Below are 72,089 nucleotides of genomic sequence, written 5' to 3'. Positions count from 1 at the left end.
AGGACGTCCAGGGGACGTTCAGTGTTCATTGGGTGAAGATCGAACCCAACACTTTCAGCATGCGAGGCGGATGCTCAAATCACTAAGCCACCGCTGCGGTAGCCGTAGATGTATACGAATCGAAGGTATCGTACTAAGCGATATAAAATAATAATGGCGCATCACTGATTAAACATTTTCCTCGTCTCCTAAAGAGGGGATACTTGTGTGTCCCATGCATGTTAATCTACACTTAATCAGTAATCTTGCTACGACGAAACAGCGCTGACCGACGGGACGGAAGTAGAGAGACACATGCGCATGAGTCTGCCTGCGCATGAATGTCTGCGCATGAGTCTCTCCGCGCATGAGTCTCTCCGCGCATGAGTCTCTCCGCGCATGAGTCTCTCCGCGCATGAGTCTCTCCGCGCATGAGTCTGCCTCTTCTTCCGTCCCGTTCGTCAGCGCTGTTTCGTCGTACTATTTAACATGAACCAACCAGCCCGACTCAGCCCTCTCCTTCAATCTTGGAACGTACAGTCGTGATGCATGCCAGCACGAATTATTGTGAGCCACAAAGGGTAGTACGTATACATTGGTTTGCGTTGCTTTTAACTTCATCTACGTATTACCTCTGTCGACATGAATGAACGACGCGGAGACCGTGTCCAGCAAGCATCCAAACTTATCAGGGGAAAATGTTAAAAACAAAATACAACGCACGAAAAGGGAGATGACCGTACTTGACTGCGCACCACTATTTCAAAGTTCTTGTAACATTGGGAGATCAATAACAGTCCACTGCAGCGAAACAAACAACAAAAGGGGAACACGATGCGCCCTGTATTTCGTACGTCCCTTACACTCGTGCACGTTAAGAAGTTCAGTTGAAAGACATGCCGGCATTTCAACCTTCCAGCGTTGTCACATTTGCCGCACTAAACATATTCTTTATCCAACTAGAAAGAAAAAAAAACGTCTCATTGCCACGAGAAAAAAAAGTTGCTGTAACATTACCACTTATCAGTAGAAAATTTGAGCGGACACTGGACGTGGTTCGTTCCTTCTCTGCCAGAAAAAAAAAATTCCCTGTCGGCATACAACGTGTTTCACCTAGAATTTACAGTTCTTAAAATTAGGTTTTTTCATTTAGAAGAACGCTTTTTTTTTCGACATAGCAATGTCAGCTGTGTAGTACATCAGCATTCAGCTAACACGTGCTAACTGTCAGGCTGTTTAACTACTACTGAATAGTTATTCGTAACTATTACCGTTTGGCTCCTTAATTATTGAGAGGCGAGTAGCCCACCGCAAAATATTACTCCTATTCGTTCTTAGAATTTCGAAAACGTCGTTAGCCTCGGCGCTGTGGCCCAACAAATTTTGGAAATTTTGCTGGGATAGCTGGGCTCCAGTAGAGTTGCTTTCGCAACAAAATGGACCACCAAGTGCAACCACACACGTCAAATTACAGCGTGGATATGCGAGGAGTTTAGCCGAGGGAAGATTTTTACAAGGGGCAATTAGGGACGCAAAATTCACGCCAATTAAAGATATGGCCGCCGGGTGTGCGTTCTTTGAAGCAGCCATACTCACCTTTCGAGATGAGCTCCCATCTGGAATTGAGAAGCCCGTGCCACCAGACTGGAGTTGCGTCGCGTCGTGTCCCGGACGGCGTACGCGTTTGGGTCCGAGTAATTGAGAAACTTCACGCTGACCAGGGCGTAGTTGCTGGCAATGCCTGTGGACAAGTGCTTCGTGAAGAGGTCCGACATCCGCTCTTCAACAATCACACCGAGCCTCCTGATGCTATCACTGCATCTGATAACATCGGCCAGATATTCGATGTCTTTCGCCTCCACGATATGCGAGTTTATGCGCAGCTTTGAGATGCTCTGGTTTCTTGAGAGCGACTCGATGGTGGCTTTCCAGCGTACGTTTTTGTAGTCCGCAGGCTTAACGGTTGCAGTCACAAAAAGACGCAGCGTCTTAAGCGTGGTTGTTGCTCCGATTAAGCTGGCGATGGGAGACAACGGATCCCTCTCAGTCGGATGTAGGGAGATGCTCAGGGTTAATGACGTCACGTGACTTACAGCAGAGACCTCGGCTGTAAGTTTCTTAAGTTGTGGGGCACTGTCTCCACAATCAGCCTGGATGTCGACGAAGCTCTTGCAATGAATGAGGCTGAAGTTGTTACCGTAGAGGGAAAGATCGAATGCAGGAGTGAAGGTAACTCTCCCTTCTGCTCCACTTTGACAGATTGCCACGCAGAATTCGTTCAAGTCCCTCACCGACATATCGACCCAAGCTATGCTGATCCTTTTGAGGTTCTGCTTCGTCGATAACAATTCGAAGAACTGCAGCCACTGCGGTAGCCTCCAGATCTGAAACGGCACCGTCATTTCTTCGATAGTGTCATTTCTTGTCAGGCTGGGGAGCCAGCTATCACAATGACCACCCCCTTCGATGACGCACTTGTAAGCAGGATGAATGTAGAAGCTGCGAAGCACGGTGTTATTTGCGAGCAAACTGGCGATGAGGTCGAGCGCCTCATTATCGAAGAAAACTCCGTCCAGTTTCAGTTTGAGGATGCTTTCGTTACCGCATAGCGCCCGTAACACCGCCTTGCCGCAGGAGCAACGAAAGTCGCAATCACCGTCGAGGCTCAGAGTCGTCAAGGAGCCGCTAGTCTTGAGGTACTCTGAAAATGCCTCAAAGTCTTCGGAAGGCGTCTCCAGAAACGTGTAGTTTAGTGTAAGCTCTCTCAAAGAGGCATACCCAGTAATCGCAGTCAGGAGGTCCGTTGGGTCCATGTCGTAATTCCAGAGTCCGGGAATATGCAACGACTCCAACGTATTCGTTTTCTCCAGAGTTGACTCCAGAGCTTTCAGATGTGCCCTGCGGAACTCTGCATCGGTTGTGTATTGAAAGTGCGTCAAATTCTTCAACGACGAGATCACCGGGAAAAAAGGCTCGAATGCATCGCGGTTGTGCGTGAAATCCACAAGGGTGACACTACGGATATGCTCGTTGTCGCGGAGGGCGTCGCAGAGGAGTGCGTCGTACACCCCGAGTCTGCCAATGACGACGTCAACCGCTGTCAGGCAGTGATGTTTCTTGATAAGGAAGTAAAGGAGCGTGGCCACTCTCAGCAACTTTTCAAGATCGTAAACTGTGGCGCACGGATCTATGCTCGCTAACATTAATTCGGGACGTGTTCGTGGTCGTTCGCGGAGTTCATAGAGGCCCTGGAGTAGTGCTTGGTTCCACGCAGACAGGTGATGAATGATCTGGCAAGCTCGGTATTTGGTGCCGGTGCAGGGTAGTGTGCAGTCAACCACTCCACCTGTGAAGGGAGCCATGAAGCCGCCAGCGCATGCCAAACAAATTCGGCATGCATGCAGTGTAGCCGTTGGGTTGGAAGACAGCGGGTCCTGACTTGGGTTTCTCTTGCTAGTAATCTGACCTGCGATAAGTAAGCGTTCGTCATGGCGTAGCGAAACAGCAGCTCAAGTGTTTTCAAGTCATGCCGTGGATGCAGGTGGAATGTTTCTCAAAAAACACACGTTTCATTTGGAACATGTTTGAATACTTCCACACCAGATTGTTCACTAATGACGGTGTGTGTTCGAATGACCTGCAGTCCAAAAAAAAAGAGGAATCACATATGCGCTTCGCTACTGTTGCTCGTGTAGATCTCCGCCATGTTAGATAACGACTTCACACAGATGCGTTGTCAAGTATCAAGTGAACATGGGTGAACTCTTTGTGCTTAGGTCATATGTTGCATCAGCGATACTTCTCTCACCTTGTCCAGAAGCATAGAAGGGTTTTTTTCGCGTTTTGGTCTGATCATTGAACACGGCGCGGCTTCTCATGTTGGTGTCCCTTAAACAAATTTTTGTAGACTGTCTATAGACTTCTGTCTATAAAGTCTTGAGAACAGTCTATAGGCAATGCTATAGACAATCTGTAGATTTATGGCCATACACTCTAATAGATTGCTGTCTATAGACTATGAATAGACAAAAAATATCTGCATGAAGGCAATAGAGTCTATAAGAAGTCTATAGACTGTCTACAGACCATTTCCATAAAGGGTAACTATGGATCGCACGCCCTTTAGCACGCGTGCAATGCACGTTCACCATGCTATGCACGTTCACCATGCTATGCACGTTCACCATGCTATGCACGTTCACCATGCTATGCACCATCATCCTCGGCTCGAATTAAGCCAAGTGAGAGTACCGTTCCTACGGACTTCCCAGAACCCCAGGTGGTTGAAATTTACGGAACCCTTCACTACGGCGTCCCTCATAGCCTGAGTTGCTTCGGGACGTTAAACCCTAATAAACCAGAATACGATGCCCATCTTCGCGATGAGTTTCATACCGTTCATTTCCGAGACTGCTTCAAGATACCTTCCACGGTTTGGCGCCGCTGAAACCCAATGCAGAATAAGAAAAGACGTTGCGACAAGCGAGCCACCGGTAGCAAGGAGAAAGGGTGGCCCGACGCGCTTCTGTCGCGCAAGCAAATATTCAACGGGACTTCCAGGCATTCATATTACCGTAGCACGGGGATGCAGACAACAGCCGATCACTAGCGCGCATTGTATCACTCTGCTTTGCATATTCCTCGTCGGCCACGCTTGAATGTGCCCACAAGTTCACATACTGCCCACTTGTCGCAAAAAGCGCTGTCTGTTTTCTTAATGAGCGATTCGCCATCGTGGAATGGTGAGAAGAACCAAAAGCACTGGTCGACGCCAGCCTAAAGATTTCCTGGCATTTCTATCACCGCGTACATCTGCGCATTTCAACATCAATAAAACGCTACCTCACGAGTGACTTGACAGGAAGTTAAACGAGTGCAGGAGAAAAAAATGGCCTTCAAACGACACCTATCGTGACCCCAACCTCTGATCAACCCCCCCCCCTCGCCCCCAAATCCAAAGAAATAAAAGTGGAAACGGCCCAGCTAGCCTCGCCCTCAATGTATCACGATTTTCTCGTGCCTCGCCGTCTATCACCTGTGGCAATCTTCCTTTCGTTTGCACTGTACTATCGCGCTCATTAGGCAGTTTTAGCTGAGCGTTTTTGCGTCCAGCGGAGAGGAGCAGGCGAGCGTAGATGCCACTGCGCATGCGCACGTCGCTGGGCCGCTCAGCGTTTTTTCGGAGCGAAGCTTACGCCCGCTGGGAAGCCCCTCTCCAGCGGAGCGATAGGCAGCCCGCGAGAGTGCGGGCGTGTATGGGTATTCAAGATGGCAGCCTCTTTTGTACATATAAAACGCAACATTTACCCAATAAATAACTAAATATACAGAATCTACCTTTACTAAATAGTTTCAGCGTATTATTAGCTGGCTTAATTGACATTATTTTCACTGTAACTCGATTTTTGACCTATAGGTGGAGCAGCCGAGCAATTCGACTCTACCCCGCTCGAGAAGACGGGCGATCCGCACGGCTAAAACACTTTTCTCGCGCACGTCTCCGCTGCCGTATCCGCTCGCCTGTTCCGGCCCGCTGGCCGTAAAAATGCTCAGCTAAAGCTGCCTATTATGACTTGCAGCGCACGAGCGTGTGGCCGCAGCGCTTTCCGGACGCACGGTGGTGCCAACACGCGGCATGGCTGAAAACAAAGTAGAAAGGATTCTGCTGTTCCACCAGTCAGCCGCATCCCCCGCGTCATCTGTCCTCCACAATGTGAGATCAGTTGCGACATGCGCCTTGCGTTGGCGATGCGATAACGCTATGCTCCTTTCAAGGCTAGACGACAGAGGGGAAAAGGTTCACTGTGGCAACAGCAAAACCCTTTCCCTTCTATTTGCAACAGCACCGCTTGCTGGCCCCACCATGCTTCCGGTAAGCGCTCCGGCCACGCTTCCCGGCGTTGCAAGTCATATTGAGCGCGATATACATGTAAAGTATTACAAAAGGAAAACAGCGAGTCCGTAGCGATCCTGTCCTAAAGCGCGCCTCCGGCTCCTGTAAGTATTGAATGCACGCCCTGCCCAGCTTGCGGCGGGGCGTGCTGCAATTTCAAAAGCGGAAAGCTCATCCAAGTACCATTTTTGCAAGCATAGCAGCCAACTGGTTTTCTAAAGCAAGTGGTACGGAAGCACGACATGGCAGCCTCCAATGTTTAAAAAAGCCAAAAGACTGATCGGCCCTCACATACACAGGCTCCCGTGTTCCCTTTAACAGTGCTGCTAGCTGTGCACATAAACAAGGCTCCTCGTGATTTGCAACGCAAAATGGCGCACGTAGTTTAGAAGACAAGGAAATGTTAAGCGGTGTTCGTTACGACATCAAGGAGCCACCGGAACCAAGGAGCATATGGAATGTCTTTTTGTAGTTATTTAACAATGGGACATAATAAAAGCAGAAGAAAAACAACCTCATCCCACCGGTGGGATCCGAACTCACGACCTCCGAATTTCGCGTCCTGCGCTCTTCCAACTGTGCGCATAGTTTAAGAAAGGCATAACACACAACCATCACTTAAAAGTAGCCGAAGGAACGACGGCAACAGAGGACAGCCAGCACGGAAACACAGGGGACCAGAGACGTTAGGAACTCCTTGTGCTGAGCTGCCAACCCTGCTTCGAGGCCGCACCTTGGCGTTGCTCTGTTGTTAATCATGAAAGTTTGCGTGCGCGCTGTATGTAGTGCAGAGGTGAGCAAGCTTGCCTAGAGTACTTGAGCGTTGTGCTGCGGAGCAAATAAATGCGCAACTTCTTTGCTAGGGGCAATCCGCTTATCCCTGCAGGGTCGGCATTTCTATTCGGCTGCGCTCGAGCGCTGGTATCATCACTGACTATCAGCACCTGCACTAACATTTCGGCTAATTTCCTGCTCGAAGCACCATCCGAGCGCTCCAGACAACTGTGCTCACCTGCGGACAAGACCCGAAAATTGAGCGCAGAGGGCAGTTAAGATGACGCGCAGAACGCATTCGAAAAGCGTAGTGACTAGGGGAGCCTACAAACTGCTGCGGAAAGACCGAAGAAATAAGGTGCGGGGTGCGCGGCATACTGCACGCACCGAGGAACAGCCAGAGGCCGAACAGGTTGCTGAGTTTTCAAGGCGAACCGAACAAACGAAGGAAAACAGGTACAGTCTGAACAAGAAGCACGCGAGGTCTATGGCAAACGTGTGAGTTCAGCCGCTGCTCAGCCGCTGAACAGCGCTCAAGCGTATGTCTCGTTCCCTTTGTTCCTCGTCAGCACGTACCAACCAGCCCACATCAGCCCTTTTCTGGAGTACACGACGGGCCACGCAGTCTGAAGAAGACCGGCAGATGACACTCAACACGAGAAGCGCTGGTTCAAACACGGTCTATGAACCGGGTGACCCTTTGCCTCAAAGCAATGGCAGCTGGCAGTTTTTAGCCATACCTAGAGCGACTAGTGCGGCAGCCATTAACATCTTTTTACTATTTCCTTGTAAGGGCGTAACACTTGTGCGGCTTGTGAAGTAACGCAACAGGGCCCGCACATTCATAACCCCCTAATTAAGGCTCTAGCGGACACCGCGCAAAAGTAGTCTCGTAAAGCATGTACTCACGGCAGAAGGAACTGTACGAGGCCTCCAACTAGCTTCCTGCTAAACGGGTTCTCGAATAAAGGTGAAGGGTTCTCGAATTCGTCGTGTCCGTCCTCACAGCCTTCTTCGGTGCTATGCCACGTGTCGTGAAAAAAACTGGTATCGCTTTTTTTTGTTTTTAATTCTGGCGAAAGTTTTCTGAGTTCGGCCCTGCAGAACTGCTGCTGGTGTAATCGCCCCGTGCTGACACATGCTAGAAAAGGAGGAAAGGTGAAAAAGAAAACAACGATAAGGTAGCTTTGTCTCTTTACTACTTCTCGCTGTGCCATTTCATTTACATAGAACGACCCATATGCGATGAATATCGGCACGATGGTTGACCGCACCGAAATGCACGTGCCAGTCGCCGATGTCATGGCGGTCAAGAACCACCGCATAGTATCACCGCGCCACATAGTACCGTTACGTCGCGCCACCAATAGATTTCGCTCTGCAGAATGGTCACACAGGAATGACTACCGTTGAGTGTAATCCAGGCGTTGCTATAGATGAGATGCAGAACATACGCGCAGATTAGTTATGCAGTAGAGACTTCCTGTAGAGATTACAAAAGATGTACAGGATACCTGTGCATGTTCCTTTAAAACTATTATTTCTTTGTTCACAGACAGCATACTCCCGCCTAAAGGGCTCGCCATGAAACCATTATGGTCAAACCCTGCAGTTCATCATGACAGTTCACTCTATCAAGGCTAGTCATGAGTTGTGAGAGACGTTAAACGTAAAAAGATTTCCATTGCAAGCACACCCACGACACCAACAACGCGTTTTCATAAATGCTTCCCCATAGGTCCTCTCATTATCAAATCGATAGTAACATGATCTTCGTTTACTTTTACCAACAAAAACCGACAGAAAGATCTCGACGCATTCTTATTATCGTCTGCGCTGCCTCGTAAAGCCGTCGAATGCGCGTTCGATGCCAGGATCGTTTCGGCCACATCCCCAGCCAACAAGTCTCAAACTGCGTACTTTTCACGTGCTTCAAGGCGAAGTAAGGGAACGGGATCACTACCTGTAAGCATGGACGAGACGCGTGAGCAGCGGAATCACAATGAGTTTTCAAGGCGCTTAAACTCTCTGAGACGAGTGCAGTGCGAGCCTACGTTAAATGACGACAATAGGTACAAGCTAAGCGGGCGGGAAGAGAAGATCCTCGACTGTGTATGCGTCGAAGACTGCGTGGTGGCACTGGTAACGGTTCAACTGCAGCGTCAGCTCTTCCTCACAGTCATCAATGCAGCAACATCGCAGCGTGCTGTCATCCTCGGCGAAAGTATATTCGAGGACGAAGATTTTGTCACCTCCCTCGATGCTTTGCTACCAGTCAATGTTCACGTCTTGCACTCCACGTCGTGCTCCGTAGAGAGCTTAGACGGCGTGTACCTAATGAAACCTGACCTCTTCGCAACTTACCTGGATGAGGGAATCCCGTGGACGAGCGACATTCCCCTCGTAATTCTCCGGGACTTCTATCACTATCTGGACCCGAGTCATCCATATCGCAAGATCATTGCCTCGTTTCAAGAGAGTCGGCAGCGAAAAGCGTCCTCTACAACAAGGCTTCTAGCGATAGTGGAGAACCTGGACGTCAGCGGCATCGACGCTCTTGAATCGGAACTCAAAAGCCTGCGGACGCCGCTGAACCTCGTTTGCTGCCTCGGGACGTCTGCGAGGCCTTACGCAAAGGATGTCGCCATCGAAGTCCGCCTCGTTCGTCTGCGTCACTCCTCTCTGGACGCAGGCAAGTTTCCCTGGCTCGACCAGAGCAAAATCGAGGCAGTCAATTCAACGTTACGAGAGTGTGGCATGGTGGCCGCGCGCCGCCAAGCCACGGATATAGTCGCAGGCAAGCCGCCGGAAGAACTTCGAGATTTCTTATCGCAATGCAAGAGGCTGCTCGTTGAGGCCAAGGCTAAGGCTGTCCTAGAATGTGTGCAAGGCCGGTCGGTTGCCTTAGTGTCGACAATAGCTTTCCAGCGCGCCCTGAAGGACGAGATCCGCGCTCAGCAGTCTGTGGCGCTCATTGCCGATCCCAGAAACGCTGCTATCGACTCGCCTGCCGTCCTTGTGGCCACCATGGCGGACGTTCCTATTCTGGTGTTGTACTACTGGGACGCAGTGCTGCTTTGTGACATGCCTGCAGGCGTTGATTGCGATGAACTGTTCAGGAAAGCCCATCGCAAGATTGCCGTTGCTACCGAACCCGAATGGTTCGATTGGAAGGAAGCTCTAAAGCTTTACGATGACCTAGAGGAAGTCCTCCAGCGTGTGAACGGCTGAAATCCCGATATTCTGTATGACCCTTTTCTTTTTCTCGATGTGTGACTATTCGGTTGTTTTGCTTGGCCTAGTATCCAACTCCTTGACGGGCATAAGCCGCCGCAGCGTGGTGGCATTTGTGACATGCGAAGGTTGGAGATAAGATTTAGGTAGAAACCCGTTCGCTATTTCTTGACACTGTGAAGAAAATACTGGTATCAATGACGCTCCGTCTGATATATGCGTAATTCTCGAGGCTCACCCTTGGACGCCTACCTGCAAGTTTCTTGAGACCTCCGCTCGTTCGAGACATGCACGCTAACGTTCTGGACGGCGTGGCCTGGGCATATCAGCAGTTTCTATAGTTACACTAAGCGAACATCGGCCTTCCCTTGCACCGTTCTCTGCGTGGTTAATTCCGACCCTGTGTTCCAATGAAACGCTCAGCCGACATAAGCGTGCACTGTTGCACTAAACACGTTGCCTAGCTGAGAGGAGCCGGTGGTTTAGTCAACTATGATTATTATGCAATGTATTTTGCACCAAAAAGGATATTGTTACATTCGCAAGCCCTGTACTTGGCATCTTTTCTGGAAGCGAGTGGTTACTCAATCACACATCTCCAACGTAACCCACGCCAACTGGGATGCCGCCCTGACCAGCTGGGACCCGAAGGAATAGCTTTGTATGATCCAAAGGGCGAAAGAAATCGGGGAATCCAACTGTGATTTTTACTGATGGAAGTGACCAGACTTAGTGCCAATAAAGTTTTTAATCATCATCATTACTCGACACTACCGTCACAGCTGGTGCGCTTGAATGTCCTAAGATTAAGCCCATGGACCGCAGGGCGCTTTAGATGTAATCGTTTCGTCGCTGGTAAATAAGCGAATGTGGTTTGTTTGTTTATTTATTTATTTATTTATTACATACTACCAGTCCTTTCCAGGACTAAGGTAGGAGTGGAAACATTACATTGTATACTGACAGAAATACTAAGACAACTGATACAAACAAACAAACCCGTAACAAAATATGCTTACTAAGTGCTGCACAAATGGTCATAAAGCAGAGACGAAAAGGCGACGCCGCCTTTTAGTGCTACTCGCTTCAATACGATGCATGGCTAGTGATAGCAAACCGTGCAATTCGTGTAGCTGGCTTCGAAAATGCGCGCTAACGGTCAATATACTATGCATCCGCACTTTGAGCGAGACGTCACATATTGCGGGGAAGTAAATCGAGGGTGCCGGGAGTGGAACTAATATTTGCTGTCGACATTCAAGGCTAACCACTATCAACGAACTGCTACAGTTACAAGGCGATGGCTGCCAAAAGACATGCGTGACAGCGAACACGTACTGGAATTAATTCGGTGTTTCTCTCGTGGCCATATTTCGTGGACGATCGGCCATCAAGTGTCGTTGCAGTTTTCAGTGCCTCGTCTTATAGCTGTGAACCCCTGGCCTGGCACATCAATAGCTCACCTGCAGTACCAAGGTGGCCATTTCATTGATCATATTTGTGCCTAAAAACTGGTGTCGTAAGCCGTTTGGCCCGCGACAAACATGCGACCACATTCTGGACGATCAAAGGCGCTCGTTCGGCTGATAACATTCTTTGCCTTGGCGCTTTCAACGGTGCTGCCATCGACACGGTGAACTTCAACGCAGGTTGCATAGAGCATTAATTTTCATGGGACCCAGCATCAATCTTTTCAAAAACGGCAAATATTTGGTTGCTTTGGCTCTCGTACTCCGATGCCAATGGTATTCGGGGGCACCTAATTAAAAAAAATTGGTACAGACACTTACGACTTACGTGTGGGACTGCGAAAGCTTGTCATGGACGCAAGACGTATAAGTTTTGTTGCGGTTTGCGAAATCAGTTTACCTCCGGCGATCAATCAATCTTTTTTTTTTTTGAACTATGACACCACCCACACACAAACGCACGTAAGCACCATACAACGTGAAATCGTATGACACCGCCTGGAAAGCTGCACGACAAACAGTTGTGTCACAGTTTTGTTACGACATGACATGAATGTCACGACATGAATGGCTCCAAGTGGAGTTCGGCCAGTGGCGAGTATCATGTATAAGATTGTCCGACGTGGCGATGCTCGGCTTGCTGTGTGCGTAATACGACCGCTTGATGACGTCACCCTTGTTTTGCTTGCCATCACAGAGATTTTCTGTACCATCCGCCAGTATGGACACACACACACCGCCGGCTTTTGTCGCATTGGGACTAGTAATGCTTTCGCATTAGTCCGCATCTTGCGCGTTACCAGAGGCGCCGCCTAACTTTTGTCGCCAGTGGACATTCACAATTACACAGGGAAAATGGTGGCGCTGGCATTGCTATTCGCACATTAGCTTATTGATGGGCTTATTGGCGCCGAGAGTAAGCGGAGCCACTTGATCCGTGCTATCGGTAAAACGCAAATGTAGCCTTGAATCGCTATCTCAAGTATCGACAGGATGTTGGGAGCTGTCAGCATTTTTGTAGCGCGAGCTACATTACCCGCAGTCTCGCTGTTTCGCTGTGGGCCTTCGGCGCCACTTGTGCGCATGCGCGAGGAGCCGAGTGACGTCACAGCCGCGCAGCCGGTGCGACACGAGCTTCCGGCCGAGAGGAGCCACCGAGTGACGTCACAGCTGCCGGCTCCGCGCGCCGACGCCAATCGCCTCCGACCGAGAGAGAGACTGCGCATGCGCGACACGCAGCTGGCATGCTGTGCACTACAGCGCATTCGCGGCAAGGGGAGGAGGAGGGTCGCGGTGTATAACTGATGGTGATGCGGCAGTGGAAAAAACACTGTAATGGCGGCCAAGGAGAGCGAGGCCGACGCAGTGCGGGCCAGGGATATGCCGTACCTCTCGCTATGTATATCCGAGCATAGCTGAGCTAAGCCACTGCGAATTTTTGTCCATCCGGCTGACAACGCGGTGCGTGTTCGTAAAATGGCGGATGCGATGCAGCACTCTGTGAGGTCATTTTCGTGCATGGGGTTGATCCTAATCAGCGTTCCTTTACTACAATGTGGCCTAAAGTACAAAGGGCGTTATTCTCTGAGATATACAAATACGCACGAAGCAGGAAAGCGCGCAGCTGGCATTCCCAGTTATGTTTACAGACAAAGGCGCCGTAACTCTCGCTCCTCGGTGGACAACTCAATCGCACCATGGGAGAAGGAATGAAAAAAAGAGTAGCACTCAAAAAAAGAGTGCACTCATATCGCATGGCAAACGGGCGTATTTTGCACTGCGCCGCTACCGAAACGTGTTCGCATGGGCCGGGATAAATTTTCGTGCATGCATGCTCAGTATCCGAGCGCCATACCTGAATCCTAACATTTCTATCCCTTCTGTATTTTCTCAGTAAGGCTGTCACGCAGAGCGCATAGTACAGGATGCTATGAGAGCTGCGTTGTAAGATCGTTAAAGTGTATAGTTGGGTTACTTCCTAAATTCATGATCACTAGCGCAATGAGTTTAAAAGCTGCATTGTTGAAGCGTCCCGTGGACTTACCAGCCAAGTTCTCTGCTGCCTCTGTCTGCTCGAAGCTGGACGTGCGCAGAACCACGTGCTACAAGAGACATGCAAATGCTGCCAAGGCCTCCATTATGCGAGGCCAAGATACAGGTAACGCCAGTATGAAAGGGATCATGGGAGCTCGTGGCCTCCGCACTTCGCGTAATGGTGCCGCTGAGATCCGGCGAAAATCGGCGGCATAGGCGCATGCGCACGAGACAAGGGCGGCTGTTCTTACCGCGCACGCGCACGGCCTCGCTCTTGCACTCCGGCTGTCGGCAGCAGCGCTTCGCGAAGCGCGGAGGCAACGCGCTCGCGTGTTCCCTTTCATATTGCCGCTACCTGTACGTCCCAACTGATTTTCTAGGCGGCGGGCGAGCCTTAATCGCGACGAGCGCAGTGCCACAGGACTGCTCCGCACTGCTTCCTCGGCCTTTCTTGCGCATGAGCAACGTTGACCCCTTTATTCTTGCAAGTGCGGTAGGCACTATATCATCAGGCGTTCCAGGCTTCGTGAAAAAATAGTGCTATGAAGGATAAATTGAAAATCGAAATTGAGAATTATTATTGAGAAAGGAAATGGCACAGTATCTGCCTCACATCTCGGTGGACACCTGAAACGGGCCGTAAGGGAAGAGGTAAAGGAGAGAGTGAAAGAAGAAAGGAAGAAAGCGGTGCCATAGTAGAGGGCTCTGGAATAATTTCGGCCACGTCTTTGGTGCACTGAAGTCGCACAGCACACGGGCGCCTTTTGTGCTTCGCCTCCTTCGAAACACGGTCGCCGCGGCCTGTTTCGAACCCGGGTTCTCCGGCTCAGCAGCCGAGCGCTCTAACCACTGAGCCACCGCCCTCGGATACACTTTTTTCAATGCCAAGACTCATAAGCACGCACATTAGTCACACCGCCTCGTGCTAACTGTGCCGTTCAGTGTTCCGGCCTGAATGGCCTTCTGCCGCGGGGTATCCCATCGTGGAGGGACGCAATGCATGAAAATGACCGTGCTCCTCACAACCTGTCAACACCGGTCGCGTCCATTACAGAGCTAAAAATAGTACTCAGTGATTTCCCCACCGCAGCACAGCTAATTGGCCCAGTATTGGAAATGTACTGGCGAAGGCCAGTCCTAGAAAGAACCAGAGTAAAACCATCCATTTGCAATATTGGGCAGATTATCTGAGCTGCTTGTGACCGAACGGACGGCCGCGAATACCGCCGTGGGACCTTTTCCATCAGACGCGTCGTGCCATGCCCCACTGTCGACGCTACGAAGGAGGCGGTTTGATGGGAGATGAGGTGCTAAACGTCCGCGCTCCGAATCAAATCGAGATGCATGCAGTAGCAGCGCACCTGGAGAAACTCCAGAGAACGCGAAGTAATGGCGAACCGTCGACGCTGAGGGCAGAACATACTCAGAGAGCCGGGGATCGCCCGGACACATGTGTCGTCATCTGGATTCCAGCAAATGCGCTATCCACTGATCATGCTTTGCAGTTCATCTCCTGAGTGACTTAGCAAGGCAATGTCACCAGCGAATCGTAGATTACTAAGGTATTCTCCATTACCTCTTATCCGAAAATGTTACAATATTCCACAGTTGGCTCACAAAAGAAAGTGATGTCCAAGTAAGCTGGAGTTGCTTCTGCTTTTTCGCCCTTCAGCAGAGCCAAAGAACAGGGTGTTCATAGCGATGTGGTTTTGAAGAATGCTGTACGTAATGGAATCAGGACCAGCATGCATATCCCAACCAGGTCAGGTAATTGACCCAATATTGGAAACAGATGGTTTTACATTGAATCTTTGCAGGACCAGCCTTTACCAATACGTTTACAATATTGGGCTGATTACCTGTGCTGCGACAAGATGGTGGTGAATTTTTAATTTCCCGAATTCTTCAAGAAAATTCGATACCATTTCGAAGCTGGCTCACCGCTAGATATCAGAAATTGACCCAACACAGTAAATTTAGGAGAATTAATAGAGAATACGGTGGATTAAGGGTGGATTAGTAAATATTAGTGGTTGGAATAATGTATAAGAGTGGGTCGGATTGTTAATGTCCCGTGCGACAATGCAAAGAAAGGTACTCCACACAGCATGCAGTCCCCGGATTAAATAATAATAATAAAAATTGATAAAATCAAAGGCAAAGCATAGTCATGGTCAGCGTAACAGTCTAAAAAATACGCAGAAGACAAATTAAAGAAAAGAGAGAAATCAGCGTTAATAATTAGGAATTGTGCTACTTATGAGGTGGCCCATTTGAAGGAGATGGTAGTGTGGTGTGACACAATGATTAGAACATTTGAAGGAGAAGAGCAGAAGCAGCATGGTCTCGGAGAAGGTAGGGGTGAACAGATGGTGTGATGTCCGAGGAGCAAAGAGATCTTAAGGGAGAAACTAAAGAAGCAGCAACGGAACAATCCCGGAAGTAGTGACGGAGGTCTTCACATAACATCCCGGAAGAGCAAGTTGAAGACGGAGACGGGCCGACTTTTTGAAAACAGAACGGCAATCTACCATGCCCAGCAACTAAAGTAATAAGAGGATTCCTGGGTAGACGAATAGGGGGAATATTAATTGTATCAGCGATCCAATTGAATAATTCAGTGCCCCTATTGTTCTCGCGCCAAAAATGCTCAATAAAAGACGTGAAGAACGATGTAAATGGTAACGAACTTAACAACGTGAAAGGGTAGAAATATATAAAGTGTCATACTGCCCGGCACTACCTGCAGCTTGGTCAGCTAACTCATGACCGAAAATTCCGGAATGACCCCGGATACGAAATGAAAGAAATGGGGCGAGAGGAGACAGACGATAGAGATCTTTCTTAATGGCAATAATAGTCGGATTGTAAGAAGTAACTGAAGACAGGGCAGAAAGCAGAGATAGAGAATCAGTGTAAAAATGAACAGGCGTAGACGAAGGGTTACGAATAGCATAAGGAACAGCAGAATGGAAGGCTGCAAGCTCAGCTGCATGGGCGCTAGAGGGTGCTTTCAAAGACAGGCGATGAACGTATACAATATTTTGTGTTGAGCTAAGAACAACAAAACCAGCACCAGCTGAGCGAGGAGTGAAAAACCCATCAGTGTAAATATGTAGGGCACGTTGACAAGAAAAGAATGCGGCTTCCTGAGAACTAAGTTGAACAAAAGAAAATTTGAATTTCATTGAGGGATGGTCGGACCAGGGATTAAATGAAGGTTGAACTTGAGAAAGGTCATAAAAGGCATGTCCATTTCTACGGATTGCCGTAGCTTGAAAAGCATAAACTGTGCGCCTAACTGGTCTAGATAAATAAGCAAAGGAAGAGCGTTTGCATGAACATGAAGAGCATCGGTTCGCCTAGTATTATAGGCACCTGTAAGAGCCAGAAGGGGGATTCGTTGAAGCGATAAAACACGATCTCTTAGTCGGGAAAGGGGCCAATGAAACCACCAAGCTGGGGCGGCATAGATAATTGTAGGAAGAATAATCTGATGATAAATATGGTGCATAGGAGGAGGAGAAACACGAAAATGGAAATGGGACCAATTAAGGAGCTTCGTGGCACATTCAAGAATTTTTGTTTGCAAATGGTTAACATGGGGTATAATGCTTAAATGAGAATCAAAGACAACACGTGATAATTTAATACTTTTTTAATTTAATTTAATAATTTATTAATAATAATTTAATACAAATTTGCCCATTTTGCCCTCTGCTTTCCAAGCTCCCACTCCATTGGTTTCGCAGCTTAAAGCGGGACTAAGGTGTCCACTCCTCGTTAAAACGGACAACGGCGATGACGACGCCGCGAAACGGTGAAACCGGCGCCAAAGAGCTGCTCTCTAAAAATTCTGCAAACAGTTTGCCATGGCTTAGCGCGGAATTTCGTGCAAAATAGTGCTCGAGCTGAATTGAATTATAATTGGTTTTTTGAGGAAAGTAAATGGCAGTATCAGTCTCACATATATCGGTGGACACCTGAACCGCGCCGCGGTGGGAGAGCAAGAAGAAAGAGAGAAAGATGTGCCGTGGTGGAGGTCACCTCACCTCAAAGCATTAGTACAAAGGAAGAGTGGGAGGCTCTGTGTACAGCTGCAACCTGCAAGATTGATGCCAGCTGAATCGTCAGGCCCGGGCGGCAGCGACGGCCGCAGGGGTTCTGAACTAAGAACTCCAACCACCTCTCAAGGCCATTGAACCTCTATTACTGCGCATAATAAACGTTCTACAACTACTACTACTACTTCAGAATAATTTTGACCACCTGTGGATCTTTAACGTGCGCTGACATCGCACAGCACACGGGAACTTTTTGCGTTCCGCTTCCATCGAAACGCCGCTGCCGCAGTCGGGTTCGAACTCGGGCTCGGTAGACGAGCGCCTTAACCATTGAACCACCGCGGTCAGTACGCTCGAGCTCCCTATTGTTCACGCCGTTCAGCACGACGAAGTTCGTTAGAAGGCGTGTACGATGGGGGGCTAGTTGGTAATCCATGAACTAAGAACGAAAACCACGCAAAGGACGATACACAGGGAAGAAGTAGACAGGACGAGGAAGACCGCGCTCGTCCTTTCTACTTCTTCCCTGTGTATCGTCCTTTGCGTGGTTTTCGTTCTTAGTTCGTTAGAAGGCCCCGCCTCCCACTCCGTACTTACGACAGCGTCCTGTGTATCGAGCGCCACCAGGATGGAGACGTCTGATCAGGTGGGCGGAGCCACGAATAATGACGACATACGCAAGGTTGTGCAGAAAACTCCTTCAAAACGAATAAATCATTCTTCCTTCCCCCCCCCCCCCCCACCCGCTGTTTGCTAGATACCCGGCGGACCATAGGCCCATCTGGTCTCCAATCTTGGGGAGATTCTGCAGGGTTGTATCGATCTTGCGGTTGCGGTGAATACAGAGTCCCAACACTCTTACCTCATCGTGTTCAGGGATAGGGCCGCTAGCAAGGGAGGCACTGCGGGTTGGGCCAAAGGTGCACGAATTCTTATTTAGTCTCGGAGCATTCCAGGCCACAGCGGCGAGCGTATACGTCCACGATAGTCGCCGCTTGTTGCAGGTTGGCCTCGATCTGTCCCAAAAACCCATGTGTTGCCCAGAGCGTGATGTCTTCGGCATACAGGGCATGCCTGATGCCTGGTACATCATTAAGCAGTGCGGGGAGCTGAGCCAAGGCGAAATTAAAGAAGAGGAGAGAGAGGACTGCTCCCTGTGGAGTTCCTCTGGTACCTATAGGGTACGGGCCATGCTCCTGGTCTTGAGTGCGTATATAGGTTTGCCGATAAGTGAAAAATTGTCCGATCTACCTAAACATCTTGTGGCCACAGTTCATCTGTGACTAATACGGCGCTTTATCTCCACTTGCAGAAATGTGACGAGAACGCCCTAGAGGTGATCCGTCGCAAAATCGCGAGTGCGCCTCGACCTCCCCATCACGACGTGCAATCAACGGCTCATCGATGACCAACCGCTCGTCGTGCTGTAGTTATTCAATACCAGTTAATTCGAAGATCTGGGGTGCTATGCGGGAATCCCCAATCCCAGTTTTGCTACAAATGAATGAAGTAAAACGATGATGATACTTGACTTATAAAGCGTTGCTACGCTAGGCGCACTTACACAATCGATACCTGCGGTTGAACAAATCCTCAGCCGGCAAAAGCCTCCTAAACCGCCTGCACATTGCCTACATAGAGCATGCAGTGGAAAGCACCACGGTTCCAGACGACTGGCGCCACGCGGTGCAGGTCCAGCCCCTGCCACAGAACATAACAAAGGAGACTCACAATGGCCGACGAACCGCGCGCGTCACGGCCCTTAACGACCTCTATGGCTCTCGCTAAGGAGTCTTCTACACGGATGCTGCTGGCCCAAACCACGAGGGATGGTATACGGCCGCAGTAATCCATCAAAATACGTACGTTCAGGGACTAACTTTCCGTGCCCCCACGTGGAAGGGGTCGCCATAGCACTCGCCGCTGCAGAAATAGACTCCCGGGTAATCATTCCCTACTCCCGGGAAGCGTGTCGAAAGCCACAACAAGGAGGCATATCTCATCGCGCCACCAAAATTTGACATAGATGCGGTACTGGGATACCCCGAACACACGTGTCGTCATCTGGACCCCAGCACATGCTGGACCAGAGGGAAACGACGTTGCAGACGTCTCAGCCTGCGCACTCAACCGCCGGCCATCGCCTCGACGCTCAACGCCTAAGGTATCAGAACCTAATCCGGCTATCACCTACAAACAAATTATTCACTTTTATCAAACACCGCATACCCGCTTTCATCCCCCTTCGACAGGGCTAACCAAAAGCCAGGAGCATTGGCTCCTTCGCTTGTATACCATCACAGTACTGTGCCCGGCAGTGCTGCAACATTTTAATCCGGCTTTTAACGGAAGTGCCCGCATTGTGGAAGCGCGTTCTCGGATGTGTACCACATGGTGTGGGCATGCCCTTCTAACCCTAGTTACCCCCTATCCCCTCACCAACCCGAGAGAGCTGGGAGGCTGCCCTGCTCGGCTGCTTTACGTTAGAGAGCCAAAGAGCCCTCGTCGCTAGGGCTCGAGCTGCCGCGGAAACCACAGGAATCCCGGATTAGGGGCCTCTCCTAGAATTTGCAAGGGGCTGGCTTTTAAGGCCAGTCTCCACTCTCTCATGTAAATAGCCTAAATAAATGTTTTCCATCACCACCACCACCACCCTAGTCGTCCCTTCGTATCAATAGGTCCCTAATTTTCCCGTCCTTAAAAACCCAATTCCTCAATAAACGACCGAGAGCCTCCCTTTTTTAAACAAACAGCTTATTCATTCATTCCTAGAACTGCACGCCTGTTCGGAATCGGACTGGTCGGTCCTCGTCGTTTTCGGCACGAACGCCTGCCCGGATGCCTATCTCTCGGCGCTTCCTTATAACCAATCATCAGCCGTGTTTGAACCGGCGCCCTCCAGCTCGGCAGCCTTGGCCTGAAGCAGTGCCTAGAGTAAACGAGCATTGTTTGCTGTCCTGCAAAAAGAATGGCCCCCGAGTAATATAACCGGCGATCTATTTCACTGAAAATTCTTTGAAGATATGCTGTAATAGCCACAGAGCGTCACCTTCAACGTGGTGTATCTGGCCACGTAAGTGTGAAGCCCATTTGCAGTTGTTATTTGCGTAGTAACCTAATGTGGATTATATACGCCTTTGATCCAGTATGATTATTTTGTGAACAAAATCAAACACGATGCATGATGTTGGACGAATTAGGAGGCCTGTGAATGGTTGCCTGTGTGTGCTTTATTCACGACAGACTTTTCTTCAAGGAATATTTTTATCTGTACCTCGCATCCTGGAAAGGGAAATAGCGCCTGAGGTGGCGACAGCTTGAATAGGGGACACCCTGTGCGACATGAGATACCCGCGTATTACCTTAAATAACTGTAATGTGCAACACACACCCTGGTTCAACAGCTTAGTGATTTCCGTTCTCCTCTGAAGTTGAACATAAATTTGCACTGAGGTGATTAAGCGTTCACGATGCGTTTTAGTCGCCCGTTTCAAGCCACATCTTCTTGCTTACGGAGGTGTTGTAAACTAAACAATAACATTGAAGGACGATTAAGCTTCGCCTTTAGGAGGTGGTGGTGGTGGTGAAAACTTTTAATTACTGAAATAGAGTTTGGGAGCCACAGAGTGGCCCTGGAACGCGACAGCGTGTTGCAGCGCTACTAGGGAGTCCACGGAACGTCATCGCCTGTTACGGCGCGAGGCCTTGCCCGTTGGAAACACCTCTGAACGCAACGCATTTTTGAGGAAAGCAAATAGCACAGTGTCTCACATCTCGGTGGACACCCGAACTGCACAATAAGGGAAGGGAGGAAGGTGTTAGTGAAAGAAGAGAGAGAGAGAGAGAGATAGAGATAAAAACTTTATTTAAAGAGGAATTCGGGGCACGACCCAGGGTCCCCGCACGACCCCACTGCGCTCAAGTGTTTATGTTCCTAAGGTCCACAACACTGGCAGCCCGGCCGTTGGCGATGGTCTGCACGAAGAGAGGTGCCATAATGAAGATGACGATGAAAACGTTTATTAAAGCCTTAGTTGAAGGGAAGGCTGATCGGGTCCCTAGTCCGGGACGCCGTTGGTGAAAGCCGCTGCCCGTGCTCTGGCGACGAGGGCTCGTTGTTCCTCGAGGTCCGAGCTGGACAGGGCCGCCTCCCAGCCCTCCCGCGTTGGCTGATTTATGATCTCAATGCTGTCATTTTTCTGACAAGCCCATACCATGTGGTACAAGTTTGCCTTCTGGCCACAAAATTTGCACTGTGCCGAAAAGGACTCGGGCTCAATGGCGTGAAGCGTAGCTGGGTTATTGAAAGACATAGTTTGTAGCCTGTGAAGGTGACATTCCTCTGATATAGTGAGACCCTTAGCGGGCCTCGGGAGTGTCTGCCTTTCAAGGCGCAAATGTTGCAATATTTCTGAATATGTCGTTAGCGGAGAGGGGGAGCCAGAATCAGGAAGGGAGGACGCAGAAGGATGCCGGGGAAGAAAAGCTCGGGCCGAAGCGTGTGCGCGCTCGTTTCCTTCAACTCCCTGGTGACCTGGTACCCATATTAATTCCTTCCGTTCAGCTGAAGTCCTACATTGACTAAGAATTTTGCAGGCTAGCGGCGTGATTCTGCCACGCATATAGTTTCTATAAGCCGCCTGGGAATCTGTAACTATGTATTTAGATTCGGAGTGCGTTACGGCTAGGGCTATCGCTACTTCCTCCATAGCCTGTGTATCCCCGTTGCGAACTGAAAGCCCGTCCACGACTTGCATTTGGTGCACCACTGAGATTGTTGATATTCCTTGTACAGGACCCGCAGCGTCCACGAAAAAGGCTCCTTCTTTTGTTGAATAGCACTCGTTCATCTTCTTGCTCCTCGCCACTCGTCTAGCATGATGATGCTCCGGGTGCATGTTTATGGGAAGCGGAAGCGTAAGGAATTTGCTCTTATACTCTTTAGGTATATCTTGTCTCCCAGCCACTCGCTGCGGAAAGCTAATGTTTAAATCTTCTAAGACCCTGCGGCCGGTCGTAGTTGTGGCCAGTCGCACTACCTGGCTTGTAAGGTGGGCGCTAATCAATTCATCAGCCGTGTTGTGTACCCCTAGTTTTAGTAGGCGCTCCGTAGATGCTTTCATGGGTAGGCCGAGTGCCTTCTTATAAGCCATTCGAATGATAACGTCCAGGTGGTTTAGATCGGTCTTCCTCAAACAAAGGTACGGGGCCACGTACCTGAAGGAAATGTTTTGGATTTGTTGAAGGAAATTACGCATTAACTGTATCACATATCTCGGTGGACGCCCGCAGGCTGGAATTATAGGTCGCCGGTTCCAATTGCTGTCACAAGCTAGGCTCTAACCTAAATAGTGTCTAGAGTCAGAGAAACGCCGCATCGTATGACACCATCCGCGCCGCCGCGGTGGTTCAGTGGTTATGGTGCTCGGCTGCTGACCCAAAAGACGCGGGTTCGATCCCCGCCGCGGCGGCTGGAATTTCTTTGGAGGAGAAATTCTAGAGGCCCGTATACTGTGCGATGTCAGTGCACGTTAAAGAACCCCAGGTGGTCTAAATTTCCGTAGCCCTTCACTACGGCGTCTCTCATAGCCTTAGTCGCTTTGGGACGTTAAACCCCATAAAACATAAACCATAAACCATGACACCATCCGGAACATTCTGCGGTGAACGGTTGGCATGATGCAAGTTTGAAGCAGTAATTTCAGTCTGCTACGTAAAGCCGGGTATCACCGTGTGTGCAACACGCAGCCTACCAACCAGACAATGAGCAACCTGCCCACCGTGGCAGGTGGTAGTTAAATTAGTGACTGGTCGCCCGGGAACAGCAACCTGGGCCGCAAAACGCCCACCGCTGGGAGCACCTGCCACAGCAGGGCAGTGGCGCATCGCTTAACCACTGCTCCACTGACCCAGGAGGGGTATGACGACTCCCAAGGATCTATAGGAATGTAAAGTATAGAATGATCTGCATATATTGGAATTAGCCCATAACGCTATCGAGTCATACCCTTAAGGCGGAGCTTGTGTGCCGTCCATTTATTTTCTCACGCGCGGTGCACACTCAATGTGCTCACTACAACTACTGAGACGCCGATGACTTTTCGACCGAACGCGCTGCATACGCTTCGTGTAAAATGCAGAGTATTCAATTGGTTGATCTCGAGACCAAATTCGCACTCCAGGAATAGATTATCCCTATTTAGGCTAATTTTGGCTGCAAAGGAATACTTCACTTTGTTGTACTGGTTGTTGTGGATCTTGTTTTCGGTTTAGTGCATAGTCTTGTCTATGGTCTTGTCTTGTCTTTGTAGGTGTGTGCTTTGTAAGTGGCTTATATAAGTGTCACGTGACTGAATGGTATAAATATGGTGTCAGCATCCAACAACGGGTTTTCGTCTACCGCTCGACGCTAGGACCTCGTCTCCATCCCTTCGGCTCCACCATGTAGACGACGACGGGGGGTTAGGCCTGCGTTCCCACCCGCACCGACATGGGCTCCCCAGTTTTATAATTAGGTCGCACGGCACAAGTCAATGAAAAATAATGGTAACTCGTGTTCCTGGGAAACGTACGGCCACTTCAAGCTTCGCCAGCACAACTTCTGCAGAAAAATGTGAGTCCTTCGCGTCATTTTCCTTTGACTGGTCTGAGCGTCGGCCTCCAGCAGGGATCAAAATGATTCATTGCAGGGATGTTCCGTTTCAAGTAGTTCCCTCGTCTGCGTTCCTTTCGATGTGGCTGCCCGGAGTTTTTTTGTTGTTGTTTTTTTTCAAGTGTTAGAGGCTGCCTTGGCAGAGCATCGTTCTTACTCTGTGGGAAACGCGGCGCAAAGGCACCATTTCGAAATTAAGCAGAGCCGGGGTGCAGCATGAATTCCATAAAGGACTACGAGGATATACGAAGCCGAGCGTCCAGCTACAAGTATTTTCAAGTGAAATTCGGAAATTAATGTCTGGTGCCTGACTTCAATATCCGGTATCCGTAGACACGTTTACATAACCGGCGCACTAGATGGCGTCTCATCAGGACCGGCATGTGAGATCCTAATCCTACATACGCATCGGCAGAAATTACAGCCAAGCGACTTTAATTCAAGGCAGAATGGAGGGAAAATAAGAAGGAAAGGGTCAAGCACAGAGTAGTTCTGTGGGGAACCGAAAAAAAAATTCCGTTAAACGATGCGCATGTGTACGACGGCGTCCATTTCCCGACGCGGAGGGAGGGCATGGAAGCAACGGTCAGACGCGAGGCCTAACATAACCAATAGTTCTCACGCTGCGAACCTAGCTCAGAAGGTCAGCGTTCATAAACGAAAACAAGGACTTTCACTTTTCTTCGAGGAATATTACACAGTTTCTTATAAATGGCTCAGTAGGCCGTAATGCGGAGATTCAACATGCAGCCGCCATCGGCGTTCTTATCGTGGCTTGTGCGACCCGATGTTCCGTGGTCTCACTGGTTGGTACCATAAGTTTCAAACATGCCTGTCGCTACAAGGAGGGTGAGGATACCACCTCTATTATTAGGGCAGACGCATTTATTATGCAGGAAAGGCTACTATCTACCTTTAACGATGGGGAACGCAATGGGCGAGGACGCCCCATTTGAAAATCATGGTACGGTCGCCATTGTAAAGCAAGCATTTCCACATCGTCACGCGTTCTCATCGAGCGGCAACGTTTTTAATGCATAAGACACGAGCCAGGGGTGAGGTTCCGAGTGTGGTACAGCTCTGCGGGACTTCGAGAACGCGGGCAACTATGCCGCGTTTGAAGATTTTTCGCGAACACTGTTATGGGAGTCACGTCTCAGCTAGTCCCTCAAAATCTTGCTACAGGGATCCTCACTGACGTTCTCGACTTCTGTTCGCATCGCGACGCAGCATGAACAAACGTAGCGAAAGTTTGGGTGTTCGACGCGATGGTACAACTTGTTCAGACGGCAGATGCCACGCCGTCCGCAGAACGGCGTCTGCTACAAGGCGAGCGACATAGTGAATGCACAAATGCAGCATAATCATCATATGTTTTATAGATTGTTTTGATTTTTGTTTCAGTTTAGTGGGATGTCTTGTCTTTGTAGGTGTGTACCTTCTAATTTGATTTTATGGGTGTCTTGTGACTAAATGGACTAAATGGTATTAAAAAAAAAATTACCGACGATTACGTTACTTCCTAATGCGAAATTTGAGCGCAGCAAATAAGCTGTTTCACCTTTTCGATAGATTGAGGCAAAGAAATCGAGCAACACATGTATGCGCTATCACAGAATTTTTTTTTATTTTTCACACGTATTCGCAATTTCGGCTCGGGCGGTGCACATATACAGATCCGCCGCCACCGATCTGGCTCTCTGATTGCCACCGCACAGGGGTTGCATTGGAGGAGGAGCGAAGAAAGGAATTAAGTTCGAGCCGGCGCTTTGACAACCGGAGACTCGCAGGAAGAGGGGGGAGGGGGGCGGCGTGTACACCCAGCGGCAAACGATGGGGGCAGAAGCGCGCGCAGCAAGCGGACAACACGATAAAGGGAGGAGGGAAGAGATAGCAGCGACTGACTGATGCCGCTGACGCCGATAGCGCTGGGGGGATGAAAGGGGGGCGGAGCTGGTTACGAGGCCGACGACAACGCCGACGCCGACGACGACGCGAAACCCAGGAACGGACGCCAAAGAGCTGCGCTCTAAAATTTGGAGGACGCGCCGACCAAAAGGCTCGCGTACGGCTGCCGAAACGTCGTTTTTTTGGTTTTTGTTGTTTTTCATTTTGGTTGGCGTTCTTTTTAACTTATCGTATTTTTGTCCCCGACCATATGAATACTTCGTCCAACTCTCGATTTCACGCTTAAGCTTCGCCTTTAAGAGTAGAACGCGACATAGTATTGCAGCGGTGCAAGGGAGTCCATGGAATCAGAGCCGTATATTCCCTTCTCTGCATGGAATGCCATAGACCTTTCGGCGCGACGCCTTGCCCGTTGGACAAATCGAAAATTGTTTTTTCGAGGAAAGAAAATGACGCAGTAACGGGCTCACTTGTCTTAGTGGACACCCGAGTCACGCATGATAAGATGTTTTGCGCAGCCCCCATTATAGTTCAATGGTTCGAATCCCTGCCACGAGCCAGGCTCTAACTTGACTAGTAAAAGGCGAGAGATGGGTACCGCGATTGAGGAGAGGCCGAAGCGGCGGTCGAATTTCGGTGAAGGCGAAATTCTAGAGGCCCGTGTACTGTGCGATGTCAGTGCACGTTAGAGAATCCCAGGTGGTCGAAATTTCCGGAGCACTTCACGACTAATCTCCTTCATAACCTGAGTCGCTTTGTCCCTCATGAGGGGGTCGCCGTTGTCCCTCGTAACCAGCTCTGCAGCCGAGGCAGCGCACTGCGCGCTCCTGGTGCCATTCCTCCCGCACGCCCAAGCCTAAACGCACAGCCGCCGCCATTGGGTAAACAAAATGAGCACCATAGTATCGCGTGTTGCGTAAATCAGAGAAAATCGAAAACAAAATTATCTCGGCCTAACCGCACGTTTTTTTGGGGGGCTCAAGTTTCGCACAGAGGTTGCATTTGGCGGTCAGTTTTGTTTTATAACACATTTAGGTGGGGTACTTGCCTGATTCGGTGAGAATTATTTCAAAATCCCCATCGTGTGCGGCGACGGGGAACCAAAACCGAAAGGCTTCTCAGCAGTGGTACCTGTAGCGCAATCTCGTATCAACCGGAGAAACCCAGCTGTGCTAAATTCGTGAGCAAATCATCTTTGCTTGGTGCTGTCTCCTGCGAAGCAGCGCGAGACATCCCCGAAAATGCGGTCGTACAGCGATCAAGCGAAGGCCATGGCCGTGACTTCGATGCGAGTCCATGTCCGCCTACTCCGCCCTCCCCAGTAGAGGGCTCGTTTCTCCGGTAACTGCGAGATGGCGCCACGGGTACCAGCGCTGCGAAGCCATTCTGTTCTGGTTTTCCGTCGCCGCAGACAATGAGGATTTCCAAATAATTCTGACCGAATCAGGCAAGTACCCCACCTGAATATGGTATAAAACAAAACTGACCGCCAAATGCAACCTCTGTGCAAAATTTGAGCCCGAACAAACGTGCGGTTAGGCCGAGAGAATTTTGTTTCGATTTTCTGATTTACGCAACAGTCGGTAGAAGGGGGACCATTTCGACCACATGAGGGCATTCTTTAATGCGCTCTTGAATCACACAGCACATAGGCGTCTTTTTCGTTTCGAATCCATTGAAAAGCGACCTCCGCGTGCCGGATTGAACCAACTCTAACCACTGAGCCACCCTGACGTTAAATCGGTTTTCTCTTAAGCAAAGGCGCAGTAACTTTGTCAATACTCTTTGCGCAACTGAAAATTGCTTTTGAGGAGAGGAGAGCCGCTGTAATTGCATCATTTTCTTGGTGGACACCACGACCACGCCGTGAGGGAAAAGTTGAAAGGAGTCAGCAAGGAATAGAGCAACAGGGGCGATAGCTCTAGTATAATTTCGAACTCGTGAAGATTGCCCAGAGCACGCCTGCCTTTTGTGATATCAGTGGGCGCTAAAATTACGGAGGCCACTAATTACGTGCTGTGAATGTGAAAGCATCAGTCTCTAATCGTGGGCTGCTAATTAACTATATTTGATAACTAATTACTACTAATGTCGCAGATACTACGGTAAAGGCCGTTAGGTCAAAGGCATTTCTAAATGCCTTTGAAAGCTTTAAGGTTGAAGACTTTACACTAGAGGCCTTTGTTATATGAAGCCTAATAGGTTTATGGAGTGTTACGTCCCAAAGCAACTGAGGCTACGAGGGACGCCGTAGTGAAGGGTTCCAGAAACTTCGACCACCTGGGGTTCATTCACGTGCACTGACATCGCACATTGCATGGCCCTGTAGAATTTCGCCCCTCGGAATTCGACCTCCGCGGCCGGGATCCAGCGTGTTTATTCCGGATCAGCAGCACAGTGCCATAACCATTGAGCCACAGCCACGGTTTGTCTGACGCTGTTATCTGAAGTGTCTATCGCAGAAATATTTTTTTGGAAAACACTCATCGGCAGCTATAAGTGCTTTTTTTTCATTTTCGTCGCTTTTCCTTAATCTTAGAAACGGACAGGTACCTATGCTACCAAGCGGGCTAACTTCTTTCCTCCTGGCCTGCAGATCCTGAACGTGGTGCTGTTTCTTCGTTGTCATGGAAACAGCCAACAGAGGCGCCTGGTGGATCTCCGTGGCGCTGCGGTTTCCGGGTCTGCTCCAGTCTCGCACATGGAGCCTCAGGCGCCGCTCCACCGCTCCATATGAGCTCAGCCCGAAGAACATGTCCAGGTATCCCTGCCACGGCAGCCCGCGCAGCAAGTCAGCTACCTGACTGTGGTGAGTATCTGGTTCTCCGTAGAAATATGGCTCACAGTGGAAGAAGTCGCGACTTTAATTCTTTAAGGATGTTATTGTTCTTTGAAAAGCCGGCGCGGCTGTTCGCTTTTGTACAGGAAATCTCCGGTTGTGCCATATTGACTCTTGGCGTCTGCTTGAACCCGTCGCTGATTTCAAGCTTTCTTTTGTCTTTAAAGGTGCCATCAGAGGTAAATGGAGAACAATATTAACGAAAAAATTTAATTATTTAAAATTTAAAAAATTTAATTTTGACGTCGAGTGTACATTTTCGTTCCTCTTCACATTGGACGTTGGTGTCTGGGTGGTCGTGCAAAGAGGTGAAACATGAATAGCCTAAAGAACGATGTGAATGAAAGTCGCTCGACTGGAAATTACGTCTAGGGACATAAAGGCAGTAGTTTATGAAACAAACAGGAAGTAACGATGCTTATATCAAGAGTACGCACTTGATGTTGGCAGTATAACAGAAGAGGGATGGTCATCAGGGCTGCCTTCGAAAGGGTAAATGTAGGACAGAGTGGTAGGGAGTCGGGTGAGTACGCTCGCTTGAAAACCGCACTTGTGTAGAAAGCACAGTAGTGAGAGGGAACTGGGGGAAAGCTCTCTGCCACAGTGCGCATAGATTTTTGCGGCTGAGTGTTATGCCATCCTGGACGCTCTGGAGGAAAATATGAACAAGAAAATCAAGCGAAGTATTAGCTGCGCTAAAGCATTAAGCACACTGAGAGCACTACACGAGTAGTGCCGTTTTACCATTACTTGATGATTACAATACATAATAAAGCGAGAGCCACAACTTATGCAAATAGCCTGAAATAACCAACAAAAGCCCAAAACGAGGAATCCAAGGCATAAACATCGATTATAAAGATTGCTCGAAGTTCATAATAGTCTTTCAAGTTCAATTTATATTTTAATTCATTTTTTATTTCGGACAACAATACATGGTGTCCACGGGGATAGGCAAAGGAGACTTAATAGTCTCCTTTTAATAAATATCTTTCAAGTTCATAATATATTTCAAGTTCATAATTATCTTTCAAGTTCGTAAGTATTTCAAGTTCATAAATATTTCAAGTTCATATATCTTTCAATTTCAATAGTCTTTCAAGTTCATAATATATCCTTCAAGATCATGAAATTACCCTTCAAGTTAATGATAGTCCTTGAAGTTAATGATGCCTGAAATAGCAGCCAAGCATTATTCTTTCATGCACCAAACTCCAAGTGGCTCAGCGGTTATGGTGCTCGGCTGCTGACCCAAAAGACGCGGGTTCGATCCCGGCCGCGGCGGCTAGAATTTCTTTGGAGGAGAAATTCTAGAGGCCCGTGTACTGTGCGATGTCAGTGCACGTTAAAGAACCCCAGGTGGTCGAAATTTCCGGAGCCCTCCACTACGGCGTCTCTCATAGCCTTAGTCGCTTTGGGACGTTAAACCCCATAAACTAAACCAAACTTATGGAAAAGTTGCTCGCAATGTCATAATCAACACCTCCAATCGCATCTTTCTTAGGCTCTTCCTGTCTTTTTAACAGTTTTATAAGAACCAAACCTCTCATATGAGGTGTTTTATTAAACCTTTAGTTATTTTAAACAATTCAGAGACCTTTTTTCAGGTCGGGGATGGCTGAATTTGCTTATGCCCCAAATTCACTACACAACACAGGATGCTTGCCGACTAGGTGGTCACAGGGCTGCAAGGCAGGATTGCATGGTTGTGGCTGGGAACAGACAGCTGTCCTGCGGTGCATGTAACCTGCTTGGCTGTTGTTGCTGATGATGACGACGATGGTTGACTACTTCTGCTACCGCCGTAAAGAAATACTAAACCCCTAACAAGCAAGCCCACACATCCATGTGGTTTAATGCCTTCCACATGGCCGACGATTGGTTGTTACTAGGGCTACCCTCATTAGCGACTTTGCTAAGAGTGTCAGGCGAAAGCGCACGACTTTGGCTGCAAGAGCTACAAGGTTTGAGCTGGGTTATAGTCGTGTCTGACAGTCAAGCTTTTTTCTCCTTGGTTGGCTTTTTTTGTCTCTGTATTAGCTACAACTTTGGCTGCAAGAGCTGCAAGGTTTGAGTTGGGTTATAGTCGTGTCTGTCAGTCAAGCTTTTTTCCCGTTTGTTGGCTTTTTTGTCTCTCTATTAGCTACAACTTTGGCTGCAAGAGCTGCAAGGTTTGAGTTGGGTTATAGTCGTGTCTGTCAGTCAAGCTTTTTTCTCGTTTGTTGGCTTTTTTGCCTCAGTATTAACTATAAAGTGCGCACGAGGAAATAAAAATGAAGTAACCATGTCCCTCTCGGTTGACACTCCAACCGCGCCTTGGCGCAAGGGATGAAGGTAGAAGTGCATTTCAAGGAAGGAACAGGAAAATAGGCGCCATCATTGAAGGGTCCCGGTTAATTTGGGCCCCCTGCTCTTTGTACTGGTTTTCCTATGCCCACCGCAGTGGCCCAGTAGCAATGGGGCTCTTCACAGTGTCGGAATAATCTCTAGCCCTCTGATATGGCGTCGCTCATAGCCCATGTGCCACTACCATCTTTTATCGCCCTTAAAATCTGTATAATGCCACCACCACCATTTAACATCTGTAAGCGCCTACGCAGCCGACTGTTGCCAGTAAAATCACCCTTCCCCCCTTCCCACGCGCATATTACGCACGGATGGCACATAAAACACTCGGAAATGTTTTCTCTTTTCGAGCTCTTCACTAATCTTCAGCGCGGACAAATTACTGTCTAGCAAACGTTCTGACATTCCTTCCCACTTGCAGGTGCGGGAGTGGATGCCGCTTTTTGGTTGTCGTGGAAACAGCCAGCAGAGACGCGCGATGGATCTCCGTGGCGCTCGGTGCGCCTTCCACGTCTACGGCATTCTCGCGCAAAGAGCCCGGCGCGCAGCTCCTTCGCCCCCACATTGCGCTGCACGAAAACCATGTCCAGGCGTGGTTCCACGGCAGCCCGCGCACCTACACAGCCAACCGACGGTGGTGAGTATCTGGCTCTCCGTACAAATATGGCGTACCGCGCAAGAGGTCGCGTCTTTGACCTCTCTAGGCGCCGCGGTGGCTCGGTGGTTATGGCACTCGGCTGCTGACCCGAAAGACGTGGGTTCGATCCCGGCCGCTGCGGTCGGATTTCTTTGGAGGAGAAAAAGTGGACGTTAAAAAACCCCAGGTGGTCGAAATTTCTGCAGCCCTTCACTGCGGTGTCCCTCATAGCCTGAGTCGCTTTGAGACATTAGACCCCGGAAATCAAATTAAATCAAATATTTGATCTCTGATGATGTTATTGCTGTTTCAAGAAGAGGTGTGACTGCTGGTTGATGGGCACAAAATGTTCGACCGTGCCATATTGGCACCTATTATTGAGGACGAAATATTTCGTCAACTCTTGGCACTGGTTCGAATCTGTCGCCGATGCCCAGCGCTCTTTTTCTGTTCATGTCCGCCTCTATTCATGCTGCGCAGAGCGCAGAAGTACTTTGACACCGCACAAGCTGGTGAAACACGCCACAGTCTAAAGCACACGTTGTGGATGAATGTTTGGATAGTGCAGGTGGGTAGTTGACAGTGGAAAAAACGATTGGGCAGAAAACAAAGGGGATATAAGGATGAACCTTATTGATATGTAGTGGTCGAAATTTATATGCGCAGCACTACACTAAATGGATTGTCGTCAGCACTGTTTTCCAAAGGAATGTAAATATATCACATGCGGCAGGGAGTCCGGCGACCACATGTGGTCAGTACGTTCACGTGAAAACTGCAATTGTGTTAAAAGAAAAGCAGTGCTAGGGAAATGGGAAGGAGCTGTTTTCCTCACGGTCCGCAAATAATAAACGAGAGATTAGAGCATTATTATCGGCACTGGAGCACTCAAAGCATGCTGAGAGCACTACACTCCGGAAAAGCAGTCAAACCATTACTTAGCGATAAATACAGTGAAGCGGTTTTTTGTTATATATGGCACTCCACAAAGAGTCGCGTGCATCGAGAACTCCCAGGGGTCTACGAATTTAGAGTAGAGGATGACCTTCTGCATATATGGGAATTAATTCACTATGCTAGCACTACACCGCAAGGCGGAGCTTAAGGTTGGAAGTCCAGCGAGGGGCGCTCTGTTCTACAGAGCGAGGGATGATCTCCTTACATGCCAGCTTAATATCCAAAAATGTTAAGCTTTAAAAGGAAGCTTCCTTGTTAAGACAGAGATTCTGAGAAGGTTCACAGCACAGCAAGGCTGCACTGCCTGGATGGAACACTTGCCGTAACCATATAAAGCATCGAATTTGACGGTAAGCTAAGCGTTCATATGAAACTGTCTAAAATCGAAATCATGTGGACGAATAGCATCAGACTTTAGCACTTACTTTATAGAGTATCTGCAAAATTGCTTGCATAGATACTGGCTGCCACGATTTCAGCATCATGGTCTGAAATATATATGCGAGTTCGCTGGTATTTTTGCTGTGAAATAATTGGTCTAGGAAACTGAGGGCCGGACCGCTCACCTTTAACCACTTTAACTCAATTCGTAGATAAGGTTGCTGCTACTCCTTGGCTAGGAATGTGACGAGAAGGACTTTCGAATATCAGCAGTGATACATGGTACCTTGCTACAAGGGCACACCTTCATTCCTACAAGGGCGCATTCATTCCTACACGCCAGAGTAACGGCCCAAGGCAGCCTTGTAATATGACTGCGCAACACTGTGACATGCACGCCTTCTGGTAGTGACACGCACGGGCTTTCCGTAGAGGAAGACGAGACGGCAGTCGAATATTGTGGGCCTGCTTGCGAGTACCTACTCTAAAGGATAGCCTTGGACGCTGCTCAAGTTGACAGTAGTCATCCTGAAACGTTGAGACTCCGTGTGACGACCGGCTACTGTTTTCGTCCTTGACAGGTGCAGAAGGTTGCTGTCAGGCAGGGTTTAAATGATGTTAAACCTAAGGGTCACCACTGCGTCTGGACAGCCTTTTGTCGCGTTCTTGTTTAGGAGTACGACGACACACGTGGCCATCATCGGAGTTCAGGTCACTTAAGAAAAATAGATGGCTTTGCAGATCTTCCCTACGAGAAAGTGTAGGAATAGCATTGCTTGGCTTGGTTTCGTTTGTGGGGTTTAACGTCCCAAAGCGACTCAGGCTATGAGGGACGCCGTAGTGAAGGGCTCTGGAAATTTCGACCACCTGTGGTTCTTTAACGTACACTGACATCGCACAGTACATGGGCCTCTAGAATTTCGCCTCCATCGAAATTCGACCACCGCGGCCGAGATCGACCTCACGTCTTTCGGGTCAGCAGCTGAGCAGAGCCAACGCGGCTTCTGGACTAGCATTGCCATAAACTATAGCATACCATATATTCAATGCCAGTTGACTCAAACCACATAATGTTCCCTACAACGCATTGTCCGTCTAAACCATCAAAGAACATGCATTCTTTCCTTCCTCTGGAAAACATATCAACGCTTTCGAGTTACCCTCCGGGGAAGACACCAGAAAATACGGTGCTCGGGCTTCAGAGGTGCCTCCTACATGCAGTGTGTATATGCACGTTCGCAAAACGCTCCATGCGTGTCATTATATCATACATCATGCAGGATTGGGCTCACTGCGGCACGAATAGCTTTTATATTTGGGCTACTGGGACAAACAAACTTTTGCTTTCGTCTTTCTGTCCAGAACCACGCCAATGGCGCCGGCATGGATGGAACAGCCACTGCAGCCTGCAACGGAAAGCATTGAGTGAATTCCTCACGTGGGTGTAAGGAAAGCCGCGTCAGCAAGACTGAAGGCATACTTACAGCTGGAATGGGTGAGCACGACTGACGCACAAGTTGGGGATGCGACTGGCCGACGCGCTTCCTCGTCATCAGTGGAAATAGACGAGCGCTGAACAAATCTTATTATGGCAGTGGTCCAAGGGCTTGAAAATAACCCTCGGAAAACACAGTGAAGTTTTGATATTCTCCGCAGGGTAATAAATCCTCAGCGGTATTTTTTTTTTGTACTCAAAGAATGATATTTTCATTCTGATTGTCCTTCCGCAAATATACTGTGCGATGTTAGTGCATGTTGAAGAACCCAAGGTGATCGAAATTTCCGGAGCCCTTCACTAAGGAGTCCCTCAGTCCGAGTCGCCTTGGGGTGTTAAGCCCCCATAAACCATAAACCTAAATATTTCAATGGACCTTTTTTCACTTGAGCGGTATTCGGCAAGCATGCGAACTTTTTGTTTTGCGCAGCACGTGGAACCTGTTCGTGTCCAATGGTGACAAACGAGGACTCGTTTACGCCGTCTGAGAATGATGTCATTTAAGGCGCCACATTAAAGTGTCATTTAGGCCTCTTTGACAAAGCCTTAATTACATCACAGCTTGGTCAAAGGACGCTTAATTCAGCCCAATGCGTAATTATGTCAAACGCGAAGAGGCGTGCCCTTTTTGTTACCTGTTCCTGTGGTGTGCCGCACTTAAAAAGGTCCGGTATAATTTTACGGCAGACAGCGGACGCCAGCGAAGAGCTGGTGGACTGGTTGACGCCGTGGTGGTAGCAGCCGCCGCGGTGGCTCAGCGGTTATGGTGCTCGGCTGCTGACCCAAAAGACGCGGGTTCGATCCCGGCCGCGGCGGCTAGAATTTCTTTGGAGGAGAAATTCTTGAGGCCCGTGTACTGTGCGATGTCAGTGCACGTTAAAGAACCCCAGGTGGTCGAAATTTCCGGAGTCCTCCACTACGGCGTCTCTCATAGCCTTAGTCGCTTTGGGACGTTAAACCCCATAAACTAAACCAAACCGTGGTGGTAGCGAGGGTACTCGTGTGCTGCTCCAAGATGAAATTCCGCAAGCTCCACCAAGATGAAACAGGCTTTATTCATAGGTGATCTTGTGCGAAGGCCGGGCAGAGCCGGGAAAAAATAGGCCTATGCCAAAATCCGTTGACGCTCCAATTTCGTGGTGCTTGTCAGCTCCGCCGCTGCAGCTGCCGACCATCTTCCTTTTTACAAAATAGTCTGCACGCTTTTAAGTTCGCCTGTATAATAAGCAGGCTTAAGACTGCGTTTCACGATAATGTTAGTACAAGTGCTTATCAAGCAACGTTATGCTACTCAAACTGAAGAGCCCCAAGTGATCGAAATTTATGGAGCCCTCCACCACGGTGTACAGCATAGCCTGAGTCACTTTCGGACATTAAACCTCCCATAAACTATACTCTGAATGGTTACAGCTTTCTATTTAAATAGATACCAAACATAAGGTTGCATGCTATCGCATACTTTTGACAGCCACATAAAGTAATACAGAGGCACTTTTAAGGTTTCCTAGCGTATCGGGCATTCTTACAGCCCAGGCGATAGGCGCAACTTTTTCGTTGTCATTGAAACAGCCCTCGGAGGCTAATGTATCCCAAGTGTACCCCGATACCTGGTACTTTGCCAGGAAAGGCGTGAACACTAACTGAGTTTGGTACGACGTGGCGTCGCTCAGCACAGTGAAGCTCTAATAACATGTCCGCGCCGACTGACAGCTCAACATTTGCTGCACCAAAGGAAAGCCAATGGTGAGCACGTGCCTATACACACAAACGTAGCGGAGAGCGGACCAGCTCTCCTCGTTGCTTTGGCAAGAACTGGTCCGTACTTCCTGGAGCAAAATGACAATATTGCAGCACCGTGGAGCGATAGTCACACCGTTGCACCTAAGAGATGTCGAGGGCTATTCTTTGAAGAATAGCCCTCCTGTCAGTGGTAACCAGAGGATAAGATTCCCGAGAAGTTGAGTAGTCGTCCAAGTGGGATGCAGACGGTAGTTTGATATTCTATGAGCAGTTTTGAATAGACACTGATCCCGTATCTTTCATGCTTTGTTGGTGCTTGCCCGGCAGGGAGATAAGCAATTTCAAGAAAATTGGACCAATATTTTCGCATTACTGTACTCAAAGAGCGAAAGAAGCTGCGTGGTCACCGTTTACTAGTGGGAACTAATGTAACCTATCCTCAGAGATCCGAGCTGCCTAAACCTCTCTCGAAGCAATTGAGTTTCCGCCGTGGCGACAGCTGTCGACACCTGTATCATCATCTTAGGGATAAAAATTCCCATTCCGAGTGAAAAATTTTGTGACTTTATGGGGTCCGCACATTTTATGCGCGATACAGCACCATAGTGCCACGTATCATTGTAGTGTTTGTTCGTTCACGCTCAAGGCTGAAGGAAAGGGCTGTTATCATTTTTGTTCGTGACGCGAGAAGCGACCAGCCTAATCTCGATTGTTCACAGCCATGAACAGCTGCACCTACTTGCTTCTAGATTACTCTAGATGATCTCGACCTATTATCTCGAAGTTTCCTTGCCGGCTTTAAATTGAACGATGCCGCGAGCAGCGGGCATTCGCAGTTCGACGACCGACGAGCACGCTTGTTGCTTACGCCGCCGCCGAGTGATTCAGTTCTTTTGCGGGCGCAAGTCAGCCCAAATAAAGAGCTTCGTTTCCAAGACTGGTTGGTGTCTTCCTGACTGCTGGACTGCCGTCACTACAACGTGACATCTGGTGGAGGTGCGGGGTAGCCTTCCATGTACCGGACACCCCCTACAAGCCGTGACGCCAGCCCTCTGAGTCATCAACCGCAGGACCTGAGTCCAGTCCACCGCGCTAGCCGACGCCTGCAAGGGGACGCACCAGAGTTCGGGAATCTGCCGGACCCTACCCGGAAGCGGAAGCCAGCTACAACGTCTACCATGAGCTTGCCCCAGACGACGACTCCAATCATTCTTCACCAGCCCCGGGTGCCACCAACCTTCGACGCTTCGCCTGGCGCCGACCCCAAAGAATGGCTGGAGCAGTTCGACCGTGTGGCTATCTTCAACAACTGGGACGATGCCACGAAACTAAGGTACGTCTTCTTCGTCTTGGAGGGACCAGCAAAAGTCTGGTTTGAGAATGAGGAAGCTAACCTCACGAACTGGGAAACCTTCAAGGAGCAGCTTCTAAAGACCTTCACGAACGTCGTGCGAAAGGAGAGAGCCCAGCAGCTGCTACAGTCTCGCATACAACGCCCAAACGAGACCGTTGCTGTGTACACTGAAGAAATGAAGCGTCTCTTCCGGCGTGCCGACGCGAGCATGAAGGAAGAAGAGAAGGTGAAGTTGCTTATGCGAGGAGTTAAAGAGCAACTATTTGCCGGCCTCGTTCGCAACCCACCGAAAACCGTCGCGGAATTCGTAGAAGAGGCATCCACAATGGAGAAAACTCTTGACGCCCGAGCCCGCCAGTATGACCGCCAGCAGCGCTTTTTGTCAGCAAGCTGCATGGACACCGCTAAAAACGATAACCTGCGGGAGGTTATACGTGAAGTTGTGCGAGAGGAGCTCCAACGATTGCTGCCAACGGGAACGCAGCCGCAACTTTTATCGCTCACTGACGTCATCCGGGACGAGGTTCAACAGGCCTTGGGTGTGACGCCGACACCCACGCAGCCTATGCAGCCCCCAGCTATGACTTACGCCGCAGCTGTGCGCCGTCCTGCACCTCGACGACGGGACCCAAGCCCCTATCGCCCTCAGCCAGCTGCGTTGGACCGCCGCCCACTCGCCCCAACCCGCCCGTCCTACGAGCGACGCGCGCAGCCGAGGAAATGCGACGAGTGGAGAACTCCCGACCAGCGCCGCCCACTATGCTTCCACTGTAGCGAAGCCGGTCACGTCCTCCGGCACTGCCCATACAGAAGACTGGGCATCCGAGGGTTCTCTTACGACGCTCCACGACCCCGACCCGGCCAGCGACCAGCCGAAATCGAGGAGTTTTTGCGTCGGGAAGAATACTCATCGCCGAGCCGCCTATCACGTTCCCCGTCGCCATCATCCCCGCGCTTTGTATCTCCTAGCCGAGGTTACGCCATGCGTGGACGCTCCCCCAGCCCCCGAAGGTTAAACTAAATAAAGCAGCCTCTGGAGGCGAGGTTGCTTCTAAGCGCAATGACAAAGATCCTCCATCGACGAGTACTCAAGACCATGCCTCAACTACGACGACAACACCGACGACGACGACACCGACGACGACGACACCGACGACGACGACACCGACGACAACGACGCGGCCAGACTTGAAGCTTTTACCGCTGCCCAGTGAAGAAACGTCGCAGTACGCCCACCGCAGCCTCACTACTCGACGAAGCCGAGATCGGACACCGAAGACAACGTACAATACGAGAACGCGAACAAGTGACCTTGAAGTTACGGTCGATGGTCACGCGGTTACTGCCTTGGTGGACACGGGAGCTGACTACTCTGTCATGAGTGGCCCACTCGCTGTCCGACTCAGGAAGGTAACAACAACCTGGGATGGCCCGCTGATCCGCACCGCAGGTGGCAACCTGATTACGCCGTCAGGACGCTGCACCGCGAGAGTTACTGTAAATGGGAGAACCTATGCGACAACCTTCCTGATCCTACAGCAATGCTCGAGAGACGTGATTTTGGGAATGGACTTCCTGAACGAACATCGGGCGATCATCGACCTTCGATCTAAGTCGATCAAGCTTTCCACGGAAAAAGCCATACCTGTTGCGACGGGCGCGACTCATCACGTTGCCTTAAACGTCCTCGATGAAGCATTGAGCGTGCCGCCCCGATCAAGTGTTCTCGTCGGCATAGGTACTGGAGACATCGAAAATGCCGAAGGCGTTATCGAGGGGAACACCCAGTTACTCCTGGATCGAGGATTGGGCGTCGCGAGGGGAGTGGCCGAAATCCGAAATGGCCAAGCCCAGGTGTTGCTAACCAACTTCACGGAAGAATACCGGCATCTAAACAAAGGTACGACGATCGCTTTCCTCGACGAGCTGGCAGACATCAGAGACGTATTTGCCCTACCCGACCAACCCGCAGAACCATCTCACCAAGGCCATCAACCCACGTTCGACATCAACCCGGCATTACCCCGGAGCAGACAAGACCAAATACGCAGTCTTCTTCAAAGGTACACCGATTGCTTCTCATCAGCATCGAATGTGCGACGAACCCGGCTTGCCAAGCACCGCATTGTCACAGACGAACACGCACGACCACTGCGACAGAGCCCCTACCGCGTATCGCCGCTAGAACGCCAAGCTATCCGCAAGCAAGTTGAGGAAATGCTTCGTGACGACGTCATACAGCCATCGAGGAGCCCCTGGGGAGCACCGGTCGTCCTAGTGAAAAAGAAAGACGGCACCCTTCGCTTTTGCGTCGATTACCGCCGCCTGAACAACATTACGAAGAAGGATGTCTACCCCCTCCCCCGCATCGACGATACACTGGACCGGCTGTGTAACGCTAAGTACTTCTCATCGATGGACCTGAAGAGCGGCTACTGGCAAATTGAAGTCGACGAAAGAGATCGCGAGAAGACTGCGTTCATCACGCCAGACGGACTCTTCGAGTTCAAGGTGATGCCATTCGGCCTCTGCTCTGCCCCAGCGACGTTCCAGCGAGTAATGGATACGGTGCTCGCAGGCTTCAAGTGGCAGATTTGCCTAGTCTACTTAGATGACGTCGTTGTCTTCTCCTCAAGCTTTGAAGACCACCTCAGAAGGCTTCGGATAGTGCTGGAAACGATCAAGTCTTCAGGCCTGACACTGAAACCAGAGAAGTGCCACTTCGCCTACGAGGAGCTGCTATTCCTTGGTCACGTCGTAAGCAAGGATGGAGTTCGCCCAGACCCCCAGAAGACGGCTGCGATCGCAGAGTTTCCACAGCCTAATGACAAGAAGGCTATACGCAGATTCCTTGGATTGTGCGCTTATTACCGACGATTCGTCAAGAACTTTTCGCGCATCGCTGAACCTCTGACTCAACTTACCAAGGCTGACGTGCCTTTTAAATGGGGAAGGCCACAAGAGGAAGCTTTCAACGAGCTGAAGCGCCGCTTACAGTCGCCTCCTGTGCTCGGGCACTTTGATGAAAACGCCGAAACCGAAGTTCATACCGATGCAAGCGGAGTGGGCTTAGGAGCGGTCCTCGTTCAGAAAAATGGCAGACAGGAGAAAGTTATCGCGTACGCTAGCCGTTCACTGTCGAGAGCAGAAGCCAACTATTCGACGACAGAGAAAGAATGTCTCGCCATTATTTGGGCCACGTCCAAATTTCGCCCCTACCTATACGGACGACCATTCAAGGTTGTGAGCGATCACCATGCTCTGTGCTGGCTGGCCAATTTGAAAGATCCCTCCGGCCGCCTTGCTCGTTGGAGCCTGCGTCTTCAAGAATTCGACATAACTGTAGTCTATAAATCTGGCCGCAAGCATTCCGATGCAGACTGCTTGTCACGAGCCCCTGTCGACGCAGCACCCGAAGAGGAAGACGACGACGCTTTCTTAGGACCGGTAAGCGCCAGCAGTTTCGCGCAGCAGCAGCACTCGGATCCTGACTTGCAAAGCCTAGTTGATTATCTGAAAGGCAAGACCGCATCGCCTCCCCGAGGGTTCAAGCGGCAATTGTCGTCCTTCGTCCTTCACAATAATGTCCTCCTGAAGAAGAACTTCGCGCCGAACAGGACAGTGCATCTTCTTGTCGTGCCCAAAAATCTCAGGCAAGAAATTATGCAGGCATGTCATGATGAGCCGACTGCAGGACATCTCGGGATTGCTCGCACGTTGCACCGCATCCAGGAGAAGTACTATTGGCCACGGCTAGCTACCGACGTTTCCCATTACGTGAAAACGTGCCGTGAGTGTCAGTGACGCAAAACGCCTCCGACTAGACCAGCCGGACTCCTGAACCCCATACCACCGCCAACTAAGCCCTTTCAGCAAATAGGGATGGACCTCCTCGGCCCCTTTCCGACCTCTTCATCAGGAAACAAGTGGATCATCGTGGCCACCGACTACATGACCCGCTACGCCGAAGCAAAAGCGTTTCCTAGAGGTACCGCAACAGAAGTCGCAAAATTTTTTGTCGAACAAATTCTCCTGCGACACGGCGCCCTGGAAGTGCTCATCACAGACAGAGAAACGGCGTTTACAGCGGAGCTGACGCAAGCCATTTTAAACTACAGCCAGACAAGCCATCGGAGGACAACTGCCTATCATCCACAAACCAACGGACTCACAGAGCGTCTGAACAAGACCATCGCAGACATGCTCTCCATGTACATCGACGCCGAACACAAGACATGGGACTCCATTCTGCCCTACGTGATCTTCGCTTATAATACTGCCGTCCAGGAGACAACCAGGTTTACCCCATTCCAGCTGGTATACGGCAGGAAGCCCACGACCACACTGGACGCAATGCTCCCGCACGTTTCCGACGAAAACAACCTCGACGTCGCCGCCTACCTTCATCGCGCCGAGGAAGCCCGAAGACTTGCGCGGCTTCGCATTCTAGACCAGCAGCACACCGACGCCCGACGCTACAATCTGCGCCGACGAGACACGCATTACAAGCCAGGTGATCGGGTTTGGATATGGACGCCAGTTCGCCGCCGTGGATTGAGCGAAAAGTTGCTGCGACGCTACTTTGGCCCGTACAGGGTTCTCCGTCGCATCGGTGACCTCGACTATGAAGTCATCCCCGATGCCACGACAGCATCTCAGCGACGCCGCCCACGCCCGGAAGTCGTACATGTCGTACGCCTGAAGCCATATTATGAACGCTAAAGGACTCGGAAGTTTCATTTTCCGTGTTTATTTTCATTTTAAAGCATCGAGACGATGCTTCTTTGGAAGGGGGGTAATGCCACGTATCATTGTAGTGTTTGTTCGTTCACGCTCAAGGCTGAAGGAAAGGGCTGTTATCATTTTTGTTCGTGACGCGAGAAGCGACCAGCCTAATCTCGATTGTTCACAGCCATGAACAGCTGCACCTACTTGCTTCTAGATTACTCTAGATGATCTCGACCTATTATCTCGAAGTTTCCTTGCCGGCTTTAAATTGAACGATGCCGCGAGCAGCGGGCATTCGCAGTTCGACGACCGACGAGCACGCTTGTTGCTTACGCCGCCGCCGAGTGATTCAGTTCTTTTGCGGGCGCAAGTCAGCCCAAATAAAGAGCTTCGTTTCCAAGACTGGTTGGTGTCTTCCTGACTGCTGGACTGCCGTCACTACAACGTGACAATAGTCATCTTCACGTTTCGACTCCTTGACCTGAAAATTTGGGGTGATTATGGTACCTATGCGCCTGTGAATTTGTAGGGCTACTTCGCAGGAAATGGTATGTCAAACACGAACACCAGTTCACTCATAGGGTAAAACATTAGCTCGCCCATCGTCACCACACACCTGAGCGGCTGACAGACATTCCCTTAGTGTGACTGTATGACAGTGCACTGCAACTGCTGCACACACAGGCGTGCTTGGCATTACAAAAAAAACAAAGAGAAGAGCAGAGAAAGGAGCTTGCGAATTTTATTTGCAATTTCTCCTTAAGCGTGACGCGGTAAAAATCTTCGGCAGCTGCAAATCAGTAATACTCCAAAACCAGTGCAGTAGTTCTGTTTGGTTCATCAAGGTTTAACATCCCAAACCGACTCAGGCTATGAAGGATGCCATAGTGAAGGGCTCCGGAAATTTCGACCAACTCGGGTTCTTTACCGTGCACTAACGTCGCACAGTACACGGGCGTCCTTTGGGTCAACAGCCAAGTGTCATAACCACTGAGCCGCCACGGCGGCAAAAAAAAGTATTGTGTATTAATCTATATGTAACTATCAAAGGTGTGCTGGACTAGTTCGTATAGTATAGCCAATTTTAAAAGATAAGCGCTGTTCACGACTAGGTTTATTAGAACTTTTTTCAGACAAAAACGTACCTGCTCAGTGGCAGTCAACATCAACTTGTACAGCACTGACTAAAGCCCGAAAACAAGAAGAAAACAATTGCGAGGGTACAATCATAGGAACTATGTCACATGCAAACACTTCCAATGATCCCAAAGCGCCCCAAAACCACCAAATCATTTTGCACGCAAACAGCAACTCTTTTGAAGCACTGTCACACATTTAACTCACGTACTATTTGTCCTGCCAAGTTTGTCTTCCTGTGTCTTTTCTCAAGCTTGCAAAAATGGGCATCAGTGTGCAGCATTGCGACCGTATATAGCGCAGTAAACTCGCGAATGGGAAGCTAATTCGTTTTTTTTAATGACGCGAGGTGTATTTTACGGCTTGCACATCCCAAATTCGTCATTTTCATCATCACCAGCCTTATTACCCCCACTGCAGGGCAAAGGCCTCCCCCATTTCTCTCCAATTAACTCTTTCCTATGCCATATGCGGCCACTGTATCCCCGCAAACTTCTTAACCTCATCCGCCCACCTAACTTTGTGCCGCACCCTGCTACGCTTGGTTTCTCTTGGAATCCACTACTTTACCCTTAAGGACCGGAGGTTATCTTGCCTTCGCTTTACATGCCCTGCCCAAGCCCATTTCTTCCTCTTGGTTTGGACTAGGATGTCATTAATCCGCATTTGTTCTCTCACCCACTCCCAAATTCGTGCTTCCCTGAAAATATCAGGCAGTGAAAAAATCACCACGAAATTACACACTATTAGCATACTGTGTACAGTGTTAACGCTGCCGTTTATTTATTTATTTATTTATTCAATAAACCCCTAAAGGCCCTCAATCGAGGGTATTACATAGGGGGGAGCAATGACACACAACGCAAAATAAGAATGAGCAAGCACCAAGGTGCAATACATAAATACAGAAAGCACAAGTAGAAAACAAAACAAGAAAAAGCCGCCGCGGTGGCCCAGCGGTTATAGTGCTCGGCTGCTGAACCGAAGGACGCGGGTTCGATCCCGGCCGCGGCGGCTGGAATTTCTTTGGAGGAGAAATTCTAGAGGCCCGTGTATTGTGCGATGTCAGTGCACGTTAAAGAACCCCAGGTGGTCGAAATTTCCGGAGCCCTCCACTACGGCGTCTCTCATAGCCTTAGTCGCTTTGGGACGTTAAACCCCATAAACTAACTAACTAAAGCAAGAAAAAAACAAAAACCTGTAGTATACATTGTAATTTACATCAAAAAAGAACAGATAGTTTTTAGAAGCATAACAACCGCTGGAACAAAACAAAATAATAAAACAGCTGAATGCAGCAAGTGGTACACTCAATTAGTAAAGCTAAACAGACATTTGGGTTAGAAGGTCCTGAAACTTGTTAAGATCCCTTTAAGAAGCGATGTGTGATGACAGATTATTCCAGTCGACTATAGTACGCGGTACTAAAGAGTTAGCAAAAGCAAAAGTTTGGCATGATATGCGTTTAACTTTCAGCGGGTGCTCGTGACGTGGAAAAAAAGATTCAGGTGATTGAAAAAAATTGTTATGGAGCAGAACATGATGGTAAAGTTTATGGAAAAGGGTCAAGCGTGATAGTTTGCGGCGATGTGATAACGTATCAAGTTCGGCTCGAGCCTTTAGTGCGGTGACGCTAGTATGACGAGAATAATCAGAAAAGATGAATCTAACTGCACGGTTTTGCAAAGATTCCAAGTCACCAATAAGGTATGCTTGATCCGGGTCCCAGATGGCCGACGCATATTCAATTTTAGGCCGTATTAAGGTAACGTATGCTCCTTTTTTAGGTGAAAAGGCGCTTGTTTAAGGTTACGTTTTAGAAGACCCAGAGAGCGGTTAGCAGCTGCAAGAATATGGCTAAGATGGTAATTCCATGTTAAATTAGACTGAAGGTGTAGTCCCAAATACTTGTAGGAAGTAGAAAGTTCAACCGGATTATTAAAGGGGCTGCGAAACACTGCCTGGGGGAATACCGGCTATACTTCAGGTGGGTTCTTTATGTCACACAGATGCTGACTTAAAAAGAATTACAGGAATCGATGCACAGGAACAGGAGTTATTCAGTGAAGAAATTTTAAAATACAAGCAAACAAAACGCTGCCCTCAACTCGATTTTGGCGGGGCTTCCCACTCCTATTTCGCTCTCCCAATGACGGCACCTGGCGCACCCAATCAAAACAGCCAGCCAGAGCACGTCGCGGAAGTTTGTACTCCATGGTTGCCTGCTCTCTGTAACTCGTTCTTGCTGAGACTGGCAGCGTTGTTTCTAGAGTTACTGTATATGCTACCTAGTTGTTTCCATGCCAGAGCGCCCCTGGTGGTGTACTTTTATTTTACTTGCTTTGCAGGGCTTTTATCTAAGACAAACAAGTTGTTTTTGTTGATCTAATATAAAACGCAGACAGGTGACAAAATGTGTCTATTTATTGACACAATTTGTATATATACTGTTTGTCCGATCATCAAGCTCGCGCCAGGTGATGTCATATCCGCTGCTAAAAACCCCTCACTGTGTGGCGACACCATCAGAGCCATGAAGTTGTTTTTGGGAGGACGTTAAAATATTAAAAAACGGAATATACGCCGTATTACCGACGCTAATAGCACCATTATAACTCACTGTATGCAATCAACAGGCAAAACAGTTAACTAAGATTGTGTTTCTGAGCCCCTTTAAGGAGAGTGTAAGATGTCGGGATGCGGCAAAACTTGCGAATGAAAGACACAAGTTTAGTTTTAGAGGAATTAAGGGTCATTATTCAAGAACAACACCAGTTACTAATGGAATCTAAATCAGTTTGCAAATATTGGCGGTCAGAGTCGTTAGAAATGCTACGGTATATAACACAGTCATCAGCGAATAATCTGATTTTGGATGATACGCAGGCGGGTAAGTCATTTATGAAGATTAGAAAAAGTAAAGACGAAAGATGATTATTGACAGAAATGAACTGAGATCGACATGGAAGAAAAGCTTTAACCCAGGCAATAACATCGGAATGAATGTTCAAGTGGGTTAGTTTGAGCAAAAGTTTGTGATGGGGGACCCGGTCAAATGCTTTAGAGAAGTCAAGGAATAGCGCATCGACTTGTTTGCCTGCGTCCACTGATGAAAAGAGGTCGTGAGTGAAGCCGGAAAGTTGAGTGTCACATGAGAAACCCTTTCGAAATCCATGCTGGTATTTGAATATGATGCTGGGGTGCTCAAGACAGCTGATAATATTAGTGTAAACAACATGTTCCATTAGCTTAGATATGGAGCTAGTTAAGGATATTGGACGATAGTTGAGAGGATACGACGTCTGACAGAAACACCCGCCCCCGGTCGCTCAACAGTTCACGCGGTGCTCCGTGCCGAAGTATAGAGTGGTCACCAGATTTGAATATGGGGATTACTTTAGCTACGCGCCAATCGCTGGAGAGTACTGAAGAATTTACCAGAGTACTGGAGAATTTCCGTGAAGGCGACATTCTAGAGGCGTGTGGACTGTGCGATGTCAGTGCACGTTAAAGAACCCCAGGTGGTCGAAATTTACGGAGCCCTTCACTACAGCATCCCTTATAGCCTGAGTTACTTTGGGACGTTAAGCCCCATAAACCATAAACTGATACCTGCCTACTAAGTCAGCAGTTGGAGGCCATAATTCTGAAGCCAGCGGATAAACCTTAATCGGTAGGATGGATCTTAATTCTGCTCTTCTGTACGCTGCCCAGTTCATATCAAGCCAGCGTATCTGGCAGGTCACTTATTTCACAGACGACAAATTTCGTAAGAGGAAATTTCAAGCCGCGGTCTTGTTTACGTCATTCAGAATGGTCGTAATTAAGGCAACACATTCTCGCATAATTTAGTCCTCTTTAACACGGCCGCAATCACATCTTGGCTACATTGGCGTTGTGTTGGCTCTGGCGTTGTGTTGCTTTCAGTGGCGCATAAGCATCTGAGGCTATCATGCGCCAAGCTCACGGCTAGTTTAAAGGCTGAATGATTCAGCACAACGTATATGTTTACATGTAAAACTCGATGAGACGTGCCGCGTTCTTTACGCGATTTAGCCGCGGTGCTGTGCTTGTTTGTGCCACACGTAAAATTGTCCGGTACGCTGAAAATAGGCTGCACGCTTTCTGCTTCAGTTGCCACTTTGTGAAAATTCGTCTTTGTAATAAAGAGACTTAAGACTGCACTTCACCACGTATTGTTAGTGGAAGTGGAAGTGAAATAACGATATGCTACTTTTAATGGTAATAGTTCTTGATAGGCGTTGGTATTGCACATCAGGTTGCATGGCATCGCATGTTTGTGACAACGACATAAAGCAATAAAGAGGACCTTTTCAATAGCACTACGTTTCTCTCGATATCAGGCACTGTTGCAGCAAAGCCGATGGACGCGGCTTTTTCGTTGTCATGGAAACGGAGGCACCAAAAACACCCAGGCATACCCCGCCACCTGGCGTCAGCCAGGCCAGACGACAGAGCCAACTGAGCTTCGCAGCGTCGCTCAAGCCAGCGGAGATCGAACATGTCCACGCAGAGTGACGAGTACACCCCAGCCGTCATCGAGGAAAGCGAACGGTGAGCCTTTGCCTCTCTAGACCAACGTAGCAGAGAGGAGCTCTCCTCCTTGCTCTGGCTGTAATTCGTACTTCAGTGAGCAAAAAAAAAGTGCATTGCGTGCCAACTGCGACAGCCATGACGTCAAACCAAGCAAAACTGTGGCTTTTCGCTTGTATATGCAGGCTTAACCAGAGCTAAGCCAATGCATAATTTTATTAAAGGGTACAAGCATCATTCCGGCCTGATGCTCGACTTAAGTGGAGGAAAATGCTGAACAGTCCTCGTCCCCTGACTTTGTGCTAGAGCAAAAATGCGATAGCCTTTCCCTATCTTCTTTTTCGCCTTCCATTTTTTGTGTTGCTCGTTTTTTATTTTCTGTGTTTTAATTGTTTCGTTTTATTTTGTTTTTGCGGACACCACTGATGAGCCAGTTTAGCCAACATATGGATTGTTGTGTGGCTAGTGTTGGATTGGAAATGGACCTGTCTTGCCGGACGAACACCACTCGTGGGAAAAGAAAGGCTTTCGCCTTAAAATGGCGTTATCGCAGCACCATGGAACGACGGTTGCACCATTGCACCTACGTAAGGATATGTCGAGGACTACTATGTGAGGACTGCTCCCTGGTGCATATTGTTATCAGTGGTAGCCAGAGGGAAGATTCCCGCGAAGTGAAACAGCCTTCCAAATGAGACGTAGACGGTAGTTTTGAATTACGTGAGCAGTTGTGAAGAGACTCTGATCACGACTCCTTCTGGCTCTGTTTGTCATGAAGGCGCGCATTTATATGTGAGAAAATTTGATCGAAATTGCCGCATCACTGGTCACAAAGGCCGAAGAAGGCTGCAGCACCACCGTTTGCAAGTGAATACTGATAGTAGCCAGGCTTCGGAGATCCGAGCTGCCAAAACCTTCTTCGAAACTCGAGTATGCTTGTGTAACCGGTTGGTCATGGCCACACCACATCATTCTGGTGAGAAAACGTCCTATCGTAGTGAAAGCAGTGTCTTCATCTTTTGAACACAGCAATATATTACAAACCCTACAATACTGGACAAAAAGATTTTTGAGCGGGAAACCTTTTATGAATGCAATTTTTTAAAGATAAGGTGAGAATTAACTACAACAATCAATAGATCCAGAGATCACCCGGCGGCTGTCTTGAATTTTTTTCTATTTACATTTTTGCTATTCTCAACAGTATTCACTATTGCTTTTTTATGGGAGCCTTAAATGTTCAATGCATCAATGGAAAAATTTTAAAAGAAAAATGTTGCTACATATCAGAAGAATGTATTGTTACCTTTTGATATTTCTGTAAAAGTATCTTACAATTTTCCCGTTTTCAAATGTTTGCCTGAAATTGCTAGACATGTTAGTGTTCATTTGATGAAGAAACGAGCTCTACTGACTTTTCCGGCGACACTTCACCTCCGCACTAAGCTCACATGCGTATTATCTTAAGATGCTCGTCAAACTGGATAACACTGAATCTGAGACTTGCAGCAAGGCTGGGGCTAAAGAGAGCAGCCAGAGATGACTACGACTGCCACGTGGGTTTTGGAAGTATTAGCTCCCGCGTATCCTCAACGTGCTCAAATGGAAAGGGAAGGGAGTGAGCATACGAATTTTGCATTTTAAGGAGCATTCGGAGATTCCTGAAACTAACTCCAGTCACGGCGGGCGTCCCCCTTATGGACATAAATGAGTGACCGCTTGTGACGTACTGTCACACGTGTCTGTGACGTATATCTACCGAGAGGCGTCCCATAACTCTACTCAGGGGTACTAAATTCTTCCATTGGCATCAACACTACGCAGAACAGGCACACTCCGAAATTCGCACGAACACAGCAGTGAGCTTTCGGGGTACTTCTTATACATTAGACGTTGTGTTGCTACAGCTTGTTGTGGAATTGCTTGCGGCATGTTTTGTGCCCTTAGGTTGGCTACATTATTTTCCACGCTTACCGCAGGAATGCATTGCCTCTTCATCATCCCAGCCTATTGCCAACCAGTGCCTTAACTTGGTTGAATGCGAAGCCTAAATTTAAGTTATTCCTTATTAGTATTTATAAAGCTTATTATAAATGACCAGGTTCACTTCTAGTAAGTTATTTACTCCAAATGGTGCATACTAATTATGTTAGATTATTTTTATCCGATTTTATTCGATTATTATTTAATAGATCTACAAATGACATTGAAGTAAAGTGCGATCTTTCCATTGCTCATATCTCCTAATAGGTGGGCCCAATACGCCCCCTGTGCTCTGGGAACACATTGTGACCTCTTTCTAAAAATTTAATATTGGCACGGAAAATCAGAAAAGAAAAGATAATATAACATGGCAAGGTGCTACAGGCCAGCGTGCTGTGCGATATCTGTGCATGTTAAGGAACCCCAGGTGGTCTAAATTAGCCGGAGCCCTCCACTACGGCGTCCCTCATAGCCTTAGTCACTTTGAGACGTTTAACCCCCATAAACCATAAACCACATAATATAACAAGCACCTCGGGAGCGAAAAAGTGCAAAGCATCCTGTTACACTAAGCAGCTGGAAGAATTTCATTCCCGCCTCCAACTCTGTGGGCATAGGTGCCCTTTCTCTTCTGGTGGAAGATTAGTCGCTCTGGATGCATATGCAGTGCTAGCCTGGTGCGGCTCCACTAGGTCGAGATTACGGCTGTCCCGCTCGGAACGTCGCAGTCATTTTCTCATCGTCTGCGCGAAAGCCCCGGTGTGCAGACAGGGCACCAGTTTTGTATACCACAAAAAAATAATTATTAGTGGCTTAGCTCTGCTATGCCAGGATATATGTAGCAGGAGGTGAGGGCGAGGTGTCCACATCTCGGTGGACACCTGTACCAGAGGAAAGGCGCAAAACTGCCTGTCTCTTGGAACAGTGGACACCTCAACCGTGCTTTAAGCGACTTGGCGGTAGTAACAGGTTCGTTGCTTAATGAGGCAGTTCTTGCACGTCGTACAAACCCTCCTTGTACAAACCCTCTTCACGGCTCCACCTTCTTCGCCCCACTCAGACACCGCCAAACTCAACGTTTCACGCATGTCGCTACTTACCGGTGTCAGGTATTTCAAGTGTCATAGTGTATCTGCCCTCGCTTCGGCGAGCGCGGCTTCGGCCGCTTATCTGTTTTTTGAGCAGCGTCCGCTCCGGCGGACGCAGTTGTTGCTGCGACCCGCGTCTTTTCTTTCCTTTTTCTTTCCTCTGATCTTTTGACTCTCCTCTATCTGCACGTGGCAGGGGTGGTGGTTTGGCTCGAGCCAATAGGCAGGCCTGTGCAATTTCCTTTTCGTCCTTCTCTAAGTCACAACAACAACAACAACACAACAGACGTCGCACACATACCCAAGTAGATGGTTCACAAAGTCGGCCTGAAAGGCACGAGTCGCACTGGCACTTTCACTGAGTTTCACCGTATTGTCCGCTGATCGGCGAGTCTTGACATCGTCTTGAGGCTGCTGCTGAAAGACCCCGGCACGCCGCTCAGTCTCCTCGCAACGCCACTTTGCTAGGCATTCCTCTCGTTGCTCTGGTGTCACTGCTGCGCGCATGGTCTTAGCCTATTCGTTGTTCCTCTGATTAACTGCTAACTGGCAGGAAGCCACTTCGGGATCCGGCGAATTCAACTTTTCCGCTCTTCTGCGCCGCTCAGCACGGGCTTTGCTTTCCTTCTCCATGGCTGTAGCCTGGCTGTCGTTCCCCATCATCCTCTCTTTCTTCCTGTCGGCTCCGGCGCACCAGCTGCGCACCTGTGACGTCACTCACTCCTCACGCATGCGCAGCTTGGCTCATCCACGCTCACGTAAAGCTGCTCATCCACGGCCAGTGTAGCTTACACTACAAAAATTTCTCCGCTGCAGGCTTCCAATGCAGGCATAAAGTTTTCTGATGCATTGTTGTTTTAAGACTCGAAGTGCTATCATCTTGGTCCACAATAGGACGTTGTCTGCCATCTACAGAATGATTCGCATAGCAAGATAAAAGGCGTTCTCTTTATAAACGGAGGCGTTTTTTTTTCTCGTTAAGGTCAAAATTATTAACAATTTATATGGCATTTACCGCTTAATTCTCTGCGCTACGTAAACTTCCTTACCGGCAACCCCGGCCGAAGCAGTCACATTTCGCTGAGGCCTAGAGGCAGAAACACCCGTCCGCTGGCAGTGAAATTTCAAGAATTGCGGGTGGTACAAAGTATTCTAGAGCCTTCTACTTGTAGCCTATGTGCGCTTTCCGGTCATCAAACCCCGCACATAACCAAAATTTAGAGGTGAGAACGTTTATGTAAAATATCAGAATAAATAGACAGAATGGCTAGGTGTCAGATATGCAAGGTGACGTTTTGATCATTTTCAGATTTTTATCTGTATATGTATAACTGTGAGAGATACACTGATGCACTCTGTGTCCGTGAACGGCTCAGCAGGGGGGATATTAGTGCAGCGGCAATGAAAAGAAACGTGCCATCTATGAGCGCGCTTTTTACCTTGTTGGTGAGTGCTAAAATAAAGGCGTTGTCGTCCTCGAATGCTTCATCAAATTGTGGCTGAGTGGCTTTTTGTTGCCACGTAAATAAAAGCATAATGAAAACAATACGACACCGGAGCATGTAGACAGCGCTCTGCTCCCGTTTCTTTCAATCGCCAGTTTGTTTGCTGTGAATCAAAAGACGATTAGATGTCTAAACACAAGCAATAAACTTTTTATTTTTGGTTTTAGGAGCCGAAATCATACTACGAATGAACATGAAGGGTGAGTCCTGTTTTTAATATTTTTTTGATCGCCAGTGTCGCTCGAAATATTGAACGTCAAAACTTCTTTTAAAGCGCGTTGAGTTGGCTTTGCCGCACTGCATATTTATAAAGCGGCGTCGCTGTCCGCGGTATTGTCACAGCATCGACGCAGTATCAATATACAAACGGCGTCCCTATGTATTTGCTTATATTATGCGGTTAAAACCCTTTTCAGCTTAACCCCATCGCCAATTTCCACACTCTTGAAGGCGCGGAGAGACTCATTTTATAGTGTGATAGAGAAAGTTGGCGTTCAGCCTCAGTCTATCGAAAAGGTGAAATAGCTGAAAAGTCGATCTCAAATTTCGCATTAGGAAGCAATGTAATCGTTGGCAATTTTGGTGCGAAAGCAACACTCGGACAGCCAAAGCGAGACCTCACCGCCACCGGTGGTCCGTACGGCGCCACCTTGTGACTGCATCCGGTTCCAATAGGCTACTTTTTTTTTTTCACTCTATCCAGGTTATTCTGGCGACCTTAAACGTTGTAGTACACTCCGTGACTGGAGTGTAATTGGGCGGTCATGGGCTCCAGATTCAGAGATCAGCTGACCCAGGGCGGTTTCCACATAGAAACCTGGATCCTTAGTGTTCTGGCTTCTACGTGGAAACCAACAAGGGTTGCGGTACTTGTGGTTTATTTTGTTGCCTTTTCGGGCTTTTCTGGGCATCTTGTCTATGTGTGCGCAGGACATAGAGGAAAAAAAGCAAACATAACTGTACTCACAAAAACTTGGAGAATACACTTTAGCTCCGCCTAAGAGTTTGACGCGTTATCGTAATGAGTTAATTCCCATACTACACAGAAGGTCGTTCTGTACATTCATAGATCCCTGGGAAAACTCATACCCCTCCTGGTGCAGCATTTAAGCGATGTGCCACTGCCCTGCGATGGCAGCTGCACCCAGCGGGGCCTTCTGTGGCCCAGGTTGATCTTCCCGAGTGATTAATCATTAACTGCCACCTGCCACATTGGGCTGTTTGCATACTGTCCGGTGGGCAGGTTGTGATTACCCCGCAAGGTCACGTGACTCAGGTTGCCCACCTGCCTCCTAGATTGCTCACTGGCCATAATCATGCTCGTTAATTTTCGCTCACTACGCCAATGCCGGATTTTCTGGACAACCAGGCTTCTAAGCCTCGTTCATTTTAGGTGGACCAACTAGCCCAACTTTCCATTCTACAACAGTGTACCTCTATGGCTCGCACGTTAAAAAAGTAACCTGGTTTGTATCTGGGTGTGTACCACAATAAAGCTTCATATATCACTCTCCCAATGCAATATACACTGTTCCTTAAACTACCACAATTTCATTGTTGCATAGCTTTTCAAGATCTTCTTTCACGAATTTCTTTGCAGTTGTTCCCACCTAGCGACTTGCGAGCATGCCTCATTTCATCTGCTGTTTTCTATGTTCTTCACCTATGGGACGATGAAACCTGAATTTTGGCCATTACTGCACAGCCCGGAAGGCACCAGCGGGTCATTGATGGAGCTCTCCTGGATGCCGGCTGCGTCATTTGGCACACCTGCATCGCGTGAGGACTTCGTTCTGGCCAGGCAATCCTGCAGCCTTTGTCACACTACTCGAGCGGGGTGAGGAGAAAACGGCGGTGAAAAAAACCTGTCCACTCTCTCGTAGATGGTCTTCCATAATCTTAACCCAACCTGCAGTCCCACTGAAGTTCTGAGCATATATTTTGAGCGCATCTTTACTCTTTAGTTTCCTTACGGCGCAGTATGCGCATGACTGCCTGGTTTGACGAAAGGGGATGAGTGCCTTGCTCTCCTTTTGAGTGACTTGTTGGACGCAAGCCACGCATTGTAACTGAATGCATCTGTTTTTTTTCTCTCTTTTTGTAAAGTGCAAGTTTCCATGTGATTTTTCTGGCTTACCCTTTAGTGCCCGTCCTGCTTGGACTAGCCATGGTCGGCAGTGTGTACATAAATAAATAAATGGATAAAAATAAACAAACACTGACCGTGAGCGAAATAGAGCCAGAAAGGACCAAAACCAAAGCTTGCATAATTGTGATCCTATCCAGAAATGTCACATTGGTTGCTACGTAGCCATGAAATGTGCCGTATTTAAAGAATTTAAACAACCACACCTATAAATACGGCTTCACTTTACAGTAAATCGAAACGAAATCTGGATTTAAAGCTGTAACTCCTTTTTCTTAAGGGAAGAAAACAAGTGTTTAGTTGTGCAAAAATTCAAGCTCTTTTCCATATTATTAAACCTTTTATCTTGGAAATAGTAAACACAAAAATACATGAGTGGAAATATAGTCTCCACTATCTCGACCGGTTTGGAAACAGCGATTTCTTCAGATTAGTGACTGCTCAGTGCAGTAAGCGGAAGGGAAAGCTGAGTGAATTTCTTAATGATACCGAGAACATATGCTCTATTCCATCAATCGTGCCAATACATTGGCGTAAATCTTAAAGTTGTCAAATGCTTTTTCTCTGCCCCACGTTTAAATCTTTCTGCTACCGCATGTCAGTACAAGACAGTGTACTCGCATCTCCGCAGCGACAGAGCAGGCAGAGGGACCTCTTCTCACTGCAAACCGCTAGCTCGGAAGACCCTGAATGAATTGGGGTGAAATGGGGATCGGATCGGAAATTTTTTCTTTGGCGTTAAGCAGTGAAATTTTGCATACTTACTGGAGTGTACTAAATGAATAAATACCAAGGTTGACTGAAACAGCTTGAGTAGGTTGGGCGTTATCATTCTTTTGGGCGTCAGTGCTCATACAAAGACAAATCAGATGTTTTCTAAAATCAGAATTGTTGTAGCAAAATTCCCATTTTGTCTGCAAGTAATTTAAACTACAGCCTACTGCCGCATCGGGTTGATCGAACTTAGGAGTTCCATGAGTCGTGCTGCACCAGTCAGGCCTTCAGCCTTTGGAGATTCAGAACTTGAAACAAGTGCATGTGTCGCAAATACTAGTGTTTTCAGCTCCACGGAACCCTAATGATCTTTTCTGTATTTCTTGGGCTTACAGCGCTTGAAGTCACGGCCACACAGCAGGCAGCCAACTCACCCTTCGACCAAGCGTCCGATGGAAACAAGGTAACCATTCTTTCGAACCCACTGCGATGGCTCACTGGTTACGGCTCTCGGCTGCTGACCCGAAAGACGCGGGTTCGATCCCGGCCGCGGTGGCCGAATTTCGATGAAGGCAAAATTCTAGAGGCCCGTGTGCTGTGCGGTGTCAGTGCAGGGTAAAGAACCCCACGTGGTCGAAATTTCCGGTGCCCTTCTCTACGGCGTCCCTCATAGCCTGAGCATCTTTGAGTCGTTAAACCCCAATAAACCAAGCAACCTTTTTTCGCTTGCGTTCTTCTTTCGCAAGGCAACCCTTTTTTTTGTCACTGTTTCGATCTACAGTGCGAGCTAAAGCGGCCACTGATTGCACACAATGGCTGCTCTAGCGTTAAACACGAAGATGCTAAAGTTGTAGTAACGTCCGTTTGGAAGACAGGGGGCGCTGGTAACCGCGTATCTTTGAAGTGCTCTTGATACGGCGTATTTTGGTTACGACCCATTTTTCCGTTCTCGTGCCAGCTATGACAGCAGAGTTGGCAGCCAATAACCAGTGCTATGCCCGATTCTGTTACCTAAAGTGGAGTTTCAATGCCAAAAGTCGCTAATTTGATCACTGCATATGTTGCAAGGTATATGTACTGTGCTAAACAAAGTATAAACAATGTGCTTTTCGAATATGTTGCAAGGCATAGGTACTGTGCTAAACAAAGTATAAAAAATGTGCTATTCGAATTCCTTTTTCCTTAATGTTCTTGAGTGCCAAGGACCTGCAGTGTTTTTCACTGTTTACAGCTTGAATGAGAATGCGTGCCTGTTGAAGTGTACTGTGCATGTGCAGTAGATGGCTGTATAAAATCATCTGATCATTATGCGAGTAGATACGCTCATTTACTTTTCAATCAACTGCTCAAGCTTCATATTGCAGACCTCTTAAGCTGCAGCACATTTCTGTGCTGACATGCAGAGCAACATACGCGGCAAGATTTTAGTATTTTATATCACTCTAGGTTAAATCACATCCGAGTAGAAGTATGGCTGCGCTGTATAAAGCGAATGTGAAAAGGTCTGTAGGTGTTTTCAGAGTTCATACGATAAGGGCCACTCCACAGATTTTGTGCCCGTACCTGATCCATGTGCCTCAGAATGTGCGATACAGCTTGCATTGTTCATGCTATTCTCTGGTGGAGTCTCACATAAGGTGCTCTTTTGACAGTCTGGGCGGGTTGGTCAACTTCAGGTCCGCGTACAATACCTGCATAGAGCCTGGCATCAAGTCATTCCGCTGCAATGGCTGGGTGAGTGCTTCGTGCTCAGTAACATTCACCAGTTATCTCGGCTGTAGAGCAGTTGAGAACGTGGAACATCAATACAACACCGTAGACTTCGTCGAATTTTGTTCACCGTGAAAGCAACACAGGGAGCATATATAAAACCCTTGCATCTAACGCAGTATTCTTCCAGGGGCGATGGCTAATATAACCAGGAAAGATTTTCACCAAGTCTTCCATTACACTGACAACTGCAGTATCTCCTAATTTTCAGGCTTCGACACATCAGAAGCCACTGGCTAGGTCACCGCTTTCATCCCAATTTTTTGTTTGCATTGAAAACAAATATTTTCCAGCCTGAATCCATACTCAGTCCTCAAGACTGACGATTTCTCAGATAATTTTTTAGAGATGTGTAAACTTTCGTAAAAATTGTCACGGCACAATTTCTCAAATTGGCGCACATTGGGTTGTCGAATCAGCTTATCTCGATGATGCACATTCAACTCCAAATTTAAAAAAGAAAGATAGCTATACGTTTTCACTCGAGCAAAACCTGGCTCTATAAAAATGGTGGATGCTGCTCTCTCAAGCTCCCTGTTTTGCGAAAAATCATTTATTGTGTTTGCCAGTGGGACCCAAAATCACGGCGGTAAACGGAAATATGCTAAATTCGCTGCAAAAAAAAAAATTAATACTCGCTGCTAGGTGTAGCACGTCCTTTATATACAATTTTGTACAAGGTGCCTTAAAAAGCTAGCCATGATATCTATGTCGTTTGCATATATACGTTCGTTCCGTTCAAATCATCAGTATACTGCTGTAATCGTTTAGGTTGCCGAAAGAATTCAGGAAGTTGCATATTGAGAAAATGAAGCTCACGAAAACTACATGACAAGGCAGGCGTCTGATCGAATTGGCTTCTTCATGTCGCTGAAACAATGACCAGCTGTTAATGCTTTCCACAAAGGCATGCGTTTCCTGTGGCTAAGCCTGTCTTGTATCACATTTCAGGGGTTTTTATAATTGGAGCTCAGCCATATGTACCGGTAATTAATTATTAAGCGATATGTACAGGTAATAAACTACTGGGCAAAACTCGTGCAAGATTCTTGCAGCACATATGAGGAATAAGAAGCTATCAGAAGCCATTAGGAGTATGACCTGAGCAGTGCACATTAATAGAGACAAAATGCCTGTTTCATATTTTCAATTTGCTTGATTGTTTTAATATTATGCACTCATTATTGAGTGAATATCGCTTCATGAAAATATTAATGTATCGGGAATAGAGATATGAACAAGATCATGGCAGAGGCAGAAGCATTTTCGTGAACAACGCTTTTTCGCAACCTTCTAATAATGCACGAATCAAGACAAACCAGCCCCAGTAGATATATTTTGCGTGCGAAAAGCAAGGGTGAGAAAGTACGTCGAATTTGTGTGGTTGTGAGGGAGTTAGTGCTTCCTAAAAACTTTCAAGAATGCAGCAAGTCTCAAACGAGGTTGACCAGAAATTTTTTGCTCCACAACTGCACGGTCCACCTCCTTCAAATTTATAAAGTTGAGGTGCATCTTGTGCTAAAAGACATTTTCGACTTTGAATTATTAACCACAAAAAATAGTGTCGGATATCTGACATGTCTACACTTTTTCAACATCAGCCCAACTACGCCCGCTGCAGAAAAAGGCTTCTCCCATATCCATAGCGAACAATTCAGGACAACAGTTATTTGGAGCGGAAAATTGTTTATGAACGCAATTCTCTCATATAATAGATATTACTAAACAATCAATATATTCGCAAACCACCCAATGGTAGTGTTGATCTTGTATCATCAAGAGCGTTTCCCATTGCTTTTCTAAGGCAGTCTTAACTGCTCGGTGTGTTCGATGAAACACTTTAAATGATTTTCCTGCATATCATAAGGATAAAACATTACTTTCAATGTTTCTATAGTAGTATCTTACAATTTTCAAAATTTTTGCAAAACGTTGGACATGCTTTCCAATAACCCTGTCTTGTGGCAGCCGAGGCTACATGATCCCCACAAACTTTGTGTCCTCATCCACCCACCTAAACGTCTTCCACAGCCTGCTATGCTTAAAATTGGTGGAAGAGAACCATACATAATTTTTATTAAGATTTGTGAAACAAGTCCCTAGAAAGAGGCAAAAAGAATATGAAAAAACATTTTGGAGTGTTTCGTTTAGGAACAGTGTTATCAAAGCTCTAACCTTTACCTTTTCTATCATTTGCATTGCCACCTAAATGAACGTTCGAAAGCAGCAGATGTGCTGTCCGCTGCTCTTCTTAGCCATGAAAAGCTCTCGCCGACTGCAGTTGTATTTTTATAGGCGAACATCGAGCTGTGACGTAAGCAAGACAGGGGGCGCCACTATCGCCGGGTGTGCACAACAGTGGGAGCTGTGGCTCATAGGAATGCATGTAAAAGAGCAAGTGACTTGAATGGTGTCCCTAATAGCCCATGTCTCGCCTCATGACGTTGAACTAGACAATTTAAGATCGTTTTTATTTTGAGGTCAGGAATTTTTAATGCAGTTACTCACCTCTCTGGGCTAGGTATCCTTGATAGTGAAGGAATTACGAGCGAGTTAAGATTTTCGCAGCGGCAAAGATTTTTCTCTCTCTCGGCTTGCCATCGCCCCTATAAGTGGGATGGAACACCAGGAAGTGCTGTGGAAGTAAGGACTAACGATTCTGACTATATTAACTACGCTAAACGTCATGTTCGGTTAGAAAAGAAATGGCGGGAACAATCTTTCACCGCCGCGGTGGCTCAGTGGTTACGGTGCTCTGCTGCTGACCCGAAAGACGCGGGTTCGATCCCGGCCGCGGCGGTTGAATTTCTTTGGAGGAGAAATTCTAGAGGCCCGTGTACTGTGCGATGTCAGTGCACATTAAAGAACCCCAGGTGGTCGAAATTTCCGGAGCCCTCCACTACGGCGTCTCTCATAGCCTTAGTCTCTTTGGGACGTTAAACCCCATAAACCAACCAACCAACCAACCAACCTTAATGTTTGGGGATTACTCGGAAAAATCAGGAAGGGTTATACGGCAGCTAGGAAACCTGTGAAAGGCAACCGGTGTGCAATACTCGAAGGCAAAGCTGATCTGTGTGGGCATTTTTTGTAGCATAATGAAAGGGAGAATACTGTTCCTCTTCCATACCCAGAAATCTCAGAAAAGATGGTTCAGAACCCAAACAACCTTTTCGCATATCGCAAGATATGCGAAAAGACGCTTATATTTCGGCAGGTAAAAATGCTAAAAAAATGTTTCTTGTACAGACTTTACCCGATATATTGGTAGATAATCCTAAAAAGTACTGGAAAGTTATCAATCCTACAGACCGGTCTAAAATTATTTTAACAAGCTCTAATGACGAACCTGTTCCTGATGATGAATGCTCCACTGTATTAAATGATGTCTTCTCCAGCTACTTCACGAAATCCCTGTCAAACGACTTATTTTATTGTTGCGCCCATAATTATCTGCCAATGTATCCTGTTATAGTCAACCCGGATGGAATCGCCAAAATCATTGACGGCCTGAAACCATTTTCAGCCGCCGGCATCGACTGCATTAACTCAAAATTTCTCAAAAGCACTAAGATATATTCCTCCATTATTCTTTCTAAATTATTTCAGCACTCTCTAGAAAATAGCGCGATGCCGGGAGAGTGGAAGATAGGGAAGGTGATTCCAGTACATAAATCTGGAAACAAGCACTCACCTTACAACTGCCGGCCTATTTCAATCACCAGCATCCCCTGTAAGATCCTAGAACACGTTCTTTTTTCACATATAGCAAGTTTCTTAGAGTCAAACGCGTTTTTTCATCATGCACAACACGGTTTTCGTAAGTCATATTCATGTGAAACGCAACTTGTTCTCTTTACTCATAAATTACATGCAATTCTTGATCATCGCTCCACTGCAGATGGCATATTTTTAGATTTCGCCAAGGCTTTTGATAAAGTTTGTCACCGGCTTTTGCTACTAAAACTGCTCATGATAGGGCTCGATACTGACGTACTAAAATGGCTATAGTGCTTTTAACAGACCGTCAGCCGTTTGTAGCAACTAATAGAACTAACTCACATTTACACCCCGTTCTTTCTGGCGCTCCTCAAGGTACCGTGCTTGGGCCCTTACACTTTTTAATATTCATTAATGACCTGCCTGATTCTGTTACATCATCAATTCACTTATTTGCAGATAACTGCGTCCTTTTCCGTGAAATAATAACCCACGATGACGTACGCGCAATTCAAACTGACATTAACAACATCTCCTCTTGCTGCAAAGCATGGCAAATGACGCTAAACGTTAACAAGTGTAAATTCCTGCGCGTATCAAGGTCATCTAGCAACTCACCTACGTATCACCATAACAATGTAGCTCTCGAATCAGTAGCGTCATACAAGTACCTAGGCATTCATATCGCTTCTAACCTTAGCTGGAACAGTCATGTCGAATTCATTGTCAACAAAGCTAACCGCATGCTAGGCTACTTAAAACGGAACTTTCGCTCGGCCCCTTCTAGTACCAAGCTTCTCTTTTAGAAAACGTTAGTTCGTTCGCAACTTGAATACGCATCTTCAGTTTGGGACCCGGGCACTACTGATCTCATTAACCAGCTAGAAATGATTCAAAATAATGCAGCTCGTTTCATCTTCTCTAATTATCACCGCACCGCTAGTGTAATCTCAATGAAATCTAATCTCAATGTGCTACCCCTCACATTTCGTCGAAAGCATGCACGGTTATGCCTCTTTCAAAATATATTTTAACATGATGACTTACACGGTAAATTGCTCATTCTGCCTTCATATGTATCATCACGCATTGACCACGCTCACAAGGTTGGCATAAATTCATGCAACACTAAATGTTTCTCCGATTCATTCATACCCCGCACATCTAAAGACTGGAACCGCCTTCCCTCTTCCGTTGCAACAGTCGATAAATTTTGGTTATTTCAGTCTGCCGTGCGCAGTATAGACTATGCCAGTTTTTCTTAACATTGTATAAAACCTACCTCTCTTCCTGTGTGTTCATATATTATTTAATTTCACCACTGTGTACACTTAAACGTTATCGCGAATTTCATTGTGTTATATTAATTAAGTGTTATGGGACTTTGTTTAGATCATCTTTTAACCAAACTTAACTGTCACTTACAGTATTACTTGTAAGTTCTTGTTGCAGTGCATATTTTTTGTTTGTTTACTGATTACAACCCACTCCCCTCTGTAATGTTTATACCCTGAGAGTAATAATAAATAAAAAAAATATCCACATGGAAATCAATGTATCCATAGATACCCTCTGCAGAAAGCCAAAACCAACTCTCTAGCAAAGGAACAGGAGTTGGCAATTGGTAGCGCAGTGCTGGAAGTAGTACAAAGAGAATATGTCTACTTAGGGCAGGTAGTGACCGCAGATCCGGATCATGAGAGGGAAATAACTAGAATAAGAGTGGGGTGGAGCGCATTTGGCAGGTTCTCTCAGATCATGAAAGGCAATTTACCAGTATGGCTCACGTCTGAAGTATACAACAGCTGTATCTTACTAGTACTCACCTATGGGGCAGAAATTTGGAGGCTAACAAAGAGGGTTCAGCTTAAGCTAGGGACAACGCAGTGAGCTATGGAAAGAAGAATGGTAGGTGTAACGTTAAGAGATCAGAAGCGGGCAGAGTGTATAAGGTAAAAAACGCAGGTGAATGACATCGTAGTTGAAATCAAGAGGAAGAAATGGGCTTCGGCAGGGCATGTAATGCAAAGGGAAGATAACCGCTGGTCCTTGAGGGCAACAGTGGATTCCAAGAGAAAGCAAGTTAGAAGGGGGCGGCGGAACGTGAAGTGGGCGGATGAGATTAAGAACTTTGCGGGGATATGGTGGCCGCCACTGGTAAAGCACAGGGTTAATTTAAGAGACATGGGAGAGGTCTTTGCCCTGCAATGGGTGTAATCAGGCTGCCGCTGCTGCTGCTGCTGATGATGGTGATGGTGATGATTTTGTGCTCCATCTAATTAGTAATTTGGTACTCGTGAGCATGCCAATGATGTGATACCCCTTTGAACATTCTGCATCAAATGGTGGCCCCCAAATGTTATGCAAATGGTGTTCCACGGGAGTCCCACTTCTATGGCCGCTATACTGGCACATATATTTCGGATCGAAAGTATAGGCTTTAATTGAGGCGCTACGCGCCCACTGTTGCTATGTGATATAGTGTGGTCATGTGGTTACAGTTTTGGTCAAATTGACGCTCAGTGCCGACAGACGCGTCCGCTACAAACGTAAGTAGTAAGATCTAGCGCTCTGAAAACTACCGACAGACGCGTCCTCTACAAACGTAAGTAGTAAGATCTAACACTCTTAAAACTATATCCCAACCGGAGGAGTCACAGGGTTGGTGATAGATAGCCCGACAGTGTGCTACTCAGAATTGCGACGATTTGTGTAATCGGAGTTCATTAGCATGAATTACTGAGGAGGTGAAAATCGTTCGCAACAGGGTATGTGGACAGGATGCAACTCATCCAACTACTGTTCATTTTAAAAACTGGTTTTCTGGGCCTTTCGGAGCATTTTAACGTTTGTCCGACAGGAAAAATGCAATTTATTGGCAAGAAAATGAAAAAATTATTCCGCCAGCCCATTCAAACTTGTGACGTTGTCACCGAAAAGGACGCACTGCCACCATTTTAACTTTTTGGCACAGTACTCGTAGGCATTGCGGCGATAGCTTAGTGGTCTATCTGAGTGGCCCCTAAAGAAGACCTGTTCGTTTTTTTTTCGTCGCGGTGGCTCAATGGTTTTGGTGCTCGACTGCTGACCTGAAAGATGTGGGTTCGATACCGGCCACGGCGGTCTAATTTCGATGGAGGCAAAACTCTAGAGGCCCGTGCACTGCGCGATGTCAGTGCACGGTAAAGAACCCCAGGTGGTCGAAATTTCCGGAGCCCTTCACTATGGCCTCTCTGATAGCCTGAGTTGCTTTGGGATGCTAAACCCCATAAACCAAACCAAACCAAACTCGTAGACATTACATTGGGGGCGATGTGGCATCGCCTCTAAGATCTACGGTTAATACGAAATCGGCCGGTAAAGCTGATACCGGTTTTTTTTTTGCTCTGGTTTTTTTCTAGCTTCCAAGACGTCTGTTGTCTATGAGTGATCTCTTTGTCGTTAAAATTCTATGGTCAGTCTACTATATAGGCCAACTTCAATATATTATCAGTGGTCCTTTCACTCCAAAAGCAGCTTAGCTGCTACGCTCGTCTCAGTCAACACTTTAAAAAGATAATGCATGCTCACTGTTGTTTTCGGCTATGCCATGAGCCACAGCATAGCTCTCAGCAGTTCTATTCCTGACACTTTACTACCATACCTTGTGACTTTTTATGATGCTAGGTTTGCGCTCAACATGTTTTTCTTTACTTTCGTAAGCAGTTAATTCACTCCCATTGTTCCGCTCTCTTTAAGCCACAATAACCGGTGTCCAAGCATCCACCGACACTTAACAAGCTACTGCGGTTTCCCTTTTAACTTGGAGTGCATTCGTCACGTGGGTACAAGCGCTTCGCCGACAGCCAGACCCTCCCCCTCCTTACAACATGGATGAAGTGTGAGAGCTCTCGGAGGTGAGGAACTAGCTCGGCCATAGCAGTGCATGTATCCACTGCCCTCTGTGCTTCTCCAGCATGGTATTGGGCAAGAAGTCTGGTGCTGTGTTTCTGCGCAACCCGTAGGTTTTCAGGGGCTTCCAGCGCTTGAATGCGAGCTGAATCGGTGAGTCAGCAAAAATTAAGTGTACTGCATGCATACGCATATATGGCATGCATAAAGAGTTCTTGGAGCCTTTTTTAATGGCAGAATTGAAATAAAACGTTGTCTTCATCGTGCAGCCCGTATTCGGTAGTTCGAATACGAGCTAATACGGGTTCGAATACAGCACCTTCACTGAGTGGATCTCAGAGCTCACCTGTCTCACCTCAAGTATGCAGAAGAACCGCTCTCTCAAGTCGTACCTCAAAAACCTAGATTAACGTCACCTGGAGGTCGACCCCAACGCTGTTTTGTCTTATTGGGACAGTAGTTTTAGGGGTTAAATTTCACTTAAGATTGTTGCTGCTTAGTCATTGCCTCTGACAGACACATGCAAATCATTGCGCCCAAACCTGGATGATGTGCGTAAGAAGTATCGATATAGTGTGACATTGAGGAAGGACCACTGCTACTTTCTACTGGGTACATCACCCTGAAAACATGTTAAGAAACTGTACGGGAAGACCTGCTGCACGAACAAGCGGTCGTGTTTTCTCTTTCATTTTGTGGGGTCTAATGTCCGAAAGCTGCTCAAGCTATGAGAGGCGCCATAGTGAAAGGCTCCTGAAATTTCGACCACCTGAGGTTGTTTAACGTCCACTACAAATCGCACCCTACACGGGCCTCTAACATTTCGCCTTCATCGAAATGCGACCGCCGCGGCCGGGATCGAACCCGCGTCTTTTGGGTCAGCAGCCGAGCACTATAACGACTGAGCCACCGGGGTGTCCAGTCTTTTCTGTGGTAAATTCTGTTCAGTAAAAAGTAAACTACCCTTCAATATTTACTTAACCACTATTACAAAATGCTTGCTGTAGGGTTAGTTTGTTGCAGCTAGAAATTTGAACGCCGCCAAGGACACGATCACAGGAAACACCAAAAGAACAATCATCGGCCTGACTCTGCCCACTGCAGGGCAAAGGCCTCTCCCATGCCTAATTAACCCTGTCCTCTGCCATCAGCAGCCACCGTATCCCCACAAACTTGTTAATCTCATCCGCCCGCCTAACTTTCCGCCGCCCCCTGCTACAGTTGCCTTCTCTTGGAATACACTCCGTTGCCCTTAAGACATCTACACAAGGGTGGCCAAATCTTGTTCTGGTGAGGAAAGTAAAAAAGGTGGGAAGTAAACTGCAATTCCAATCTCACAAGTCAATGGTTGCCGGGCGTACAAGTCTTTCACCAGAATGTTTTTGCAATGGGTGTCAAGAGATGGTTCTCACATGCGATGTCTTCTAGGCACTTTCAACCGAGCACGTCGCTGAAGTGCATGGCATGGACTTTTTTGTAGTGTATAGGCAAACAGAGAAGCGGGAGTACCTTTACTGTGGATGAGCGAACATTTACCTTTTATCCCTGCAGTGTGTTCGTCACGTGGGTGTTAGGCAGGCCGCCGACAGCCAGACCCGCCTCGTCCTTACAGCACGGACGGGGCGAAGACCTTCCAGAGGTAAGCTGTTGCCAGCTAGGTTTTAATACATTTGCACATTGCAATAAGGAAGTAATTATGCATTGGCGTCCACCTAAGCACAGTCTTGTGGCTACAAAAGAAAGCTAATCCTCTCCAAATCTCCAAAATTCCCGGATCAGGAAGAAGTTTTCTTTTAACTGCGAAGCTTCTGAGGAAGCTATATAGCTTTTCTTTGTAATCGTAAGGCTGCGCTTGGGTGGATGCCAATGCCTAATTACTCCCTTATTACAAATCTACTGTACCTTGGGGGATAAAAATTTCACCGATATTTGCACGGTACTGCAGCGTTTATGCAATGTCCCGGCATCCCCGCAAAATTCTAGCTTTGAGCTCCAGAAATTCCATGAGATGTGTTCATGCTGCCATAATATCCTGGTAGACTTCATCTGTACGGCTCTTCTAGTGCGATAACTATTATTGTGGTCATTCATGTCATTTATTCATTTTTGTTACTTCCTTAAGCAGCCAAGCGCCATAACCACTGAGCCACCCCGGCGGTCCTAAGCAACTAGATAAACTGCGCTGTTAAAGCTGTCGCATACATTGTGAAATCGCACTGTTTTGCGCATGAAACGCTTTTAGCTCCCCTTGTCGGCCTGCCGCGGGTGACGTTGCAGCCATAATGGAGGGAGAACCCAGAGGCCAACCTAAATGAACTTGGGCTAAACTTCCAGTCACTTCCTATTGCCTATATGCTGAGCTGCCACCGGGACAGGATGCAGTCTGGTCTCAGCCCGACGACAGCGCGAGGCCTGAAGGGGCCTATGCTCTCTCCTGCAGCCTGAGTGGCGCACGCATACACCTCGTGACGTGTGTGCCAAACGAGAGCGCCGTGCAAGTTGCACTCCGCGCACGCAACTCATCTCGATCGTAGGCGCGTGCATTGAGGCAGCCTATCTCGTGCAGAGCCATGGCGCGATCCTTCAGTTCGGCGAGGAACCCGCTGCAAACAGTGAGGGTGATGAAAAGTAATGGTCGTCAGGCAAGACAATCAATCTCTCATTAAGGTATGGTTTGGTTTGGTTTATGGGGTTTAACGTCCCAAAGCGACTCAGGCTATGAGAGACGCCCTAGTGCAGGGCTCCGGAAATTTCGACCACCTGGGGTTCTTTAACGTGCACTGACATCGCACTGTACACGGGCCTCTAGAATTTCGCCTCCAAAGAAATTCTAGCCGCCGCGGCCGGGATGGGTCTGGGCTAGTTGGAAAACCACGTTTGAGGTAAAGTGCGCAGAAAGACGCGGAGTAGTGAACATGACAGACAAGCACTCATTCCAGCTGCTGTCATCAAAACAGACAAAAAGTCATCTATATAGGACCTGGTTGCTCAGAAACACGAGTGACGAATTTTACGGAGATGGCTTCGTGACGGCAACGAGAATAGCTTTTTTCTCCAAGTTGTGGTTTCATATAGAAACCGCAACTATACGAAACCTTATATGAAACTTTAAACCCTATACAAAACTGTACGAAACCAACTATACGACACCAGTGGTCTCTATACGAAACGACAGCCAATACGAAAATGAAGCCTGACTCACTTTAGGACGTGAAGCCCCCATAATCATCGTGTTGTGTGTGTGACGCAGCAGTCAGAGATCAAGCTACGAGGACTGTTGTGCTCCCGGGTGTTCTGTACATATTAGAAAAGGGGACTGGCTATTTCGCTTTGCTCGTGGCAGCGCACGCAGAAAAAAGTGGTAATCGGAGTTCAAGCGAGACTGCTACGCCAAAAGTAAATTCTATATATACGAGATAAGGTATGCGAAATATTTGCTTTCCAGAACAATTTGCAGTCGGGATGGAGGAAAAAATTGGAGAGGACACTTAAGCATCACGTTAAAGCTATGACGCGATAGCGTAGTGGGTTAGGCTTTCCATTCTGAGCAGTTTGACACCTCTGAACGCATTTTTCATTTTTTCGGTGGTTTAATTTTGTTAATTGATCAATTATGTTCTCTAAAATTGATCAATTACGCACTCTAAATTTTCTTAATTAGCATAATGAAGCATTGCCTTCTTATTCTGAGCATTTTAACACCTTTAAACCCCTTTCTTCAATTTTTTATTTCTTTAATTAATCAATTTAAATACTAAGATTTCATGTAATGCCCCTATGCAATGCCCCGCCTAGGCGTCCTTAAGAAAAAATACACATGATGCATCTTAATACAGCGCGATACACAGGACGAGAGAAAGAAACAAGAGACGACACGAGCACATGATGGTCGCCTCGTCCTCGCCTATCGCACACCAATCAATCATCAGTGACTATAACCCCAAATTGCCAGGATACTTTTTTTACGGAGCCCTCGAATATAGGTCACCGGTTTAAATCCCTGGCGTGAGCTAGGCTCTAAGATGCGAAGTTTATGCACAATGAAACGCTGAATCGTATAACATCATCCGCAACATTCTGCGGAAAATAGTTGGCATGAGAATTTTTTTTACACAGCTTCCCGATAACTTTCGACACGCGGTGTTGACTACTACGCCGGCTTTTCGACCGAACGAGCTATATAGGTTATCGCGTAATAATGCACAGCTTAACTTTGCATCTTTTTTATTAATGAAATTATCAGCCATAAAAGGCGGCTTCTCGCACTTGATTCCAAAGTGAACGAGAAGCTGTCATTGGCGAATATGCAACTGCAGCTCGAAATAAGTAATCCTGATTGTTGGAAAATAATTGAAAAGTAGTGCGCCCAGGCCACGAGATTGCACTGGAGTATGCTACGCACATTGCAAGAATGGTCTTATGACAGAACACAGCGCGAAAGGAATGGGACAACCCCGCCGCGGTGGCTCAGTGGTTATAGCCCTCGGCTGCTGACCCGAAAGGCACGGGTTCGATCCCGGCCGCGGCGGCTGAATTTCTATGGAGGCGAAATTCTAGAGGCCCTTGTGCTGTGCGATGTCAATGCTCTCATAGCCTCAGTCGCTTTGGGACGTTAAACCCCATTAAACCAAACCAGAAGATGACCACCACACGAGTGCACCGACTGCTCTCAAGGCGCCGACTTTCTCGGCAGATATGCCGCGAAAGATGATGTACTTAAGAGTAACTAACTCCGATTCCCTTTTTAAACAACCTCTGGTACCATCCTGCCTTGCTAGAATACCAGGTTTCCTGATTTCCACGCCGTAGCTGCTGTTGCCTCCACACGAGTGCACCGACTGCTCTCAAGGCGCCGACTTTCTCGGGAAATTAGCCGTGAAAGATGATGTATTTAAGAGTAACTAACCCCGATTCCCTTTTTAAACAATTTCTTACGGGGAGACAATGAAGGCGTTGTTGGGAGCGCGCAAGAAGTACTCGGCTCCGGCGGATATCCTCAACAGAGAGCAGGCCACCACGCTCAGACGACTACAAACAGACACCTACCCAAGCAGAGCCATGTATCATAAAATGTGGCCGAACAGATACGCGAAAGAGTGCGTGTGGGGGCTACGCCACAACGTACCACGCCACCTGGGGCTGTGAAAAAAGCCCTTTACTACCAAAGGTAAATGGCCCTATAGAGAAGTGGCAGGCCCTCCTGGCTGACTCCGAGCCGAGCACACAGCTTATGCTGGTGACGAGGGCCAAGGCAGCGGCGGAGGCCAACGGGATCCTGGACTAGGGAAGACCGACCACTGAAGCTCCACATCTATCTATCCGCCACCCCCAATCCCTAGCTCTTCCTTTTGTGACAATAAATGTTTTTACTACTACTCTGGTACCATCCTGCCTTGCTAGAATACCATGTTTCCTGAATTCCACGCCGCAGCTGCAGTCGCATCCACACGAGTGCACCGACTGTTCTCAAGGCGCCGACTTTCTCAGCAGAGTAACCGTGAAAGATGATGTACTTAAGAATAACTCCGATTCCCTTTTTAAACAATCTGTGGTACCATCCTGCCTAGCTAGAATACCAGGTTTCCTGAATTCCACGTCGCAGCTGTAGTTGCCTCTTCGAAACGGCCCGCCGCCGCATGGTGCTCAGCGAAGCCGAACGGGAGAGTGGGACCCAACATGCCCCCGCCGAGACCGGGGTCTTAACCCTCGAAGCGGCGCTGGCCATCGAGGGCAAATACGGAGCTTACATCCGGTGCCGCTGGCTGTCTCCGGCTACGGCAGTACCGAAGAGGAAAGCGGAGGATGAGGGAATGGGAACGCCTTGAGGAGCACATCACAAAAAAAAGGTGTGATCTTAGTCTTTTTGGGGAGTAACTCATTTGTCGCTGGGTTGACACCTTTTTGGGGTAAGGTTACGCTGCTTCTTCGAGAGTATTTTTAAGGCGAAAGCCTTTAATGGCTTATACTGTCGTGACCAAGACGTGTTAGCACGTCACTGCGCGCGAATTTTGAAGGATGTCCACCGAAATATTTGAGACAGTTACTGCGCAATTTCCTTTCCTCAAATACAATTTTCGACTGGTGTTCACCGAGATATGTGAGACAGTTACTGCGTAATTTCCTTTCCTCGCATACAATTTTCATTTTCTTCATTACGGCCCCTCTTTCTCTTCCTTCTTTCACTGCCACTTCCTCCCTTCCTGTACGGTGCAGTTAAGGTGTCCAACGACATGACTGAGAGTTACAACCACATTACCTTTCCTCAATAGCGTTGCGTTCAAAGAGCAACGCCTCCCGCCGAACGGGTGGTGGCGTTCCGTGGACTCCCTGGCAGCGCTACAACACGCTGTCGCGTTCCACTCCTAAAGGCAAATATTAAGCGTCATTAATTGGCAGTTAATTAATGCAGCAACAGAACGTGAAGTGAACAATCGCGTAGCAGAATGCAGCACTCAGCCTTACGCATTTCACCACTTTAGCCGCTAAAGTTCCTCGTAATTTTTGCTCTTACCCTTACTTGCACTGCCATAAGAAGAGTACCTAAACTTCTTGCACTGCCGTAAGAAGAGTAACTTTAAGGCAGTTAAGTGTAAGGTGCTCGAAATTTCCGGAGCCCTTCACTACCGCGTCCCTCATACCCTGAGTCGCTTTGGCGACACCCTTAGACCATTTCTGATTTGTGCGAACTCATCTCTTCGCACAGTTCTCTTCAACTCGTGGCTTGTGCTTCATGTTCTAGCAAACTGTTCAGCTGGTTGGTTCGGACTTTATACTAGGAACTGAAACACTCCACGCACCCAGCGCAGCCTGCCTAGCTGGCGAATGCGTAAGGCAGCATCAGGACTCTCAATTCTTGCGCACTTGCTGAATCGGGTAAAAAGCAAAATGAAAGGTCAAATTTCGCTTGTCGCACAGCACAGGAACTCCCATTATTACTGCCAATCTGAGAGCTTGAAAGATGGCCGCCGGATTTCGATTTTTCTGACCCCAGTTTTTTTTTAACAGACATCAGATGAATAAGGCGAAACGTCACCGAGCAGCCTTTAAATGAGTAGACTGGTAATTTTAACTACCAGAATAGGCACCATCCTTACCGT

At 47.9% G+C, this 72,089-nt stretch overlaps 2 long non-coding RNA genes across 3 annotated transcripts; both read left to right on the top strand.

Annotated features, from left to right (window-relative positions):
* Positions 1 to 23,920: 23,920 nt before the first annotated feature.
* Positions 23,921 to 31,679, top strand: LOC149347617 (uncharacterized). The gene is made up of 3 exons (XR_016292167.1): positions 23,921 to 24,060; positions 28,604 to 28,816; positions 31,614 to 31,679. It is a non-coding gene; the product is annotated as an uncharacterized LOC149347617 (long non-coding RNA).
* A 3-nt stretch (positions 31,680 to 31,682) lies between these two features.
* On the top strand, positions 31,683 to 57,589 carry LOC149347616 (uncharacterized). 2 transcript variants are annotated; one of them, XR_016292166.1, is made up of 7 exons: positions 31,683 to 31,829; positions 34,530 to 34,662; positions 47,986 to 48,196; positions 52,919 to 52,951; positions 54,457 to 54,588; positions 56,007 to 56,074; positions 57,288 to 57,589. It is a non-coding gene; the product is annotated as an uncharacterized LOC149347616 (long non-coding RNA). The 2 variants fall into 2 exon arrangements; XR_016292165.1 differs by having other exon boundaries at positions 57,264 to 57,589.
* Positions 57,590 to 72,089: the final 14,500 nt, after the last annotated feature.

The sequence above is a fragment of the Amblyomma mixtum genome, chromosome 4 (genome assembly GCF_055824585.1).
Source record: "Amblyomma mixtum isolate Tamu chromosome 4, ASM5582458v1, whole genome shotgun sequence".
NCBI lineage: Eukaryota > Metazoa > Arthropoda > Arachnida > Ixodida > Ixodidae > Amblyomma > Amblyomma mixtum.
Note: the sequence above shows the minus strand (reverse complement) of the source record. Positions and strands in the feature narration are given on the sequence as shown.